Raw genomic sequence first — 72,089 nt, 5'->3', positions numbered from 1 at the left:
AGCTTCTCTAGTGCCATTTAGCCTGTGACATTTATATTCATGGGCAGCTGCTTGGATGTTTCATTCCAGTCTTAAGATTTCGTTGAGGAGCTGGAGGTAAATAGAATCACAGAATCATAGAATGAATCATTAAGGTTGGAAAAGCCCTTCATCTGGTCCAACTGCCAATATCTGGTTCATCTGGTCCCTTACTGCCGATACCATTCACTAAACCATGTTCCTAAGCACCACGTCCAACCCCAGATCCCCACACCTTCCTTTCAGGTACCTGTAGAGAGCAGTAAGGTATCCCCTGAGCCTCCTCTTCTCCAGGCTAAACAGTCCCAGCTCCCTCAGCCACTCCTCATAGGACTTGTGCTCCAGGCCTCTCACCAGCTTCCTAGCCCTTCTCTGGACACGTTCCAGGGCCTCAATGTCCTTCTTGTAGTGAGGGGCCCAAAGTAACCTAGCAGTTTAGGTGTGAAGGTAACCTGTTTGCCTGAGAATATGCACTGAAATGCTGTTCTTTAATTTTAGATTGAGTTTATAATTTCTCTGATGTTCAAGAAAATAACACCCAGCAAAGGTACAAAAATGCAATAAGTGAAGAATTGTATTCCTGGAATAAGTTTGCCTTCAAAATATCCATAATAATTATATTTTTTTCATCTGTATCATGTTCCTCTGCTATCTAAGGATATACATTAATTTTATATGCATATCAATTTATATAATCAATTTTGCATGACTATTTACATTATATCATCATGCTGGTTTATTTAAGAAGCACCTTTTTAGAATCATATTTTTTTACAATGAACTATGGTAAATTTCTTTGTCCTTGGGTGACAAAAGGGATGCATCTCCTTAAAAACATCTGCCTTCTGGGATGCTGAGGTCTTGTTAATAAATCCTGATCTAGGTACCAGCCAGTTTCTCAGTCCTTGGAAGCACAGATCCTACTGAATGAAAAAGCTTCTGTATTTCTGTGTGCATCTTGGGTGCCATGATCTCTCACTGAACAAAACAACAGGAAAAAGATGTACATTCATTCTCCCTGAGCAGTATGAGAGGTTAAATTCAGCCCTGGTATCATTGTACAGTAGAATTGCTCCCACTGACACCAAGCTGAATTTGCCCATCAAAAATATAGAAGCTGCAGAAGGCAGCATTATGATTAATATATTATGTTATTTCTGCGTTGCTAAACAATCTTTACAATTTACCATTGCAGGCACAAAATCCAGCCACCCACCCCTTTATCAGTATGATAACAGAAAGAATTAATCACCAAAGGCTAACAGAATTTAGTTAATTTCTCTGTTTGCCCATTTCCTTGACCAAAGTATGTGGGAGAACCAGACCTATGAATCAGAACATTTGATATTTTGTACATGCATCATTTTAAAACATTTAATGCAAATATGGAAAAGCCTTGTTTTCTTCAAAGTATGTAAGCTTTCCATATATCTTATCAGCACAGCCACGCAGCATCCCCAGTATGAATGTACTTATTTAAGTAGGCCCTAAATAAATGTGATACGTATATTTATATCCAACTATTTACAGAAGAATATCATGAGGAAATACACAGCAAACTATGATTCCCCCATTGTTATCTGTAGGAAGAGTGGAACTTAAATTCTGGTTTAAAGCAGAGATATCTTGTAATGTACCACATACAGACCAAAATACATTACATAACTTCAAACTGAAGATAAAATTGTAATGATTGGTACATAGCACTTTGGTCATTTTCATTCAGTCTACTAAAAATAACTAGATTTCCTCATTAATTACATATTTTCTCTATCATTACTTGTAGAGATACAAGTACATTATTGTATTTCTTACAATAATTAATCAATTTTCAGTCATGCCTTACTGTAAAATAACAATACTGTGGTTTTAGTATAAAATGGGTGAAAAATACTTTCAATACACAATGCAAACATTGGAACCAATAACTTTATTTTTTTTTCTAAATTTAGACTAATTGAATAAATATGAGATAAATCTTACTGAACTCGTTGCATGATGAAACCTACAACCCATTGGCTATTGCAATCCACTTTTATTTTGGTAGCCTCATCAAAGAGAGACAAACAAAATCCTTATGTTTCACTCGACACAGATGATGACCATTTTTTGAGGCTTTTCATTAACCTACATAATCATTTCTGATCAGCTGCTGGATCAACTCCATCAGTTCTAGTCCACATAAAAGTGTCTCCAGGGCAGAGAGCTCAGGATTATTTTTTCTCAACATTGGTTTCTGCCCTCAGTTCTTTCACTAATTTCTGTTTGCCACTGTTTGATCTTTCAGCCATCACTAACTGCATCTCATGAATGGTTGTGCTGATTCTGGCACAACAGTACTTTATTGTTTTCTAATGACACTTCATGGTATTTTTTCTATTTTATATTTTAGTTGCCTGATCATGGCCATCTCTATTCCCTAATTTTACAAGGGCTACACTGGCTAGCTAATATTAGATAAGGCATAAGTACTAGGTTGCTTAAGGTTTGGTCTCAGTCCTGAGTCGGAGTAAATTCAGTTTAATTCAGGCCAACTACACATCACTTTAAATATCACAATATTTTAACATTTACAATCAAATCTTAGTTTCCTGCAATAATAGGTCTGAAATCTTGCTGAAAAATGCTCTTCACAGAAAACATTTAAAGTATGAATGACATACTTTATGAAGCAATATTCAGATCAACTACAGAACTTAAATAAGTAACCATCCATCCATAACGGAATTAAAACAATGAAGTCAGTAAAAGTATTAACAAACCTACTTATTGATTCATGTTATATTATTTTTATTGTAGGAAATTACACGGATAGAAGGCCTATCACGTGTCTCTGAACATACTCTATAGTCATATATTTTAAACAATATTTTATATAGTTATATAGCCAGATTTTACTGAGCAGTAAACAACATTAGGAGTTCTTTGGTTTGTTATTTTTCATTATAAAAATTATGACATCTCAACCTCTCTCACTCACTTGATTTAATTTCAAAGGAGAACTTCAATTTTTTTTACTCTGGAAATTCTGATCATCAAAGGGCATAGCTCTCTTAATGTTTGGACCTAATAAGTTGGGAAGAAAATGTCTCATTCTGAAGCTCCTTAAAAGCCAAATTTTGTACATGGAGCAGTTTGACTGATGCTAGTAATTTTTTTCACCTTTATTAATTTAGTGTTTTTCAGAGATGTGACTTTTTTCAACAATAGCAATCAAATAGGAACATTTAAAAATGGTCAACTGAGAGCTGCCATTCCTACTTTGAAAAGCTAAAATATTTTGCTAATAGATATATGTATTTTTAAAGAGATCCACTAGGTGGTGCTTGGAATAAGCTACCCTGGTGTGACTCACTCAGCCTTGCCAAGCACATCTCAGAAATCCAGGGGCAATTGGGAATTAGTGTGGCTGTGAAATATTAAATTATAATTCATTAGTTTAATCTCCAACTTGAATATTCCTGTCAACAGGAATAAGTTTTCTCTCCAAGTGCTTGGGTTTCTCCTTTTCCAAAAACAGGTTTTCTATTTCAGAAGTAGAACTACCTCTTCACCACTGTTGAGGTGTACAGCTCTCAGTTATAAAAATCAGTGATTATTCACTTTTGATAACCTCAAAAATTTTTTAATTATTTTTATATTTTTTTGTAGGCTACTTTCCGTAATATTTTTGACATTTGAAGAAGAATTTTGTCCCATTCAAAATGATATGCATAAGTAGTTCTTTAAACATATTAAATAAAAACAAAAGCTGGCATTACCAGGCTGCTGTTTCACTCCTGAAATAAGTTTAACTTCCAATAAGAACTGCAGGAAGATTTTTGCTATGTTATTGAGCATGGCTGAGGCAAGGAGCAGGAAGGCACATATTATATATTATACAGGTATGAATTAAAGATACTGTGCCAAATTAATTGTGGAGACCAAGGATTGCTTTCTCAGACAATGCTTTAGCCATTTGCTGTACAATCACTCTTTCTAATGCAAGCCAACATCCTCAGAGCCTTGAAAAAAATCACAGCCACAAAGCAATGCCCTGTTCAGTTGCCCGAACATTCCCCTTTCAATCTGTCAGTAAAAGCTTCTGTCATGGTTACTTGTTCCTGACATTGCTCTTCTACCAAACAAGGTTTTACTTCTGTCAAACATCTTCCAGCACCCCCGTGCAAACTCCAGAGCTCCTCCAGCTGCCAGGAGAAGCTGACAACAACTTCAGCCCTTGGGCCACTCTGATTTCCTCTCCTCTCCCTTGAGGAAACTTAAGGTGAAATTCTGGCAATTCAGGTTTTCATTCTGCATGCGGTTTTGAGGGAAATGTCTCTCAAAGGACATTTCTCATCTCTTTGTAGACCCAGGAGAACAACTCTAATCCACATGGACAGCAGAATATGGGCAGAGGAGAGGAAGGAAACAATGGATTTTTCCTTTCCTTTTTGCTTGGCTAGAGTGGCGTATAAGTGGCACGGGGCATCTACCTAGGCTGCATGGGTACATGCAGTGCTGTCAATTGCATGGCCTGTGCAAGTCTTGCTCGAAAAGCAGGTCAGCAAAAGCTGGAGCCATCAGAGATCTCTGATTGCCAGTGTAGGCCTGGGAGAGCATCAGATTTGAGGTGAGGGATCTGGGGAACTGAAGTGGGGGAGTCCAGAGGGAAAGTGAAGGCAATACTGAGGAGGAATCAGAGGTGTTGCACTAGCAGCTGTGGAGAATTAGTATGAAGGTGGTTGGAAGTAACCATAGCAGAACAGTTTGAGAGACATGGGATAAATTTACTGTAACCCAGGCTTCTGTTCTTCATAGAAAAAGAAATGTTTAAAATCAACATTGAGGCGGGGTATGAAGGAAAAGTGTATGTGAATAGCCAGTGGAATAGTCTGTAGATAATTTATAATAAAACTCCCTAAAGGGTGCACATACAAAATCAGAGAATTCAGACTTTGTTATTGATAAATGCAGCTCAACAAAATGCAATGCAACATTTAGGAATAATGAAAAGTCTCATTTGCTCATAGCCAAAGAAGAAAGGTTCTTTTCACCAGAGTTTTTAGAATCAGAGTGAGATATACAAACAAGGGTGATGTACACAAGAAGCTAATCTTTCACTTTCAGAATGGCTACTTGCAGATGGGAAACACCTAACTGGGCATTTTTCATGCTTAAAACAGCCTTTCAATACTTAAAGAGGGATTATAAAAAAGATGGAGAGCAACTTTTTGTCAGGAAAATAGTGATAGAAAAAGGAGGATTGGTTTTAAACTAAAAGAGGGGAGATTTAGATTAGATGCTAGGAGGAAATTCTTGACTCGGGGGTGGTGAGGCACTGGCACAGGTTGCTCAGAGAAGCTGTGGATGCCCCATCCCTGGAGGTGTTCAAGGCCAGATTGGGTGGGGCTTAGGGCAACCCGGTCTAGGGGGTGGCATCCCTGCCCATGGAGGGGGGTTATAACTGGGTGATCTTTAAGGTCCCTTCCAACCCAAGCCTATTTTTCTATGGTTCTATTCCACAATTCTATGAAGACATAGTCTATGAAGAATGAGCTTAAGAATATTGATCTCATATAAGAAAAATATAGGATTTGGGTCAATGGAAAAATACAGAGAAATTAATTATAAACTGAGATAGCATTTTGTGTGCAGTTGATTTATAGATCATGAAAAAGGAGGCTTAATTATTACCTGCAATGCATTTTGGAATAATGTTGATTTCAGTAATCTAAAATATGCAGATTAGAAAATATTAATGTAATCCTCAATTAATATGAAGATGACAGTTTAAAGTCTTCTTCTTTTTTTTTTATTTATTGTAGATCAGCAAAGGAGACAGAAATTTTGTATTTTAACTCTATTTTTTCTTCAGTCTGTTATTACTATTTAGTTTATATCTGAGTATCTTCATTTCTCAGTATATATATTGCCAAAAACTAAAACCTTTTTAAACCAAAACTCACCTGTGGGTTGATGGAGTTAGTTGATTTTGCTGTTAAAGTACCACTGTTTATATACTACTGTTTATATTGTGTGTGATTTTATCATTTATGTATTCATTAAATTCATTTTTGATGACCTAATTGTTATTTACAGCCTGTTTCAATTTCTTGGCTAAAGAGGAGTCTGAAAATATTTGTTCAGATTACATCAGCAGCCAAATCACCAGAACTACCACTAGAAGTGCTGCATTCACATGCAGTTCTGGACGAACTGTAGGTGGCCATTGCAGCAGGGAGCCAAAAAAAGAAGCCCTTGGCTTTGTGAGTCCTGAAAGGGGGATGGAGGGAGACTGTCTGTGCCAGGCTCAGTAGAGAGCATATTGAAATCAGCATTCAGAAGGAACATACTCTGACCTCTATGCTTTAACATGGCACATACTGTTATCAGATACAATTTGAAGAGGGAATTCAAGTTCAAGAGCTGAAAAAGGACTGAATAGGTTTTATGTGTCTTTGCAGGACCTCAGCTAGGACACGGGAAAGAGGTTAGTTTCAGTTTCAATGAAATAAGGTTATGTAAATTTTCACTCGTTTAAATAAGTGGTTTAGCTTGGTTGTTACAACTTCTTGTAAGAACTAGGAGCAATATGTTTCAAGATCAAAAGAAGAAAATATGACCTTTTTATTATTTAATGCGAAAGTAGGATAAATTATGTTTTCTTCAGTTATTTTTTAAGTTTTCCATTTCAAGCTAACCAGAAAAATGCTTAGGTTAAGTAAGGATTTTTTATTTTTTTTCCCTGTCATGTTCTGAAATTGCTATTAGTTTTAAGACTAAATTCATTTGTGGTGTAACTTCAAACGACTTAACAATGTTACTGCTTTAGAAACATTTTCTGGGACAATCTGTAAGACAGATATTGGAGCTTAGAGAGAAGTCAGTCTGAGGACAGAACTGCAGAAGAGTAACTTGATCAAAAGCCAAACCAACACAACCTTTGTGAAGGGGAAGAAAAGTGCTTTGCTTGCAGTCTTTAGCCTGTGAAATAGCAGGTGTCCTAAAAGCCGGGTTGATTTTGCACAGGATATCTCAGAGAATGAAGATGATTAAAGATTATGAATAATCATGGCTTTTACTGTGAATTAAACATTGAGTGTGTGAGGAAAAAAAATAGAAACAACAACCAAAAAGCTGGAGTGAATGGCAGCTTCTCTAAATAGAAGGAGGTTAGTGACAGGCCATCACAGGGATCTGTGTTAAGACCATATTATTTTCCTTTGGAAGCAAAACCTTTTACCCACTTGTTCTAAAAATAGGCTAATATGAGATGGAAATAGCTCTGTTAGAATCCAAAGATGAGATACCCCTTTGCAACAAGACAGAGTTGACTAATAACTATTCTGAGATAGAGTACGGTATGTGCCTGTTTTGTGGTTGTATTGGCTTCTCAAATATATATCAAGTCCAATTTATTTCCATGCAATTGTGCAATTGCTCACACTCTTTTAGGATTGTCACATCCACTTCTTCCCTCCAGAACATTTCTTACTAGCAACTGATATACAAGTATGCCTTCCTAGCTTGCCTCACGGATGATTAGCCAGCAAACTCCCCCCTCCCTACCCAACCCTTCTGTGCCTCCTCTTCAGTGCCATGGCAGACAATGTCATCTCTCTGCCTGTCATTTTGACTATACCTGAACATCTATCAGACTACTTTCTCAATCTTTGTCCCTAGTTCATACCTCTTTTTCACTACTTCTCCCTACATACCTCATCTAAGATAGAATTCTCGTTGTCTGTTCACAAAGCTGGTGTTCTCATTCATGTTATCTCATTCATGTTGTCTCATTTATTGAGGACTTTTTCTGGTCTTATCAAGTGCAGTCTTGTCCTGCTCACAGCTATCTATGAGGCTGCTATAAAAATTGTTTTCTGTGTGCTCCTTGAAAGTGTTCTCTCTCTGTGTGCATTCTTATACTCCTATTTCTCTGTCACATCAAAACTATATTGCTTCTTCAAATCAAAGCATTTTTTTTTAGTGTTACCATCTAATCTAAGACACCAGCTTTTCTGTACCAGTGAGTTAAAATTAGGTGCAGTCTCCCTTTTGCCCTCAGTATTGGGAAAAGCTCCATATATAATAAAGGTCCTCTATTTTCTCCTTTAATTTCCACCTTGAAGCTCTTGTCTTCTCAAGACTCTCAGGCTTCTCAAGACCTAGGTTGCAGACATGAAATAATTCAGGCCTGTTGTTTTGGCTAGTATGGTCTTACTGTTTTGTTGTTGTTGTTTTGTTTTGTTTGTTTGTTTGTTTGTTTTATCCTCTGTCTAGCTCTGCCTTTTGATGTCTTTTTTCATATGTAGATGCAGGCTGTCTGTGGTCAGGACCCTCTTTTTGTTCTATGCCTACATAGAAGCTAAGAGAAGAGGGTAATGCAGTAACATCAATAATAGTAATAACACCATCAATGCATACATAATATTACTCAATATCAGTGTTTTTTAGGAATCACAGGCACCTTTTTGGCTTAGCCACTTCATGAAGGAACCTTCTCTTTTCTCTTGTGCTCATGCCTTTCATTTAATTTCACTGCTATCACAGCAAGTTCCCCTGCCTGGACAGCAGAAGGGACCTCACACGGGTGAGGTGCTGACTGTTTCAGTATCTAAGGATAGTTATGTCCTCCAGCTACCTTCACACACTAAAGAAAGGAAAATGTTGGTAGGAGATAGAAATTAGTCTATTATATCTCCTGTAATGATGCTACTATAGACAGCATCATGATTCTTTTCAGTTGAGTTCTATGAAGAAATTATAAAGAAAATAAAGAATAAAAATGCTTAATTCATTTATTAACTCTGTTGATTCAGTGAATACCTAGTGATTGCCAACCTGGATTAAAGTTTATATATCATTCAAGAACTCAAATATTGTTTTTCTTGGCAGGCAAAGGTTTAAGTAAACAGGTCTACCCTGAATGTAGCAAGGAAAGATGATGCAATGTAGTTATTTATTAGCTTTGCTATTACTGTCTGGGAAATGGGCAAATAATGCCCTAATGCTTAGAAATTAAATGGGTTAAACTGAACTGCTTGGTCTCTGCCCAACTTCTTTATAAGTTCCTAGAAATAAGCTTCTTGGTAAACTTTATAATTTTCTGAAGTCCTTTGGTACTTTGTGACAGTTTAAGCTCTTTTAAATATCAAGCCATTCATTTAGGTTTTGCAATAAAACTGCTCAGAACATTTTTTCCCCAGAAGATACTCCTCATTTAAACTCAGAGTTTTCATATAGATGTACTAATTTGCTTTCCCAGAGATCTATCATTTTTGACTGATTTCTTTTTCCTGAAATGATCAGTGTTGACTTCAAGTGTGATATCTAAATATACATCTGATATTTTAAATCCAAACCCAAACATTTTGACACAGTATGCTCTCATAGCAGTTTCATTATTATTCCTGTTTTTGTTTGTTTGTTTGTTTGTTTGTTTGTTTGTTTTCCAGTACAAGAGGAAAGCAAATATTGAAATCTTAGAATACAGTAAGTGGAAGGTTCTCCTCTGGACAGATTTAATGTTATCCTTAGCTTAAACTAGTTACTTGAAAAACATATAAAAACTTCATGATCTCAGGCTATATATACATATACTCCTTTTAAAAAGCAACTTAACTGACTTAACTGGGAAAAAAATACTGAGAGTGAGGGGTATTGGGACGGGTTGCCCAGGGAACTGGTGGCATCACCATCCCTGGAAATGTTTAAGGAAATATTGGACCTGGTACTTAGGGACATGGTTTAGTGTGTGACATTGGTGGTAGGGGGATGGTTAAATCAGATGATTTTGAAGGTCTTCTCCAACCTTAATGATTCTATGATTCTGTGTTGGACCCACTGATCAAATCTGCTTTCCATTTGACTAGGAGAAAATAATTTCTGTAGTGGTGCATACCAATTTTACTTTCATAATAGCCAACAGACACTAGTGTTAGATCTATGCTCATAGTCACTCTGCTCACTTTTCCTCTGCAATCTCTTTTACAACATGGTTATGAGTTGGAGTTTGCTCACAGGTTTTGACAGCATCAGTACACCTAAACTACCACAGCATATAGTTCCTTGCTACAGAGCTCAGATGTAATGCAAACCAAATGAAGATATTCCTTGACCGTGTCTTTGAAATATTCATTGGTTATCTCCCCTAAAATATAATATGTTTTAACTGACAATACAAAATGGGAAATCCCTTATCCAACATACATTCTTATCTGACTGAATTACTGTAAAAACTTGCGAGAATAGTGCTTCAATGTTAAATATTTGGCAGTAATCTAAAGCCTTGTTTTCAGGGTGTCATTTTAGTATCAAGACAATGCATGTGAATGAAGACATCTAACTTCAAAAATTTTCAAGGTTTTCAGGTATTATCATTGTTTTTATGAAAGTTTTATAGAATTATTGACTCTTAAATAAATGCCCAAACTCCTATTGTCTACCATTTTAAATACAGCAAGTGAGATTAAGACTACTGAAGTGATACAGCAAATCCTATTAAAGTCATTTATGATAGGACTTCAAAGCTACTTAGGTACCTAATTCTCCTTTCATTGTTGTTAAGATGAGGTGCATAAAGAAATTTGCAGCTCTGGATCTTAGGGACTTTTGAAAATCCCACCCACCAACCAGCACATGTTTTGCAGTTTTGCATATGACATAGATCTGACTTCTCAAGGAAATAAATGTGCTTTATGTGATCGCTTTTCCTGCCCATCTGTCTGTCAGTCCATCACTCTGTCAGTCCAGTCTCTCCCACTCTGAACTTTTGACTCTGACAGATATTGTTGACTACATTTGATGAGAAGGCCCAAAGATACCAAGTTCTTACAAAGCATAAGGGCAGGGAAAATAACACAGACTCTATACTCTCTTTCCCCAAGAGCTGCAACATGAACTCAGCTCTTCTTAGTCCCCTCTTGCCTGCCCAGGTTAACCAGTCAGCATGCTTGCAGCTGAAAGCCACCACAGTCTCTCTGTCTCCACCAGGCCGAAGGTATGACCTTGGCTTTGGGAGCAAACAGTGCCGAGAAAGCAGTTGGCACTGTTCTGCTGGGGGTGGTGTCAAACTTGAAACAGATCCAGGGTAAACCAGGCATCCTGAGTTTCACCTGTCTAAAACCAGCCATTTACTAACTTCAAATTGCCAACAAGGAACAGCAGCTTCTCAACACAGCTTCTGAAAAAACACTCTCAAAAAAAAACATGCATTTTCACTGCAAAGGGCATCAACAGAACTTTTTAAAGTTCTTCTCTGGACCCCCACAATTGTGACATCTTGCAAAGAGAAATCAATAAAGCAATCAATAAAAGACATGTCCCTGGGGCAGCAGCTGTACTGAAGAGTTAACTTCGGTGACAACCCTGTACAAGGCTCTCCAATCCAGATTGGTGACATGCCACAGGCAGGCAGGAGATGGACTGTAATTTAATTTTGGTTCACATGTGTAATATTTCTCATCCTCCAGGTTCACATCATCTTGATCCTGTGTGGCCAGCCAGCAGGACAGGTACCATGCCAGGAGGAAGCAGTGGAACTCCAATCCACAGGTCTCAGATCTAACGTGACTTCTCGTGCCCAGGCTCTTTTGTAAATAAATTAATGCTTGGGTCCATGAAGCTTTATGTCTTCAAGGCAGTGGACATGGTCAATAAAAGTACAATATGACATCCAGTAGAGATGACTGATCTTCAGCTGGAAACTGAGAAGCTGGTGTCACATGAAATTAGGTCAATTGCTCTTCTTAAAGAGTTGAGACAATACCAATTGGAGGCAGCACAGACCGAGTTTTAATCCAGGGTCAGAAAGGAAAAGTATGGTAGAAGCTATATATCTCACCTACTTATGAAGAGTATTTACAGAGAGTTAAAAACAGTTCTGTACCTATCTGGAACCAACCATTTTCTTTTCCAGAAAAGATGCTCCATTTATTAGTGGCTGATTTTTGTCTCAAAATCTAAATCGTTCTAAGGTAAATTCTATTTGAGGAAAATTACTTTTATTCACACAGAGTGAGGGAACAACGCAATATATTCCTCTCCACCTCATAAACCTCTTTAGCAGTAGGAATGAGGCCTACTGGTTGCATTAGTGTTTGGTTCATAAACAGATGTGAAAGCTTAGGCTAGTGGGTTAGCCCAGACATAACATAAACTGGGCAGCAGTTTGTTAGATTGTCCTGATTCTGGTCACAGCACCTATGTTGAGGCAGTCCAAAGCTTGTCTAGGTGAGAAGGAGCCTGTTGTTTCAAATAAAATGGTGGTTTGCTAAGATACAAAACTAAAGATGGGCCATAAAATGGGTCAGATTTTGGTCAGGAAATCAAAACTAGCTGTGGATACTTACCGTTTGTGTTTCTGCAGGCACAAATGTGTTCGTGGTGAACCTGGGTAACTTTTTGCAGTATCCGCAGGTGCCCTTTTCTATGTTAAGTTTTTAATCACAGGTTTCAGCTTGCATATGATGAAGGAGCTGGGCTTATTCAGCCTGGAGAAGAGGAGGCTCAGGGGCGACCTTATCGCTCTCTACAGATACCTTAAAGGAGGCTGTAGAGAGGTGGGGGTTGGCCTGTTCTCCCACGTGCCTGGTGACAGGACGAGGGGGAATGGGCTAAAGTTGCGCCAGGGGAGTTTTAGGTTAGATGTTAGGAAGAGCTTCTTTACTGAAAGGGTTGTGAGGCATTGGAACAGGCTGCCCAGGGAGGTGGTGGAGTCACCATCCCTGGAAGTCTTCAAAAGACGTTTAGATGTAGAGCTTAGGGATATGGTTTAGTGGGGACTGTTAGTGTTAGGTTAGAGGTTGGACTCGATGATCTTGAGGTCTCTTCCAACCTAGAAATTCTGTGATTCTGTGATTCTGTGATTTTCAGTGGCTCAGAGAATCAATGATATATATTCTCATGTGAAAGGTAGGTTTGACTCCTCTTTACACAAAATCAGTAAACTTCATAGATTTTTGAGGAAAGCGAATGTCTTCAGAGCTTCAGAATCTCCCCTGAACAAAATATACCATGTACTAATTATTTCACTGGAAATTGCTTTCAGTGATCTTTGCATTGCTATCTTATCTGCCATATATATATATACACACAAATATATATGTATTTGTGACTCTGCTTACTAATAGATCATATCAATGAAAATCATATCAATGTAAGTCATATCAATGAAAATCAATGCTATCCTGATCTCCACAGTACTGGTAATCAATGATACTCATTGAATATAAGAAAATGCAGACTTGCTGAGGATATAAAATTAAACATTACTTTTGTAGGGGTCATTGAGGTCAATAGCACTGCAATCTGGTTTCATTTTTAAGGCTTAAACATCCTCAGCAGTGGTTCTCAGCTTTTTTGTGAACCCCTTCAGCTTCCAGTTCCCTTCTCATTCATCAGGAAGCTAACACAGGCCCTCATATCCCCAATATTTCTGTAATTTCTCTGATGTTCAATGAGTGTCTGTGTTTGTTGCCAGCAGTACTAATGTTGTTTTATTGTAATTTTCTTCCTACTTATTCAGAGACAAAATTCTGTGTAAGGTATACTACTCTCTTTATTTAGAATTCAGAGTTAAAAATCAAAAGCAAACTTATTTACTATGTACATCTCAGTAGTTTCTATGTGTTAAATTACATTTAATACATTCCTTTTTTCTAAGGTAATATTTTGTCAGCAGTTGCTGCAAATGTTTTATTTTTCCCAAAATGTCCCTTTTCAAAAGACAAAAATAATATTTCTCTGTGCCTTTGACATTTTCATACCTCATACAGCCTTCCTCAACTACTGTAGCAGCTTACAACACAGCTGCAATGTTTATTCAATGACGAGAGAACTGCTCTGCAGCCCTTCCTTCTTTATATCTTTGTATATTATGCTTGTAAAATATATAAGCTGTTCCTGGAGCAGGATCCTCAACCAAAGTTCCTGCTGTTCGTACTCTGTTTGTTCTGCTCTCCAGTCAGGTTCATCTTACCATGCACTAAGACCCAAATAACTCTAGTGAAATATGTGTACTAGAAGTAAAGGACAGAGTGTTCTCATAGTATCATTTGACAGCATTTAAGGATTTTTTTTTTTTTTTGAGATAAGCATTTGGAGGTGGAGGAGGGGAATCAAACCTGGGGCTTTTACGGTCCTGGCAAATATTCTAATCAACAAGTGGCATTAATATGAACTGATTCCTCCCATTCTCCTCCAGATACTATGTTTTAATGACAGAAATTGATTTTCTTGGTTTTTGTTCTGTTTTGTTTGATTGATTGTTTTTTTTTTTTTTTTTTAGTGCAAAATTGCAGTACAGGACTCTGAGAAGGGCACACCTTGAGAGCTCAGAAATCAGGCACACAACTCCCTGCTGGTAAAACTCCATTTAGAAGAACCTAGCTCTTCCCAGGCAAAAATTTGCTAACTCAGGGCAGTGGATGCTGCTTCTGTGCCAGGACTTGCATTTATTACCCTGTGTATCCTGCTGCATACCGCAAACAGGACTAAAGAGCCAACTGAACTAAGGAGTTGCCGAGTGCAATCAAGTCAGGTACAAAGAAGCGGGGAACCACACCTTGAAACAACATGCTTTTATTGAGTATTTGGCAGTAAAGGGAAAGAAACTGTAACTCGCTATGGTAAATCATAACTCATAGAGGGCTGCTGAAAGCAGTAACTATATGCCTTGAATATATTCAGGGAGAAAGACAAGGCATTTGAACACACAAATATTCACCCTATTGATTCTGCTTGTTGATTTTGCTCTCAGCTTTTAAGTGGCTGTCAGCCTCAGAAACTTGAGTTAGCATCTTTTATCGCTTTTATACATTAGAAATCTTGACAAACTGCAAAAGCAGCAAAAAATTATGAGCATAGGTCCCAGCGAGGGACACTGCAGCCAGCCAGACCAAACACAGTCACAGACAGACATTGTGAAATGCACAGATGCAGGCAGGGAATAATGAGAAGTTTGCGGAAGAGCTGTTCTGTTTACTAGTTTTTCTTTTTTTATTATTAGTTTTTTTCTTTTTCTTTGGCTCCTCCTCACCATTAGTTTACAGAAGCTCTGCAGTGAAAACACTGTGAAATTAGTTAGATAAACTTCAACTAAAAATGATAGATAAGTGGAAAACTGAAAGGTGAAATTAAAGCCTGCAGTCTTCAATTAAATGTGCAGCTGATGGGTAAATCCTTTCCAATAGGTACAGGCACAAATTTATTTGGAAGAAGGGAAGAGACAAGAGGGTGAAGGGAACTTACACAGGTCTTTCTTCCCTTTCTTTAAGCACCTATAGTGTGATACATATTCTCCCAGCCATATGGCAGGGCTGGGCTTTTCCATTATCACTTTTTTAACATGCCCAGACTTTGAGGGGATGCCCGTAAATCTGGCAGTTATTAAACCATCACCTCTGCAAAATGGTTTGGTGTGGGTGATTCACACTCTTGCTACAGCAAGGCAGCAGGATCAAAATCTCTCCCAATCAACATACAGTCTTTGAGTTACCCTACCAGTTCCTCATCACAAATGTTTTTCATCATCTCTTCACACACCAAGGGTTGCAGTGTTTTACAGAGCAGATTAATTAAACTTGATTTAATTTAACTAGAGGCTTGAGGTGGGCTTATACTATGCTTTTGTTTGTTTGTTTTAAAACATTTGCTTTCATACCAAGATGGATTTGTAAATAATCTACTGAGCTATAAAATCACAGACACGTTCTCTGCCAGTGTTCTAACCATCAATTCTCTGCTGAGATTGCCGAATCACATTGTAGAGTGAGACTTTTAAAGGCTATTGCTAAGTTACTGACACCTACCAACCCTGCTATAAGGAATATTACAAGATTTAAAGACTAGTACCATAAGAAAAAGTTTGCCAAATTGAGCAACACTGTCAGCACAAGTGAGTAGGCAGACCATGAGAAAGATGGATCATGGAGAAATTCAGACAAAGATCAGAAAGTATTTACTGCAGCAACCAGAACTGTTAAACCTTGGCTTTTGCATCTTCGGCACTAGGGTCACTTGCTGCAGCATTCCTATAGGATCAATACAGAGAAGGATGACATAGAATCATAGAACGGTTTGGGTTGGAAGAGACCTTAAAGATCACCTAATTCCAACCCCCCTCTCATGGGCAGGGTTGTCACCCACCAGATCAGGTTGCTCAAAGCTCCATCCAACCTGGTCTTAAACACTTCCAGGGATGGGGCATCCACAGCTTCTCAGGGCAACCTGTGCCAGTGCCTCACCACCTCACACTAAAGAATTTCTTACTAATATCTAATCTATTTATATTTAAATTAGTTTAAAGCCATTACCACTTGTTCTATCACTACAATGCCTGACAAAGAATCCCTCCCCAGCTTTCCTGTAGGCCCCTTGTAGGTACTGGAAGGCTGCTGTAAGGTCTTCCTGGAGCCTTCTCTTCTCCAGGCTGAGCAACCCCAACTCCCTCAGCCTGTCTTCCTAGGAGAGGTGCTCCAGCCCTCTGATCATCCTTGTGGCCCTCTTCTGGACTTCCTCTAATAGGTCCATGTCCTTTTCGTGCTGGGGGCCCCAGAGCTGAATGCAGGGCTCCAGGTGGGGTCTCACTAGAGCAGAGTAGAGGGGGACAATCACCTGCCTCACCCTGCTGGCCACACTGCTTTTGAGGCAGCCCAGGATGTGCTTGGCTTTCTGGGCTGCAGGCACACATTGCATGTTTAGCTTCTCATCTGCCAGCACCCCCAGGTCCCTCTCATCAAGGCTGCTCTCAATCCATTCTCCACTGAGCCTGTATTTGTACTTGGGATTGCCTCAACCCAGATGCAGACATCTTTTATATATATATATATATATATATATATATATATTTCTGTTTAAAATTGTCAGCCTTCAGATAAAGTAATGAGTTCTTGATTTGGTTTTGCTTAGATTGAAAGGTTTATTTCTTCTATCCTTATTGAAACAGTAATATTCCAAACTACTGTCTATGAACAGACTCGTGACAAATTGGTGGTCCCATTGATTTGACTCTCTGCTTTATATGTCACTGGAAGCTTGCATTTGTACAGGAGTTTGCTTGCACAGGAATGTTATCTTTACCTGTAAATGATAAATACATGAGTGATAAATAATATTTTTCCATGTGATGTGCAATTTCATGTCTTCCTAATTCATACAGGGTAACACAGCTCTTCTCAAATGCCTCTCCACCTTGGAAGAAGTAGAAATATGTGAAAATACTCTTTTTTTTGGATAAAGAAGGGCTATTTTATCTTATCTGTGTATGTGGCTTTAAGGAGAAAGGCAAGAGGAAAGAGCAAGCCATCTGGCACTCTGTATAAAAGTTCTCCCAGTTGTTGTCATGATTACCTGACTAACACTGCTGCACTTACACTTTTGTGGATTCTTCATTAAAATAAATAAATAAAATAAATAGTCAAAGATCTGAAAATTAAACATTCCATGATGTCTTTCTCTGCACAAGTTTAAGCAAGTTAACTAGAACTTAAGTCACAGAGTTGCTGACTACTGGCTGTTCTCACAGACTGAAGTTAAATGTTCAGCATCTCTGAAGGTTCAATTTTCAGTCTCAATCCTATTGAAATTGTGTGTTAACGCTAGCTTTAATGTGTGTGTGGAAGACAAGGTACTTCTATTTCATTCATAATAATCACAGAAAGAGAATATAACTGGTATTGTAGGGTTGAAATTGGAAAAAAAAGTTTAAATTTTTTTATAGTGTCATGTAAAAAACAAAGAAGCATGGACTCACACTTCTTGAAAAAAAAAACTGTCTCTTTTTTTTTTTTTTCTCATTTGAAAATAAAGAATCTTTATTTTCTCATTTGGTTCAAAAGCTTTGCTATGGATGTACTGCAAACTCTCACAGCTCCTACTGTGAGACCACTCTGAACTTTACCAGGACAATCATAAGGATTCCCTTGCACTGAGTACTACAGAAATACACAACAAATTTATTTCAATAGCGTCAGGGTTTCACACACAGGCGGTATGCTATGAGGCTGGAATCCTTATAACCTGTGCCCTGTTCTAAGTATACTTAACCAAATGTTTTTTGTTTGTTTGCTTGCTTATTTTTTTATTTTTATTTTTATTTTTGACATAACAGATATATTTCAAAGCCTTAAAAACATACCATAGTATAATAGTATGAAGTTTGTATTAATACACATTTCCTTATATACAATGTAGGGAAAGGGGGATTTTTGAAATACAAGTACCCAGTCTTGGTGTGATTCAGAAAAGTAATTGACATTGGACAATAAATAGGCTATAAAATACCTGTTAAGTCTTATCTCCTCTGAACTTTAAAAGTTTTTGAGGTAGTGAGTTGTCCCATTTAAATAATTATTTCTAAAAGATATGACATGTAAATGCTTTTCATACATCTTTGGAACAACCTGAGGCCTGTCTGTAACACCACTCTGTGACCCAAGACTTCATTTCTGGGCCAAGTGCTGACTTTCACAGCACACCCAAAGCTGCTCTGACCATTTTCCGAATGAGCTCGTGGGATCTTCAGTGCAGCTGGCAAATGAGTGGGAGTTTGGAAGATGTACTGTGAGCCTTCTCATGTGAGGACAGCTAAAGAAAAAACAGCTTAAGCAGATACAGGTGAAGTCTTTAAACTCCAGAAAGATTGTGTTTCTGCCACCTTTTATATACATATCCATAATACATATGTACATGTACACATGTATTTTGCAGTCCGACTAAAATAGCTGGCTACACAACACTTGAACTCTCGCCATGGATGGAAGACCTATTAAAGTTATGACACAGGTTTTACACAAATCTAAAGTTTCTGCTGAAGGAGTACAAATTCCAGCTATCTTGAAAGTCTGTCACAAAAATTTGCCAGAATCCAACATCTAAGTGATACTGCTACAGCTGCAAGTCTTTGCTGAAGCAGTAAATCAAGGCCCAAGGACACCAGCAAGGCAACAAAAATGAGTATTTAATGTAAGAGCTCCCAGGCTCTTGAGCCTTTTTCCAGGTTTCAAACCCCATGCTGCCCCTCTCACCACCAGCCGGACATCCCCTCTTGTGATGAGGATGGGCACAGCTCTTTTGGAGGGATAAAAGCAACCAAACCAAAACAACAGGAGATCATAGAATCATAGAATCATAGAATCATTATGGTTGGAAAAGACCTCCAAGATCATCTGGTCCAACCACCTCCCTACCACAAACACCAACCCCTAAAACATGTCCCTAAGTATCACATCCAACCTTTCCTTAAACACCCCCAGGGACGGTGACTCCACCACTTCCCTGTGCAACCCGTTCCAATGCCTAACCACTCTTTTTGAGAAGAAATGTCTCCTAATTTCCAACCTGAACCTCCTCTGGTGCAACTTGAGGCCATTCCTTCTTGTTCTATCACTAGTTATCTGTGAGAAGAGGCCGACCCCAGCTCCCCACACCTTCCTTTCAGGTAGCTGTAGAGAGCAATAAGGTCTCCCCTGAGCCTCCTCTTCTCCTGACTAAACAACCCCAGTTCCCTCAGCCGCTCCTCACAGGACTTGTGTTCCAGGCCCTTCACCAGCTTCCTAGCCCTTCTCTAGACATGTTCCAGGGCCTTGATGTCCTTCCTGTACTGAGGGGCCCAAAACTGAACACAGTACTCGAGGTTTGGCCTCACCAGAGAAGAGTACGAGGGGACGATCACCTCCCTGGTCCTGCAGGTTGCACTATCCCTGACACAAGCCAGGATGCCATTGGCCTTCTTGGCTACCTGGGCACACTGCTGGCTCATGTTCAGGCGAGCAACAGTCAGAACTCCCAGATCCTTTTCCTCTGCACAGCTTTCCAGACACTTTGCCCCAAGCCTGTAAGTGTTGCATGGGGTTGTTGTGACCGAAGTGCAGGACCCAGCACTCAGCCATGTTGAACCTCATCCCTGTCCTCTTCAGGGCCTTACTACCCTCCAGCAGATCAACACTTCCCCCCAACTTGGTGTCAACTGCAAACTTACAGAGACTGCACTCAACTCCCTCATCCAAGTCATCAGTAAAGACATGAAAGAGGATGGGTCCCAACACCGACCCCTGGGGAACACCACTGGTGACCGGTCACCTTCTGGATTTCACTCTGTTCACCACCACTCTCTGGGCCCAGCTGTCCAGCCAGTTTTTAACCCAGCAAAGAGTGTACCTGTCCAAGCCATGGGCTGCCCGCTTCTCCAGGAGAATACTGTGGAAAACCGTGCCAAAGGTATTGCTGAAGTATAGCTAGACCATGTCAGCAGGCTTTCCTTCATCCACCTGGTGGGTCACCCAGTCATAGAAGGAGATGAGATTGGTCAAGCAGGACTTGCCTTTCATGAACCCATGCTGGCTGGGCCTGATCCCCAGGTTGTCCTGCCCATGCTGTGTGATTGCATTCAAGATGACCTGTTCCATCACCTTTCCTGGCACTGAGGTCATGCTGACAGACCTACAGTTCCTGTAGCTCCTCCGTACGACCTTTCTTATAGATGGGAGTCACATTAGCAAGTCTCCAGTCATCTGGGACTGCTCCAGATGACCATGACTGCTGATAGATGATGGAAAGTGGCTTGCAATCACATGCCATGCTGTGTAACATGCTCTAGGTCACCTTGCTTGAGCAGAGGGGTTGGACCAGATGATCTCTGAAGATCTCTTCCAACTTCAACCATTCTGTGATTCTGTGATCCACCAGCTCTCTAAGCATCCTTGGGTGGATCCCATCTGGCCCCGTGGACTTGTGACAGTCCAGGTGGAGCAGCAGGTCTCAAACTGTTTCCATCTGACTCATGGAGGGGTTCTTCTGCTCTCTGTCTCATACTTCCAGGTCAGGAGGCTGAGTAACCTGAGGATAAGTGGTCTGGCTAGTAAAGACAGATGCAAAGAAGGCATTAAGAATTCAGCCTTTTCCTTATCCTCAGCAGTCATGTTCCCCCCTGCATCCTGTAAAGGATGGAGATTCTCCTTGCCCTTTCTCAGACTGTGAATATATTTGTAAAAAACATTTGTGTTATCCTTTACAATGCTGGCCAGGTTGAACTCATGCTGGGCTTCAGCATTCCTGATTTTTTCCCTGAATATGCTGGTAATTTCCTTGTGCTCTGCCTGAGTTGCCTGCCCCTTCCCCCACCGGATATAACCTCTCTTTTTCCCCAGGAAACTCAGCAAACGTTGCCTGAGGTGAGTTGAAAGGAGAAAGTTCTGAAAACTGGCTAAGTCTCCGTAAGTGGGAAAAATTAAAAAAAAAGAAAAAGAAAAAAGAAAAAAAAGAAAAAAGAGAAAAAAAAGACGGGTGGTTGGGGGGAGTCACCCGCAGGGTGCCGAGGGTGCGGAGGGGTTAAGCCCCGCCGGCCCGGGGGCGGAGGCAGCCCGGCCGGGCTCTGCAGCCGCCGCCGCCCCGCGCGTCGCTATGGGTCCGGCCGTGCGGCGGGGCTGAGCGGCGGCCCCCGGCCATGTCGCAGCGGGGGGACGGCGACCTCCCCGAGCACTCGCCGCAGGCCCGAGGCGCCGTGGCCGAGCTGCGGCGGCGGGCGGAGGGAGAGCCCTGGCAGCGCTGGCCGCAGCCCCTCAGCGACGCCTTCCTGCTGAGGTTCCTGCGAGCCCGGGACTTCAACGTGGACCTGGCCTGGAGGGTAAGGTGGGGAGGGGGGCCTCGCAGCCCGGTGGATCCCTCGTGTCAGCCCGCGGGCCGAGCAGGTCCCGGGTGGGCTCGGAAATGGAGGCTGAGGGGTGACGGGTGGGTGATGCACGCTGCTTGGGTGTTTCGTGGGTGTAGCGAAATGTTGGTCATGGAGCAACGTGGGAGCAACGCTGCGGAAAGGTGCGGTGCCACTGCCAGCTTGGTGTGACCCCACCAAAAGCCATAAAGGTTATGGTACGTGTGGTAAGGTCACGGCTCCGCTCAGGGAGCAGCATCCTTGCAAGGGCATCCTTGAGTATCCTGCTCAGGCCACCAGCACCTAGTACACCGGCTGGTTTTGCTACAGATTTATAATTACCCTAGTGTAAAGCTATCAGTAATAAGTTCCTTTATCTTAGAATTTAATGGTTTGACACCTTTCAGGCTTTGGTAAGTTTTGTTGCCTTCCTGGCTGTTTACGTGGCTTTTTGCCCTATAGACAGTGCATGCCTATTTTCAGTATCCAAAGGTACAAATTGTTATTAACTGTTTCCTTTTTTTTTTTACATAAAGGGAAACCACTAATCCTTCTCAACAGAAAGTATTTCCGAATCTTCCCAGGGCAAAAGCATTTACTCACTTGCATCACTTGGGAACTGTGTTTCCATGGAATGTGATGCTGATGACAAAGCATCAAACAACAGAGCCCAGCTTTTATTTTCTGACTTTTGTGTGCTGTAGATCTTCCAAGTTCAGTGTCTCATGTCGCCACAACTGAAGATTGTTTGCATGTGGGTGTACTGCAGGATCAGGGTGGCTAAACAAGAATGTGAGGAATTGTATGATGCTCTTAATAATAATTAGCTTAAAAATGTATTTTGTGTTCACCTCGCTTGATTCATAACATTGGCATTACAGCTTTAAATCATCCCTCCTCAGCAGAAGAACAAGCAAGTCAATCCAGATTCCTTTGGCTATTCATGCATCTTGCTTTTGCTTGAAGTTCATGAGATTGCTTTTATCATCTGTGCAGTAGCAATTGTAGGACTGTGCTGTTCTCTTCTTTCTTTCCCAACAAAAGCTATTCCCCCCCGGTATTACTAGATTCCAAAAAGTAGAGCTTAATGAAGGTAATATGCACTCCTACATGTGTTGCAATACTGGGAGTTAATAATCCTGTAGACAGGGCAGTGTCACTTCAGAATTTGGTCCATACATTTCTTCTGATAAGTTGTGAGACATGTTATAGATGAGACTACTCTTTGAGAGTGTAAAATCAAATCTAGGTTTAGAGACAGAGCCTACAGAGTAGCAGATTTCCTCAACTCTGTGAGAGTCAGCCAGCCCTCAAGGGCTGGAGACCTGCTTTGGAAGAACCAAATCTTTTTAGAATCTCTTTAGAATTTCTGGATCTCTACTGGTTGTGAACTCTAAAATGCTCGTTTGGACCCTTCTTTGTTCTGAGACATTTTGATGATCATAAACCACACATTTAATCTTTCCACCTAAAATTTCTTTCTCCAAATGCAACTTGTAATTAATCTTCCACATACCAGCTGACACTGATTTCTAGGTTACTTCCCTTTGGAAATAGCATGGGAAGAGCACAAGAAACACACACACATATTTATTATCTGCAGTCAACGTGTTCTTAAAAAGCCCAAGAGAATTATTGTGCAAAAGTCTGTGGTGGTCATAAGATGAATATTTGTCCAACCCAAGTGTGACCTTATGCAGAGGTTATAGGTTACATTAGTACTTCCTTCTAGACAGAGCCCTCCTGCCATCTGTCTAGACAGGGGGTGCTCCTCCCCTCCTGGTTAGATGTCCCCTCTCAGTTTGGAGCTGAGGCTGATACGGCCCCTTTTCCCCACTGGGCTTCTGTGTGATACTGCACAGCACTTGTAGAGCACCTAAGGGATAATCAGAGTCTGTGGCACTGTCAGTGCTTATGACCAAAAGACTGCAAGCTCTTCTCAAGCATCTTTCTTGGCATGGGTTTATACTTAGCCTTAAATATTAATTCAGAGTCTGGCCACTGACCTAACTGTCCCTTGATGCATGCCTGGTTAATATGTGACACAGATCTACCTGATTATTGGCCTCTCTGGAATTTCAGTTTATCAATGTTTGGATGTCTTTCAGAAAATAATAATCTGTTAGATTGTGAAAAGACATTCAATTTCTGAGTCATTTATGTTAACTTATTGGAACAGAAATCTACATTTTCCTGCTGGCAATTCCAGATTTGTTTCAAAGTACTGATCTGTTGATATATGCGTATGAAATGCTGGAAGAAAATCCACCATTGAAACAGGTAGTTGGTGCTGAAGAACTCGAACTGTCTGTATGCTTTAATGTCAGTGACAAATTTAATTAAGCACAGTAGCATACGGTTCTTGTTTTAGAAGAAATTATTCTCCTGCATTTTGAATCATGGGAAAGATTAATTTTGGCCAAATGCCTTATATCATTGAAAGTGGATGGAGATGTATGCATTAACCCTAACCACTTAAGTACAGCCTCCAGAAGAAGAGGTGAAATTAAGCAGATAGATTCCGCTATGGGATTTCAAATATGTGAATGCTGTCGGTGAGAATGTGTTAAGACAAAATCCTTAAATCCTATATGAAATCCTGTCACCAGGAATAAACAGAAAGTCTGTTGACACAGGCAAACAATAACTGTCAAATATCACATCAAACCCTGAATAAGTCAATAAGACAGTTCTTGTCCTGTGAGATTTTAAAGCAATGCTTACATCCCCAAAACATTGACACTTAGAAGGAATGGTGTTACATTGTCACAGCATCTTCTACTTGTGGCTTTGTATTCACCCTGAGAAATAAAGGTAGGGGTCAGATGTTAATCATAGAATATCACAAGTTGGGAGGGACATGCAAGGATCATAGGACTCCACAAAGGACTAAATAAAAAATAGACCATGTGTCTGAGAGCGTTGTCCAAATGTTTCTTGAACTCTGACAGGCTCGGTGCTGTGACCCTGGGCAGCCTGTCCCAGTGCCTGACCACTCTCTGGGTGCAGAACCTTTTCCTAAAACCCAACCTGAACCTCCCTGGTTGCAGCTCCATGCCATTCCCTTGGGTCCTTTGGAGACAAGTGGCCATTACTGTGGCTGATACCACCAATTCAAGCTGGAAGCAAATACATTCTGCTTAAGTTATATAGAAATCAGAGAATCACAGCATAATTTAAGTTGGAAGAGATCTCTGTAGATCATCTAGTCCAAACTCGTGCTTAGTGTGGGTCCACATAGCAGATCAGTCAGGGCACTGAGCAAACCTGTTAAGTCTTGTTTTGAATGATGCAAAAGATTTCACTCTGGATATAAATTCATACCAGACCTGAGCATGTTGTTTGCTCGTTCATTTGTACAGGTATACCTATGAACTATACGTGTTTTAAACTGAAAAGTGGGCCATGGGTCTCCAATAATGTGGCTAAAGCAATGGGTTTAATTCTTTTATTTTATTATTATTTTTATGTTTGACTTTCTTGCTGTGATCAAAGATACTGTCACAGTACAATTCAGTAAAAGCGCATCATTGAAATGCTTTTCCTAACACACCACTTACTTAAACTTTTTTAAGCATCTTTTTTAGAGTGCTCAAAACCGTATAAATATCTAGGATCCTTCTAGGAGTTGTGGTTGACACAAAGGCATATAGCTAGACTCACTCTTTGCCTTGCATTTGATTTATGGAGGAAACTGTGCTGCAAGTAGGTTGTGTAGAAAATCTAGGATGAATAGTATGGGTCAAGCATACTGCTGTATGTGCATACTGCATGTATACTTGCAAAGTGTCTGAATACTGCTGGATTTCAGGCTTTATCTCTGAGCATCTTCACAGCAGTCGAATATAAATACTAAGTTCAAACCAGTTACTTGGCTGATTTTATTCTCTTTTGTCAATGAGAGATTTGATGAAAAGGGTGGAAGAGCCCCTGGTGGGTTCTCTGAACTGACTATTGAGGAAACATAAATCAGTCGGCCGCTCTTCCCTTTGTGCTAAGCCAAATGCCTAAACTTACACATGTGCCAGTCTTCTCCCAGCTGGTGAAGTGGTAATACATGTGGAATTAGGGAAGTTCTGTGTCCATATAAAAATATTTTAAATTCTGTACCATATATACTCTATATTTAAATTCTGTGTGTAGATGAAAGTGCATATATAAAAATGTAAAATACATACACACCTTTTTGCATATATTTATTTATGTTTATAGTGGTTCTGTAACAAACACTGTTTTCTAGTTCTTTTAATTCTAAGTAAAGTACTAAGTTCACTTTTCTTTGTTTTGCATCACATGAAACTTGGATTAATCAGTAACATTTCTATCTCTGATGTTCAGAAATCTGGAACTATCCCCAAAAGACCTCAGGAAAAGGCTCTTAATTAATGCTTAACTCCAGACAGTGGAGTTTTTCATCCAGCTTTACCCATTTATCAAGCTATCTTGCATCTATTTTCAGATGCTCAGCAGCTTCTAAGTAGGTTACTCAGTTTGTAAACATAGATAATTACACATTGAGATGTTTTCCTTGTAGGTGCATGAGACATTTTTATTACATTTACATTGCATTTATCCAATGTAATCCATGCTTCTGTTTTTCCTGATTATATTAAGTTGTTTTATCTTCTGCATTCAGACTGATTATTATATATAAAGTTTACATTTTTCCTTGCTGCCTTTACTAAAAAAGGCTTTCCTATGTTTTAAATATTCCACATGAATTTCTGTGTTTAAAAAATGTTACACCAGATATTTTCAAAATAAAGCAAAACTGTAAGTATGTACTGCTAATTTTTGAATTCAGTTATATATGTAAGAATTACTCATGTAAGTAGCTCTGTGTGACTGGAGTATGTCCAGCTGCTAAGCAAGTGATTGTTTACATAAGCAGAGACTGAAAGAAAATGTCTCCTAACTAGCTGCAGATGCTATGGAGGATTGCTAACCTTTACTTCAGCCATAAATCACCATTTCAGGTAATTAAATCACATGGTTTCAAAATCTGAGAGCAATTTACTTCATAGCTTCCTGGACAAGGGAGGTACGGCTGGACCTTAGCCATGCCTCTGTAAAAAGATGTACCATTTGCCCATGTCATGGAAGGTGTCAGAAGTGTTCCAACCATATATTTATTGCAGAATGAACAGTCAGTAGGTAAATTATATCTTTCGTAAGGATCTTGAGTGTGTTGCAAGCTGTGAACACCTTTCCTTTCCTCTCGAGGCTCAGAACTTGAGCTCTTGCTGTTTTTAACTTGGGAAAGTTTAATGCTCATGAAAAGAATAAATTATCTGTACTGACAAATTGGGATTATTCAGGGGATTGAATGAACATATTTATTCTCATCTTGGTTTTGGCAGGCAGCTCTTCAAAATCTGTGGAAAACATATAAGCAATTGTTAATTACTTCATTATGTTGTGGTACAACTGAAGTTAGAAAAAAAGGGACAGAGGATGAAGCTACAGATGTTTGGTTAGCTTTTTTGAGGGCGTTCCTGTGTTTTTGCTGCTCTTTAAGCATCTGTGTTGGAAAGACAAAGGAAAAGAACACAGTCTGTTAACAACGCTGTCTGGTTGGCACAAAAAAATTGCCCTTTATTGGTGCTGGACTCTACAGAGCAAGATAGTTGTGGCACCTCATCTGGCCTATTTTTGCAATCACAGTGAATTCCTGTTCCATCAACTTCTTTTCCCTGACTACCTTCCCACCACCTATTTTGTTTGGTTATTAAATTAGCCTGGATTAGAACATATTTAAGACTTTTAGTAAAATTATTTAGCACTTACATGTTTCTTTTTTACAGTGTGTGTTTTAGGATGAGGCTTTTATCAACTTGCTCATTGCCAAATCGAATGGGATTTTAGTGTGGCAGATGCTCATTTTTGTACCTATAAACACTTATTTATAAGTAGTATTTCCAGGAAGGATATAGATAATTGATGAACTTTTAAAATGTGCTTAAGATGATGACCATATGTGTTTCAAACAGTAAAATGAAATTATTAATAATTGTGTGTACAAAACAGGCCCATACTTTGGGGGGAGGAGGGTGAAGAGGGAATTTTCCTCTATAAGACTTTGTACGTCTTTTCCAAGTTCCACAAACCCTGAATGAATCTGATTCATTATCAAATTGAATAATCCTAAATGTAACTTGAGTAAGATTTTTTTTTTTTTCCAGATGTATTTTACATAGGAACTATTGGTGCTTTCTACATAGTCCATGTTTCTTTTCTGACATAAAATTAATAACTGGAGTCCATTAACAAGTTGATAGGATTCTAAATTCATAATGACTTGCTCATTTGATGAAGGATAGCAGCCTTCTGCTTCTAGGAGTGATTTTCTTAAAATGCACAGTGAAATGATAGCTGATTTGATGAATTAAACCTCTGACTGTGGCCACATGTTGAAAAGCACATTTTAAACTGTGATTTTTATGTAATACCTGATGCATATCTGACATGCACATTTATTTTTTCTAGTTACTGAAGAATTACCAGAAGTGGAGAATTGAATGCCCAGAAATAAGTGCAGATTTACAACCATCTTCCATTCTTGGTCTTTTGCATGCTGGCTATCACGGAGTCCTGAGATCAAGAGACCCGTATGGAAGCAAAGTTCTAATATACAGAATTGGTGAGTGACAAAATTTCTTGGACCTGTTTCATACCTGGTTCTTGCACTAATGTTTTTGTGTGTGTTTTTGTTTATTTAATTATCACAATTTCAGCAGCAAAATAAAAGTATTTTATGGGTACAGCACTGGGAGATGATAAAATTGAAGATGATATCAGAATGTCTTAACTAGAAAAGTAACATATTTATTGCTCCCTGTTAGAAATACCTTTAAGATAAAGATGGATTCATTGAGCTGCAACAGTTATATCATTTGACTTATAACCAGTATGGCTAAAGCTATACTATCTTTTATGATGGACTGATTTTCTTTAAATAGAATTATTGTCTGCATCAAAAAAGTCTTAAAGCTAAAAACCTGACAATTAAAAACCTAAAACTTACAAGAGTATGCAGTTATTTGGCCTTGAGTTTCCAAACAGTAATTTTGTTCCTATGGGAATTTTCAAAGCTGTATGCTAGGACTGTGCTGGTGCAGATGCAGCACAGAGGGGAGAGATGGAACAGAAAAAAGGCACGTATCTAGCCATGTACCAACATCCAGCTTATGTGAGGATGAGTTTCACCATTTAGATGTATGTAGCTGAAGAGCCCTGTATAAGATACACTCTGAACATCCTTGGTTTGTATGATGCAGTCCTCCAAATCTTTTAAAAATACATAGCTAAATGATCACATGATGCCATACTTCTTTGTGGTTGTGTTGGACATAGAAATGATTTTTGCCAACCTTCAAATAATTGTTTTGATATCAGTTCATCTAGCAGAAGGAAAGGCTTTTCTTTGAAAAGTTGTGCTCTCTGAAGATTGTGTCCAGGGTAAATGCTCATACCATGCAATTCTTTTCTCAGGCCTCAGAAATGAAAATGGGATTCACTGAATCTTGGCAGTATTACTGTATTGAAGAAAAATTTATGAATTGGGTATGAATTGATGATCTGTGGCTTCTTTCAGGGGTTCCTGAAGGCAATAGACAATGATTAGCCTATTTGAGCCATACTGTGCTTCGTTTTGGTTTCTGCTAAAATTACTCTTAATGACTTAAGCTGTTCCTGTCAAAATCTTGTACTGGAGTCTACAGTAGATAGCACACACTTGTATCATCTACAAAAATAGCATGAAAGATGAGTGATAGAACAGACATAGAAAATAATTTCTGTACTGGCAAATCTGTTTAACTCAGAACCTTTGATATAGCTGGTTACTTTTTCCTGAGAAGAACATTAGAAGCAGTAGCAAGTGAAAGTAGAGGTTTGTATGCTTGTGGTAATGCAGTTGCAATCTTATTTACTCTTCAGGACAATGGGATCCCAAGTTATTTACAGCGTATGATGTGTTTCGTGTAAGTTTGATCACGTCTGAACTCATTGTAAAGGAGATTGAAACTCAGAAGAATGGAGTCAAGGCTATCTTTGATCTTCAAGGGTGGCGATTTGCTCATGCATTTCAAATCAGTCCAGCAGTGGCCAAGAAAATTGCTGCTGTGCTCACAGTAAGTATGACATACTGCTTTATGGTACTTCACTGCTATAACTCCCGATTTTTCTTCCATTGTAACTTATGGTAATTTTTCCTTCCATAGACATTTTTAGAGGTCATGCAGTTTGAAAGAACAAAATCTTAAATCCATGAAATGTCACACAGCTGAGGCATAAGCTGTGCTCGATTTGACATAAAGTATGTTCTTGTATAGCAGCAAATGCCCTTTAACCTCTAATGTTTTATTAGAATTCCACTGGCCTGTTACGATACAGGAATTTCATGAGTAGATGAAGCCTACTTTTGTAAGGATCTCTTCTGTTCTACTCTTATTACATTAACTTGACATTCAGAACTTTTTTTTTTTTTTCTTTTTTTTCCTCACTGAGACTCAGAGAAGATGAGAAATAGCATGTGCTAGAAGCATTTAAGAGCAAGAGAATACTAACTTGTTGGCCAGTATGGATGATGCCACACAACCATCCATGTGTGCTACCAGCAGTGTAGAATGTTTGTTTTGCTTGCTTTTCCCACCAACACAAGCAGTATTTTGTGCAAGTTAGTGCTACCTCACCTCCTGACTTTAACAACACTTGTAGGGACCTTACTGTCTTTAAGACTTCCCTTTCTGTCAAATTCAGGTGAATTTTTGCTATTGAATTTGAAAAAAAAAAAAAAAAAGATGGGAAAGAAACAGAGAAATGACAAGCAGGCTACACTGTACATGTATAATCCTGTTTTCCTTCTGAAGTTAAGCTAAATATCAGTAATAATAAAACCGATAACCTATGGTGCAGAAATGAGCTAGGGACATAATCTCTCACTTTGATTTGGTAAGGTTCATGTCTGAGGTTGAGTCAAAGCTTAGTGAGCTAATAGCATTAGAACTTCATCCATCCTTCACTTTTGATATTTACTATAGAACTTCAATGAAACTAGCAGGTATTCCCCTCCCCCCCCTTTTTTTCCCCATCTAGAATAAGACAAATCTTCATATGATTCTGGGCCAGATCTCACGAGAACAACCACTGAGAGTGTTTTAGTTGATTTCTGAGGTAGTAAACTAGTTACTAGTAATTTTATGATCTTGAAATTGAGAGCAGAAGTTATGTAGAATTATATTCACAATTAAATCTGAAGGTTTCAATCCATTACCTCAAACCAGGAAATTCTTTGAATGGAATATTTCCATTTCCATTTATTTCAGATTTATTGTATGCTTTTCAGGCTTCTAAAGGCTTATCATAGCTACTGAAAAAGAGAGAAAAACAGATTGTGTTTCTAGTGTTGTTTTCTTGTATAACGAATCAACTTCACTGGTTGTTTTTTGTTTGCCTTTTTTTTTTTTTTTTTTTTAGATTCTTTTCATCTTGCTAACTGGGTTCTTATACTTCTCCCAGAGGTTATTTGAGTGTTGATCAATATGTTTATAAGAAAAAATTAGGACCATTGTTTTCAGCTCTATGTTTTTCTTAAGAAATGTATTTTTCATGCAAATTATTATCCCATATGGAGAAACAGAAATTAATAGAAAGGAAATAAATGCAATACAGAGTGGAAAGCATAGCACCATCAGTAAGGAACATCATCTTGAAAAAAATCTATTATCCACAAGCAAAACCAAATTGTTTTGTGAAGAACAGGATAGTAGACTTATGACATATGATAACACATAATAATGTGTAGTAAACCTAAAACCTGACAGTTTTGAGGTCTTTATCATGCATTAAAATCTAATACAATTTGCACTTAAATGCATGTGTTTTTTTTTTGTTTGTTTTCCTTAGCCATAGAATAGTGCATGAAATAAGGAGAAAAGGACTACTGTATTAGTGGGAAGAACTGTTTGTGACAAGTGCCATTTTTATAAGCAGAAAAACTGGTTGCAGTAGTAGTATCGGAGAGAGATGAATGGAAGCTATTTTTTCCCTATTGCATAATACTGTCTTTGGTCACTGCCATACTTCCTTTTAACTTGCAAAGTCGTGGGACTTCTCGATGAATCTTGAATCCAACTAGCAGTATTTCAAACTATAAAGGCTGTATAGTAGATAAAATTTTAATTTTATGACAGTAATCTTGCTGTAAAACTGAACTTCTGGCTTGGGCAAATTCTTACTAATTTCAAGACTTTTCTCTGGATAATATTTTTTTATTTTATTACTTTTATTTAACTTAAATATAGCAACTTTGATAGTATGTATGTATACATATATACATAAATAAGAAAAAAAAATATTTTCCTCCAGGTTGTGAATTGCCAATGAAAACACGTGGCTAGATACCTTTTTGGTAAAGGAGCAGCAGGATCTCTGCTGTGAAGAACTGTACCTCGGAGGAAAAGCTTAGCACAAGCTTCATGTGCATTACTTATGTGCAATTTGGTTTTCATGCTTTTTTTTAAAGTCAGCCTCTTCATATACTGATTATTTTTTTTTTTATTTCTAATTGGAGGAACAAGGTATGTTTTTCTAAGCAGTGTAAACTAAGAGCACTCCAAAGTGCAGGAATTAGCAAGGTCAGGAGGAATTTTCTAACCTATGGACTAAGTAGTCTTCACAGATTTGTCCTTAACAATAGAATCTTTTCAATATTTTATTTTTCTCATGCTGTTTTTTGTGTCTGTTGACAGGATTCCTTTCCACTAAAAGTTCGAGGTATTCACTTGATTAATGAGCCTTTATTCTTCCACCCAGTCTTCGCTCTAATTAAGCCTTTTCTCACTGAAAAAATAAAGCAACGGGTGAGTGCACACAAAATTTATTTCTACCACAAAACTCCTACATTATAATCTGCAGCATTTCCTTTAGGATGAATACTGAAAAGGATACGTCATGTTTATGTTTTAATGCTATGCTGGCCTCTGGAATCTAATTGTAAAACGATCACAGTTTCCAATAATGTCAGAGTTGCAATTGTTTGCTGTTGTCACCACTGTAAAGATTAAAAAAAAATACACGGTAACTTGAAGGGTTTAAATAACTTGCTTAAGGTCACACAGCAAAACTTCTGCAGAATTAGGAAGAAATAGGTCGCAGATCTCCTAGCACTCGATCTATAAATGCCAGTGAGAGATTGTCACTGAACAGTGATATTATGCTCCAAGTTGTGCAAAATTAGTAGAAGACAGCTATCTAGTTCTGAAAATGCTGCAGAGGCATTTATGCATCAATAAAGAGGTCGGGCTGAAGTTCAGATTTGTTTTCCAAACAGCTTCTTAGCTGTTGCAAATTATTTTGTAGTTTTAAATTGGAAAACTCTGCATTTGGATGCAAAAGCATGCCAAGAATTCTGTAAGAATTCTAGTTTATTGCAATACAGGAAGGACATTGAAAGTTTCAGTTGGCAGAAGAGGAAATGCTGTTAAGTGTTAACAGCAGAGCTAAGGTACAAAATAAACAGCACAGTCTTTTGCTATTCTCCGTCTGAGGCCTCCTTGTCTCAGCACATGGATCTTGTGCATTTACAGTAGCTGCTGCACTCCAGGACAGTAAAGCAAGATTTTCCCAGTCAGTGATGTTTGCCCTTTTCCTAGCATGTGTGTTTTGTTATGGGAGGCAGCATTGCTTCTGCCAGCCTTGTGTAGTCACTCACTGACACACAGATGATACAGAAAAGAGTATGTTCCAGCAGCCTGATGCTGTGGCCCTTCCCCTGTCATATTAATGTCCATGTAACAGCCCCCTATCACCAAACGCAGCTCAGACAATCTCTGGGGCTAGAATTCAAAAAGTAGGAAAGAGGACAGATGGACAGTAAAGGCCTGAAAGAAAACAAACCAAATATCATGATTCATGGAATGGAACTGGCTTAGAATTGCAAGTATGAGCTGAAAAGAAATCAGAAGGACCGGTTCCCCATGCCTTCATAGGAATAATTACTATTCACTCATTATCTTAGTGCCTGATGTGGAAACATTAAAGGCAGCTAGCTACCTTTTGAGTGAATGTGCTTGTAGTCTTTGTGTAATAATAATCACAGAAAATTCTTGTCAATTGTTAATAAGAGGCTTCTAAAAGTTTCTGACTGAAAGTAATGAACAAGGCTTCAAATCAGCTATAATAAAGCAAGAAAAGAACAATTAGAATGACTGTATTAAAAGGGTCAAAGTGGAGGAGCAGTCCAGGATCTAATTTCATTTGGAACTGAATCGTAAGGACTGAAATGTAAGACTGAGGTATCAATTCTTTTGAATATCCACCTTGGCACCTCATGAACTTATATACCTAGCACATAGTGTTGTTTGTAAATGCATATAGCAGGACCAGATAGTAATAGCCAGGTGTCGAACATTGTTATTTTTTTCTAAAATGACTGAAAAGCAACTACGTGATACCGATCATAACAAGACCAAACCCCAGTATTCCCTGGTTTAGGTCAATTTATCTATATGGGTGTAGTTAGTTTTGGCTCTTGTGCTTGCAGCTGCATAAAATGCAGTTCTCCAGGTTTTAGTCCATGTTCAATCCATCTGCAGACAGACTGAATCATCATTAAGCAGGACAGAGTTCGAGCATCCATGTGAAACATGCTTACGCAGTACTTTCTTCCTCATTGATGGAGGTCATTATGGACACTTTTAGTAGAACCAAGCTGAGGGCTTAAGCCCTTGCATTGAGTTTGTTTGCTGTTTTCACCCATGAGTCTAATCGCTGTACTGAAGTAAATGTTTTTCATATTTTTTCTTTAGGTGTATATGCATGGAAATAACTATATGCAGAGTCTGACTGAACACTTTCCAGTCAGCATTCTCCCACAGGAATATGGAGGGGAAGGAGTCTCCTTTGAAGAGCTGGCCAAGGAATGGACTGACTTCATAATGTCGTCCGCAGATTATCTCCAGAGCATTTCTCTGGTTGCCCATAAATAACCTTATGGCAGTATTACAGCAGTTCATGAAGACTGGAAGTGGAAATAAGTTTAATGTGAAATCTTTCATGTAAACTTGAAGTTACTGTAAATGAAATCAGTATGTCTTTGCAGGGCACTGAGGGCTACATTGACTGCACTTTTATACTAACTGGAGTGTATCAGTATGTACATCTGAGGAGACGAATTCTACATTTGCAATACTGTTTGTAACTGATTAAGTTGTATGTCAGTAGTTGTGCATTGGATAGCATATTATTGATACTGCTCCTGTTAAGTCACTGGAGAAAACTCCTCTCTAATAACATAGTCCACAACCTTACACTTAACTCTTTTATCTTGGCTTGTCAAGATGATAAGATACAAAGCCAAATAATTTAAGTGGAACAAAATATGAATGGGGTAGACTAGTTGCAGAAGTATGAATACAGGCCTAATTTACAACTGGGGGAAAGAGGCTGCTTTTTGGATTGATCTCAGGGAAACGGTTGTTTTGTTAGTTTGCGCTGCTAAGATTGCACAGTCAAATTGAGAATTAGTCAGCAATAGTGAAACATTTGTTAGCTTTGTGCTGCTTGTGCAGCTTCCCATTTTGTGCTAATTAACACAGTAATCTGCTAGTTTCATAGAGGAAGATGAGAAAAACACCATGTACATGTTCTTCAAAGGACAGCATGAACCAAGAGGAACTGTTAAGAGAGTCAAAAGAACTTTGAAAATTCTCATTTTTCTTTCTTCGGAGATACTGTCTGTGAACAAGTTATAAGCAACCCAGTAATGCGAACACTTCATTCCTGCTGTAGAGTGTTAGAGGTCAAGAGCTCTTAGCTGTTTGCAGTATCAGTTTGTTTTGAAGGGTGTAGTAAATTATCCTTCATAGATCTGAGCTTTAGAAATACCTGTTCTGTGGTTTAAGGGTGCTTGTAGGTCACTTTCAGCCTCATCTTAGGAGTTGCTGGCTATCTTCTTTCTTATCTTCAGAAAAGTAATTGGCAACTTGCCAGCTTATGTCGTGTTGGGCACTGGATGATTTAACTTTCTGTTGAGTCTTATATGTAACGAAAAAAATCTGTCTATAGTTATAAATGGATTTTTCTAAGGGACATGATTCATAAAGAATACTGTATGTGTATAAGTTGTCTCATATATTACATAGCAGTAACATCCTACATTCCCCAATATTTAATAATCTGAAATGTTAATTTACTTTTGACTGTTATTTGTTAAAATTCTGGAAATACAGCAACTGCTGGAGTTCATTTACACAATTTTTATCTCTCTTTTGTAACAAGCTGGGGGTCTTTACATAAATATTAGATATTTAAGCATTTCGTGTGAATGTTCATATAAATGAATCAATAATGCTTTACTTCTCAGGTAGCTGGAACTGCTAACTTCAGTTATTTTGAAATCATTAGAAACATTGGGATGCTGTATTAATACATGTTTAGGGGAGAGAAATAAGAATATCTTATTAAGTCAGAAATGTCTTATTTTACTTTATCATTGATACTCTGTTATTGCAAAAGCCAGTGGAAGCTTCTCTTTATTAGCATGAGGAACACCTATGAAATTCCTATATGGTAGGTGTTAGTTTTCTCTGATATAGTAAGATAAATGTCTGTTATAAAATTCCTTCAAAACTGACGAAGATTTTCATTTTTTTCCAGTCCCCTCATTTTCTCAAGTGCATTTTCATTCTTGTCTTTCAGGATATCTTTGAAGCAGAGCCTAAAGCTAAAGAAATTATCTTCCTGATGCATTTTTATATATGCACGTTTCATATCCTTTTCTCAGATTGCACTATTTAGTGATATGAAAAAAGCTCCTTAAATTGACGAGTTCATTGAAATGATTCTTCTTCTTAATTAGAAAATAAACTAAGTAGCCAGACATCTGGCAATTCTTCAAGAGTTTAACTAAAGTTCCAAATCATTTATGAACTGGAGAACTGAAAATATTATTCTGAAGTTACGCTCCTTCAGTTTTAGTCCTTGAATGTGAACTGCATAAAGGAATCAGCCATGTTTCAGTGAACAGAAAACTTAATATTTTCCTATGAAACCAATCCCTGATTGCTGTGCTCTTATCTAAAAGAGACAAGAATCAGATTACTTCTGTTGACTGCATTTGTATATGTACACAAACAAAATTTATGGGTTTTATCTCTGTTTGAACTACACCATCTCTGTGAAGTCCAAAGTGTCTTCAAAAATATCCTGAATCTATTATTAAATGGTAACATGAATATGTAACACGATGGAGCACTGAATAGTTATTTTTTTTTTTTTCATGAACTGTTAATTATTTTTAATGTTTACACGTTAAGTAGGAAGTCTGTACATGGAACATTGAATTTGCTGCTATTAACGATGATCAAATAATCAGAACATTTGCATAACAAATGGAAAAGGTGTTAGTGTAATGGGCGGCGATAGAGCACCCGTGAGCTTTAGAGTAAATAAATTTGTAAGTGCCTTATTCTTCTCTTGTAAGACCAGGAGTGCCTTCAAAAGAAACAAACCTGCTGTGAAATGCTGATGCAAGGACTGACAACAAGCGTCATGTAATGCAAAATGTTTTTTAATTCTTTTTTTTTTTACATGTTAACACCATTATTATCAATAAACTTCTTCTAGCTGAACCGGCCTCCCCTGTCGTTGAGAATTTATTTTTTTTTAGCGATACAAACACTTCGCCCGGGCCACATTAGCCGCCGGGGGCCAGGCCCTGCCCCTCGGCCCCGCCCGCCGCCATTTCCCCCCCTCAGCCGGAGGTCGATCGCGCCTCGCTTGGCTGGGAGCCCGCCCCGCCGCCAGGACTACACTTCCCAGCGTGCCCCGCGGCGCAGAGAGCGAGGGGCGGGGCGGCCGCCGTAAGGAGCCGGCCGCCCCCGCAGCTCCGAGCCGTTGGTTCCGAGGTGCGCGGCGGGCGATGGGGCTCCGTGCCGGCATCCCCCCGCTCCTGGCCGCCACCTTCCTCCTCCTCATCCTCCTCCAGCTTCGCTGTGCCTCCTCCGCTGCCTTGCCCGGCCGCCAGAGCGAGCCCAACGAGAGGCCCATCGTCGGTAAGGGGCGTTAGGGGGTGGGGGGTTCGCACAACCTCTGTACTTGCAGAGACTCCTACAAAACTGACGTGAAACCCTGTGGTTTGCTCCGAGGTGTGAAAGGTATCTCACAAGGTAGGCTGGATTGCACGAACTCTAAACGGTTGTCTTTCTTACTGAGATCTGTCCGCAGTGAAGCTCTTATAAATAACGTTGCACCATGTGTACAGTGTTCCAGTCTTAAATTGTAGGTAACTTACTTAAGATAAGTCGTAGTACTTCCCTGAAACAGGGAAGTCAGAGAAAACATGCTCATCTGACACCCTGTGGCTAGGCATCGCGATTGATACCCCATTGCCCCAGTGTTCATAGTTCTTCCAGGCAATAAAGGCGTCAATCATTGTAACGTGGATCGTCAAAAACTGGACTCTGGCTTTTCTTTCAGCGCATGACATTTGTGTGAAATGTTCTGTGTAATGCTGGTTTTCTTTCTTGGACCTTTCAGGGGTACTGGCACAGGAATGCCACTTCCAGAAGTTCCAGAAATATGGAAGTTCGTATATTGCAGCTTCTTACGTTAAGTTTTTAGAGTCTGCTGGTGCCCGAGTTGTGCCACTAAGGTAGGTTTTTATATCCTTGCAAATGGTTAATAATGCTGTGACATAAGGGTATTAGAGGTGCAGAAGGCAGTTTTGCTGATTTTTTGAGTGCTAAGTGTTCATCAAAGACCATTTCAAGATGCCGTAATTTACAAGCTATTTTAGAAAGCAGAATACAAGTAGACTGGAACATATATTTTTAAATTTTCTTACAAAAATGCATTAAATCTTTTATTTTTTTTTTAATCTGTAAAATTACTAGTTGACGTTAGTGTTTTTTCCAAGTTAGCTATGTTCAGTCTAATGTATTTTGCCCTAAAAATACACATCTCTAGATAGATAGAGACTATCTTTTGACACAGTCTGTAGTCCTAGAATTCGACTAATGGAGGAAGACTATCAGTAGTCCTTGAAGAAATCTAAATCCAGTTTGGCTCCAAGTATGGGTCACTAACACCACGTGTATTATTTTGGTTGCTGTGTAAAAAGTAGCAGCGTAAGTAAAAGAAGTGACAATATTTCATATCTAACAGTTAACTATAAAGTAGTAAATGTGCTATTGTCCGATGTTAAAATGATAATTATCCAAAGTCAAAGGTAATACTAATGAAACCACAAAAAAAAAAGTAAAAAAAAAAATAGGATGTATCCACACAGTCCAATAAAGGCACCAGTGAAGTGCCTGAATTATAAGCCAATTATAAGCCAATGTTCCTCATGTAGCTGGTGAAAGTTTCAGAATGGTTGCTGACCAAAAGCTATATGGATAACACATGGAACGGAGGCTTCCAATTCTTTCAACAAAGTTAGATGCAGTAAAGCTGGGCACTTTGAATATACCCGGTGTACCAGTTCGGCATGAGTGTAGCCATCATACTGTTTTGCTGATGTTTTACTTGTGCTGAGGTTGTTCTCACCTTTCTATTTCTCAGCTTTACCATAGCTGAAGAATGGGTGTGACTAACTGTTTGCAGTTCTTGGATCAATCCGAAACAGGAGTTGCCAGTCTGCAGGAAATAATGGCTACACCACTTATGTAAATGTTAAATTTAACGAGTGGTTGTGAAGGGGTCTCAGACTACCTAATTCTGAACTGTACTTGACAGGGCCCTATTCTTAGTTGTGTAGATTCTCAATCTCTACTGAGCTTTTTCATGTGAAATGTTTTGTTTGAAATGGGTCTATTTTATTCTAAATGTTTAAAACATGCTTTCTCTGTATTTTCTATGCCTCTTGTTTCAGTTCAATAACTATATTTTTGTGATTTAATATGTATATTTCATGTGTTCTATAACTATTTTTTGGTGTTACAGATTAAATCTTACAGATGAAGAGTATGATAAAATATTCCACTCTATTAATGGGTAAGTTTAGAGCCCGGCTTTCTGTTGAAATACATGATAATTCTTGTTTTGAAATCTGACATATCCTCAAGGATGCCATCTTCTACTCTTTAGAAAGGCTGTGCTGAGCGTTGCACACATGTAAATCTGTTCTAAGATGGAGTACTGTTTCATCCCATATAGGTCTGCTGCATTTCGTTCCTTTTGGAGCATGTCAGATAATCTGCAACAATGTCAGAGTTCGTTTTAGCACTCTGCCGTGCTTGTCTGCGAGTATGCAAAAGTGGCATGATAGAGGTTAACAACAGGTTTATACTTTACAAGTGAAGTAGGTCACTTCCTCTTTGTTATATTTTTTTTTTCCTTACCCTCATATGAGTGATCACCTTAATTTTGAAATGTAATAGCGTTTGCTGGGTGTGTCATCACTCTTAGTTTTCCATTCCCATCCTCTCCATATTTCCTCTATTGTGAAAGCTTCTGATTTCCAATCTTCTTTACCCTTTCTCTTTGGGTTCCTTCTCTCCTGCTTCTCTAATGGTCCATCTTTCCTGGTGTGATTCTGTGGCTTAGATCTCTGTTAGACAAATGTATTCTAACTTGTCAGCTGACCTACGGCAACTGTCCACCCAAGTGTTTCTCCTGCATTTTTAAACGTCAGATAATGTGATCTAGTTCAACACCCATTTAATTGTGGACAAACCTTTTAGGTTTGCCTTAAGCTAACAGTGCATTTCAGAAGAGTTAAATCAGCTGGTGCTACACTTCAGTAGCCTGATTGTGTGTGATCCGCTAGCATGTGATTGGGCTACTTGTAGTCATGAGATGAACATCTTAAACCATGAATATTTTCATTAAGCTTATGCATATAACAGAATGTTAATCAATGTGAGTATAACCTGCATGTTTAGATTTGTGGCTGTCTGGGGAGATCAGTCTTTTTCAGCACACCCTATACATTAAGATACAGGTCTTTACAGTGTTATGGTGAAAACAAGTGTGTAACAGCTATGCTTTCTCCCCTGTGTCTTCTCATAGTAATTTCATCCCTTTTTTGTGACTGTCACCTTCCTTCATTGCCAGAAGGACTCTAACCTATGGAATTTCCTCTTTTTATTACCTCCCCACCTCCATCAACGCAGGATAGGGTATTAAGCAAATAGTTACCATTCCTTTATCCTTCTGTCTTTGCAGTGCCTGGCAGTTGGGTCTGTGCTATGTAGGTGGGCAAGGATGTTCTATGTTTCCTCTTGTTGCCCTCCACTGTCACCTAATGGCTTCCACAATACAGTTGTCTATAACAAGTAAGAGAAAAGGACTCAGTACTATGGAAACTTATAATAAAAAAGAGATGAATCAATCTTCCATGTTGTAAAATCTTAGTTTGAGGTTCTTTGCAGTTGGAAATTATTTATTATTAAATGCCTTCTTATTAAGACCATGAAATTTATTATGTGGATTTAGACCATTATCACGCAGGTATAATTAATGGAGAGCTAGTCAGTACAGCCAGTGGAGTCTACAGGGCTATTCAACCTTCTAACCAGTTAGGTGCTGTCTATCAAAAAAAAAAAAAAATGTGTTTGAGTCACCGCTGACTTTTCTGACTAGATCCCTGCTGTCCCTAATTGAAGGCTAGATATCTATCTATAGGCTTCTGAAATCTGGGTGTCCTAATCCAGACCTGAATCCTACCCCTAAAACCACTGTCAGACCCACTGTCAGACCTTTCTCTGTGTATGCTGTACAGGTTTTAGTTCGATGACCATCATTCATTGTTGCTAATCAGATTCTTGGATGTTCTCTTTCAGGGTACTGTTTCCAGGGGGTGGCGTGGATCTTAAGACTTCAGAATATTCCAGGGTTGCTAAGATATTTTACCGCAAGGCATTAGAGGTAATTACTAAGGAACAGTCTGTTCTTGTTACTGTCGCTGCTCAGAGATCAAAATGACAGGGAGGCTCATGTTCTCAGTTTCCCACTGGCATACAGTGTGTTAACTGTAAGCCCAATAATAAGTGGCTTATTGCTAGCTTCTGCTTAAAAAATCGTTTCCTAGCTTAAGATTCAGACACCTGATACCCTTTCCTATTATGTGTTGTATCACTGTGTTAAATTCCAATTTCTTGGGGTGGGTACAGCAGCTTTATTGCTGTTTGGAACCTGCAATAAAATAACAATAATGTCTTCCAAAAGCCCAGAGTGTTCAGTGGCATTAAATGTTGAACAAAGTTATAAGAATTTAAAGATAATTACATTTATGTGCACCTAACGTTGAGATTTTGAAGGAATTCTAGAGAGACTCTGAAAAAATCAAATTTACAGTAATATAACATTAAGGCTTCCCTTAACATATATGCTACAGCTAGTGAAACACCTTTGTTCTTACTTACCTGTAAGTAGACTTAAATACATATTTGCAAGTGCATATGAAAGATCTGCATAAAAGTTTTTATTTATTTATTTATTTATAGATATTTTGAAGTAAAATTTTATCTTGTAAGTGCATCATGGAAAGGAATGGAGATTGATTGAGCTTTATACTCAACCTCTATGATTTCTGAAGGATCTTCTGTATTCAGGTTGAATTAAAAAAAATGTAAATCTTCTTCCCTTTTTCTTCTTTACTGGCTTTTTTATTTTCAGCTGATGTTGATCACAATTGTCACAGAAGTCATAGTTCAGAAAACTTTGCCCACTTCTACAGCCAGCTGAGAGTAGCGTTCAAACTACTAGCACAGTAGGAGGCATTCATTGGCAGTGAGAAGCTCCTTTCTGCTCTGGTTGCTGACTTTTCTCCAGCACGCAAGGAAAGTGAAAAGAATAGGAAGTTCTGTTCAGTCTTCTTTCTGTAAATCTTCAGTAGTTTTTATTTTGTTGATTTTTATTTTGAAGGCTAATGATAAAGGAGATTATTTCCCAATATGGGGGACATGCCTTGGACACGAAGAGCTGACATATCTCACAAGCAACAAAGTTTTACTTGTTAATACCAAGACAACTGGTTTGGCACTCCCTCTGAATTTTACCTCAGGTGAGAAATTCCATTACTTCTCAGCAAACTCAGACATGAGAGGTGTTGTGGTTTTGTTTGTAATAAACAGACAAGGCTGAATATTTGGGAGGCTTCTGATGATTGTCTTAAGTGCTTTCTTAATACGTTGCTGTGATTCTTTATAAAGGCAGTGCAACTCTATGACTTCTAAGGAAGGGATGTGAGCGCAAACTACTTGAAACCAGCAGCAATCAGCAAGAAACAGAGTTGTGGCTCCATGAGTCATTTGATCATTTGGACCTACAAAAATAATGTGGGCTTAGGTCCCTTTTTGTTACTGAGCTGGACAAAATTCACAGTCCCAAAACCTATCAGACTTGGAGAGCACGTGCATTCACATTTCTCAGTTTGCATCTTTTCCTAATGGTGAACATTTGCATTGCTGTCTCACTTGAACAGAATTGAAATTGGAGAAAATCCTGAAGGTGTAGACTTGTGCCACTCAGCAACAGTGGTCAAATGTTGCCTCTTGTTATACTTCATGTGACTTTATCCTTTTGTGAGTAATCCATGTGTGGACCATGTAGTATTCACGAATTCTAGCAATTGTGGCCACTGTGAACAGAAAGGTGACTGAACTGAGTGGCAAAGAATTGCCAAGAACTGCAATTGCAGTGTATTCTTAAATCAGGAAGTTATACCACAGAAACAAAAAAGGTTGCTTTAATGTAGTGTTTTATTAAATAAGTCTCCTTCTATTCAGTAATAGACAATCTGTTAGCAGTTTGAGTAATGGACAGTATCTTTTTTTTCTTTCTCTTTGTGACAGCTGCAAAAGACAGTAGGTTGTTCAAGAATCTTCCTAAGGATTTATTACGTGCGCTTGCTAATGAGCCGTTGACATCAAACTTTCATAGATGGAGCCTCTCCATGGAGGTATTTAATCATTTTATTTCATTAACACAAATGTATTCTCTCTGTTAAAACTAGAAATAAATAAACAGATAACACACCTTTTATTTTTTTTTCCTCCTTATTGCAGAATTTCACAAAGAACGAAAAGCTTCATAAATTCTACAATGTTCTGACCACTAACACTGATGGTAAAGTGGAATATATATCTACCATGGAAGGTAGGAGAATAAATTTATTTTGTAATCCATGACTGTAAAGTTCTTCAGATGTGTCAGTTTATGCTAATTTGTAGAGCAAGCTTACTATTAGAATACCAGGGTGAGTGCTGGCCCTGTATGTGGTGGCTGTGAGGAGCACACAGTTTGCAGACAGAGCTTATCTTTTGAGTACATATCTTTGAGCCTAGCTACTTACTTCTCTCACCAACTGTTCCCTGTCCAGATATGCTGTTGCACTTCAGTGCTGGAATATTGCAGTGCTGTGATACGAAATGTACAGCACTCATCTTGTAGTAGTTTGACCCCTCCATAGTGCAGCGTGCCTCTGTATCTTGCTTGCTATCTGCCTCTCTATGCATGTGTTCCTGTGTTGTGTTCCAGCTTTATTATCTGTTTGTTGTATGAGGAGAACAATTCATGGTACTGAGATATAACAGCAATATCTGTCATTACTTTGACAGTAATACTGGTAATTGTTCTCCTCCAAAAACCTTTTGCGCTGGGATGTGTATGTTTTGCACTGCATTTGCTCAGCTCAAGAAACATGTTAGCTCATTAGAGAGTAGTTTATTTTGAATAGTGTACTACTAGCAGCTTTACAATAAGGCCAAGCTGTCAGCCTATGGAATTCTTCTGTATGGCATGCTGGCAGTCCTCCAGAAGAGGAGAATAGCAGTTTGATCAGAAGACCTAATTAGGCTAATAAAATATGTATCCTGTGCCTGCAAGCGGTTTATCACAGAGCAGTCATTTAGCTGCTGTGCTTCTATTCTTTTTTTATATGAAAGTTAAGGACTGTCTTCCCCTGGCACAGAGCCGATGGGAGCTGCCACTGGGCCTTCAAGGGGATCCTAAGACTTGGATCTGTTTTGACTTGCTCTCTAAGCTTTTGTGCAGTTGTTGATAAGTCAGCTATATTTGTAGCTTGTCCTTTGAGTTTATTTTGCAGTAAGAGTAAGTACATCACTCTTACGGCATAGATCTTGCTTTACATGCTTTGATGAAAAATGTGTTTGTTTGCAGCATACAAATACCCAATTTATAGTGTCCAGTGGCATCCGGAAAAAAGTCCTTTTGAATGGAAGAAATCAACAGGCATTACACATTCCTCGTCAGCTGTACGAGCTGCATATTACTTAGCTGACTTCTTCGTTAATGAAGGTAAAAGGTTTATTGTTTATAAGCATCAGTTTTTAGAGTGAAGAAGCTTCCAAGTACCTCTTGCTGCTTTCTGAGAAGTTTACACTACAAGCTTTATAGGCTTATAAAACACAAAGGGTACTAGAAGTAGAATGGTTTTATAAAGTGACATCAAAATGCCAGTCATTCACTCAGAAGTAGCCACTCTTCTCAGTAGACTGGGCTAAGACTGAAAGTCTTGTCTGTGCTGTGATTTTTCTACCATTTTGAATGGTCTCTGTAACATCTTATCCTTCCTTGCACAAAGACATTGAAATGGGAAAAAAAAATGCTCCATTCATATTTCCAGATACTTCCTCAGTTCTGAACTGAGTTACTGTTGTTGAAAGTATTTTCTAAGCAGAATACCAAGATTATAAATGCTGCTTGGGCTAAGTATTCAGATGTGTCGGGGGTGCAACATAGTGCCTATAGTGCCTAACTGCAGGACAGCATTTTGAGGAATTTTTTAAAATTTTACAGAGCTTCTAGTTTATTTCTTCATACACAAAGAAGTTGAAAATAACTAATATGTGAAATTTTCATAATTTATGATATATTTTTTTGTTCACTACAAGTGAGTGATCTGGAAATGCAGGAGTATTTGAAGCAATTGAACTTGCTTTATTCTTTTATCTGTATCTCCTAAACCATTCTGATGAAATAGCATTTTCAGATATTAAACTGACTATGCATAAAATTCTCAGCTGATTGACTGGGAATATAATGAACATAATCAATAGCCTAAGTGAACTTAGATTCCAGATTTCATTTCTCATCAAAAGAGTCACCAAATTGGAGAAAGTGAACAGTGATTTAAAGAAGTGAAATGTGTGCTGACCTGGTCAGTGAGAATGTAGAAATAAACTTGTACAAAGGACAACTTTTAAGGCTGTTTCCTTGCATTATATATAGTCCTACATTGCTTTGCAAAAAGATAACAAAATGTAAAATTCCATGCCGGTATCCATAAGCTTCATATTTTATGAATTTTAATAGTGTGCTTATGGGATAAATAGAGTAAATCATTTTTTTTAATGCTGTGTTCTAATATTGCACTACAGATCTTCTAGCTTTGTTTGCTACATTCTGTAGTATCTATCTACATACTGTGTTAGAGGCAGAAGTAAGCTTGCTCTAGCCAAGTAAATGCAGCAAAAATTATCCAAGTAAATGCAGCAAAATTCAGTGCCAACTTTTCTCGTAAGTCCTGCAGTGCATGTGAGTTTGTTCATACATGTATATGTACACACATAGTTGGCTTGTATGCAGTACCACACTGAAGCGTAACCAGCTTTTGGATGTGCTGAACTTTAATTCTAGCAGAGCAAACTGGCGTCAGCCAGCTGTATGTGTCTAGCCTCCACCTGATATATCAAACCAAAAGTTACTCTTAATTATCTCCCCTATCTGTGTACAGCTACTTCTAATATTTCATATCTTAATGTTGCGATGGGTAGTTGATATTTTTAGCTAGTATAAGGCAGGGTGTCTTCCTTAACTTTGAAAATAAACCTTGGGGCAAAAAAAATGTAAACTGTTTTCAGCTGACAAAAATACACTTCTCTATGATTTTTTAATAACTAAGCTATTCTTCTATTATCATTTTTATATTCACCTGTTAATTTTGTGTAGAGTTGCCAACATGACCAAATAGAGCAGGATTCATTTTTTACTGTCCTCACCAACACAGGCCATATTAGGCTGATACTCTGATAGGTTTCTTCCGATATTATGAGTACTGGTATCTTTGTTAGATACTGAAAGTACCTCATGAATAAATCTTTTTGTATAGTCTTGGTTTTAAATTAACAATTAATTTTCTCCCTCTTCAGTAATAAAATACTGTTGTAACCAGTGTTCTGAATCTGTATCTTCACAGTTCTCCATATATTAGTTACTGTGATTCTATTTGCTGTTATGCTACACAGAATAACTTTGCCAAGAAAGATAGTGTCAAGGCTGATAACAGTAACATGATCTGTACTTTTAAAATGTTTTACAGCACGGAAGAGCCTGCACCATTTCCCCAGTGAAGATGATGAAAGAAAAGAATTGATTTATAATTATACTCCAATTTATACAGGAACGTTTTCTTCATTTCAGCAAGTCTATTTTTTTTGATTGAGTGTCTTGTCAGAGGTGCAGCATTGCTATATATAAATGGAATTATTTGCCTGCATTGCATAATTAAGCTGATATAGTGCAGTGCATGTGACAGAAAGCCAGAACAGTTCTCTTTCTTTACAGTGACTTATCCTATGTTTCTTCTGCACTCCTGGACCACTAATCTGAAAATTTACATTCCGTACTATAATAGTTGTCTTGGATCATGCTTTAATGTGAACTACAGAAAAATGCATTTTTTTGTACAGGGAAGGCATCTTGATTGTGCTGATAAATTTGAACAATTTCAGGTTTAGTAACAGGAAAAATATTGTATTCTTATATTTCAAAACATGGGGGTTATCTCTGTAAAATGTTGTGGACTATGATAGTACTACAGATTTAAGGTATATTGCTTACTAAAGTGCTGTCCTCTTCAAATGATTTAGCAAACAAGACTTTGGATCTTGGGCCTGTCATAAATGTGTGTGTAACCAAGTTCTTGAAAGGGACTATTTGGTCATATGAAAAATTGTCCAAAATAGTAAGGAAGCACGATAGCGAGGAGACAGAAAAAGGATGTGTTATATCCTATTTGTGAAACTTTCCATTGTACATTCACTGTTGTTCAGAGAGTTTATACCTTGTGAGGTCTACATAGATATGAAGATGTAGTGTAAATTAGGCATTGCAAATTTCAGATAAAATAACTAAGTGTGGAGAGTGTAGTTATGTGCTGCTTTCCCTTTCTGTTCTTTTCAAATTCCATGTTATATGGAATCAGCAGACAGATGTGAGGTACCGACTTGTCTTTGTATGTAAAAGAATGTAAAATGAACTTTTGCTTTATATACTCTAACTTTTCCTGTAGTTACTTAGTAGAATTTTCACTTTTAATCTGAGGTAGTTTTCCATGGACTCGGTGGAGACAGTTTCTTTCTGTCTCGTTGGATACTTAGTACATCTGGAATTCAGTAAAAGGATGAATGTGTATAAGAAACCTACTAATATTGACATAATGTGATAATAGCAGTTGCATTCAGTATAGTGCAATATTTTCTTGGTGTTTGATTTTTTTCTTTGCTACATGGTTAGTTTAAATTTTGTTCAGTGGTTTTGTTTAGCATTCAGAAATTTACCAAGATGAGACAATCAGCTATAACTCTTTATTGCACAGCTTCCAAATCCTGTTAATATCAGTGGGGATTTGGAGTTCATGAAAAATTCAGGTTCATACCTCAACTCCGTATTGTAGTACGTTACACTCTCAAGTACCGCTTGAGACTCAGGTACACTTCTCAGGTTTTTCAGGTAAAGGGCACTCTAACTTATGCTTTATAATGAAACAATTTCATAAGACAGAGTAAATGTGAAATGTATTAATTAAAATAGTAGTCACAGTTAATGTTTCCTTATACTAGAAAGACACTGCTGGGCAACCACAAGCTTAAACATGTGATATTGTGGATTTCTGCGCTTGTCAGATCAGCCAAATTCAGTAAATCTCTTTTTCATATGGGTGATTTTTATCATGTTAACTATATCATCTGATTCCTGAACAGAACCAGTGTAAAGAGATAATCATGCTCTACAGTTGCATATAAGTACAGCGGCTAATCATAGACTCTTAGAATGGTGTGGGCTGGAAGAAGCCTTCAAGATCATCTAGTTCCACCTGCACTGCCACAGGCAGGGATGCCACACACTAGCTCAGGTTGCCTGGAGCCTCATCCAACCTGGTCTAGCCTATCCAGCTAAGATACTCATGAAACAAGTCCAGCCACCAATTTCTTAGTCAGGTTGAGTTCTTTGGAATGCCTCTGAGAACTTGCCTAAGTAAGAAGGGCGGGATTTAGCCTTAAATACAGGGACCAACCTTAAAAGTGAAATGTCTGCTAACTGCAGTGGGAGTAATTTGTTCCTAAGTGTGCAACTTTAAGTAATATTGTGTGTAATATGATGAAAGAGAGCTGTATATTTATTATGAATTTGTATGTCTTTTCTTTATATCCTTTATCTTGTAAAGCTTTTTTGATGGTGGCAGTGATTTTTCTATGATACTTGAAATAAAATATATTCAAGCAGATGTGTATTCTTGTTCTTTTAGGTACCACAGATAAAGCATTAACATTGATTGACTTTTTTTTCCCCTCCATATGTGGCTGTTACCAAGGCAATGAATTTTTATGATTCTTGACTTCTGAACATTCTGTGACAGTCATAATTCAGGAGGCTACTCTAACCTGTGTCCACTTGGTGTGGTTTTGGGAACCATTTCTCTGTTGAGATGGTGAAAGTAAGGGTGCTCTCTATGTCAGCTTAGTCCAAGAAGGTATGCAGCCATTAATCTCTTTCCTTCTGCCTGTTGGCACTATTGCTAGAGTACACAGGATCAGAATGTTTGCCTGTTTACCTGCTAAATTTTTAGTCACTTCATTTTTGCAAAAGTGATGCTCTTATGCTGTATGTTGCCTCAATACAGTCACAAAGCTGATAGGCATGATGGCTAACTTTCAGTCCAGTGATTTGCACTTTTGTTTAGTGGTAACTGTATGATAGACTGGAGGCAAACAAGGGAAAGCTGAAATAGCTGGGTGTGCTACTGGTTTTGGGTGGAAAATGCAAGTGATTGAACTATGTTGAAGGTTATTGTCCATCAGAAGTAGATAAGGCACGGGTTTGTGGCACGGGTTTGTGTGATCCAAGACAGAGTTAAAAGCTTTTGATTTAGAGCATTCTCTAGAGGAAAAATCAGGAACAGGGCTGCCAGGGAAGGTGGCAGAACAGCTGGCATGATGGCCTTCTTAAGAGGAGCACTTCAGTAAGGAAAGCAGAACAGGTTCAGTGACAATAGCCTCGGTCAGCTGAAGTCTGAAGGCTGCCAGACAAGTCCTTAATGACACGGCAGGTCCAAGGTCAAGCCAGAAGGTGACACCAGCAAGATAGAGCCAGGATAAGTGAGTTCTGTAGCCAGGCACAGGCATGTCTACGGCACAGCTCAGGCAGGGCCCAGAGCCTGAGCTTAAATACACATAAATGCAACTGCTGAGCCAAGGCACAGAAGCTTTCTACAAGGCTGCTCACAGCTCCTTCTTCCACAGACTTTGCACAGCAATCTGATCCCAGGTGCGCAGTGTCATTGGGCATGGGCAACCTAACCCCTGTAAAAGTGAGAAGTGGTTGTAGAGCTGGTGGGTGCTCTCAGAGTCCTGAAACTCCAGAGCTGTAAGCCAAGTAACAGCTGTGTTCAGTGAAATGAGAGCCTCTGTCTGAGTATCTGGCATCTTCCGCCAAGTTCTCCTCCATTCAAAAGAAAGACACAAGCATTCAACAGAGGGTTTGAAATTGTTTTTAGGAACTTTCTGTAGACCTCTTCCCTGCTCTAAGTGATTTACAAGATTTACAATATGAGTTATAATTTCTGAAAAATTAAAAATGGTAGTTTTCAGGACTAATGCTGGAGAGAAGACTGGACATACTCTCATCTTATTCAGAGTATGGCTTATAAGCCTAATCATCTTGCTTACTGCTGTCTGGGGAAAGCATCCACTGATCAGTAAAGTAACCTCTAATATAATTTTGCAGATTATATTCAAACATTTTCAGAAAAGTTTGAAATGGTTTTCGCTTTGTAATATTTCTGTTTTACCACTAGATGGCCCACGTGAACTAGTAGTTCGATTTCTTACACGGGCGAGGTGGTCTGTCAAAAGTTCTAAGCGTCATGTTGAATAGGGTACTTATTGTATTGTAATATTTACACAGGGACTAGGGTGCGTATTGTATTGTGGTATCTACATATGTACCACGATTTTGTGCATGTGTAGGAAGATGGGGGGAGACAGAAGCCTGATGACATGACTGGCCTGATTGGCAAGGCAGGAGGAGAGAAAGAGAGGGTACGAGAGCATAGAATTATTTGAGCTGGGATTAAATCATAATTCCAGTGAACGTTTAAAACAGTTGAGCTTTAGCCGGAGGTGACTAGAATGAAATCCCAATTTTCAGGTGATGGTTCTTCCCCTACAGCTACAGAGTCTGTCTTGGTTCCTTTTTCTATGAATAAGAAATGAACTCATGCAAAACAGAAGAGCTTAGGCAGGAGTCTGTGGGAACCTGAGCTCAGAAAATCTTTGCCTGGGAGGTGGAAAAGACCATTTTGAATTCCTTCAGGTAAGGAAGACATTACAATGAAAAAACATTTTAAGGGGATCTACATACTGAATAAGAGAGTATGATGATCCTAACCCATAAGCTACTTTCTGGGCTAAAAACAAAACAATCAGAAAAACACAAATGAAACAAAACCCACAAACCACCACTGACCAGCTCTGTGAAATTCCCTACCAAGATCGTGAATCCAAAGCAGATTAGTGTCAGAGTACATAGCGGAGCCGGCCATGACCCTATTCCCACTTCAGCATGGACTAACTTGGTTCAGACTAATTTTTAACTGTTTTCAATTCATCATAAGAGCATCCTATTCATTGCTGTGGATGCCACTCAGCTAAAAGATATGGAAAGCTAGACTGTACTGTACTTCCGTGCACATTTCCCTAAAAATTAGGGATTTGTATTAGGGATGTGATTGATTTTTTTTCTTGAAACAGTGGAAGTCTTGAGAAAGCAGGAAAACCATCAATGGACAGTTACCTAGTTGTATCATCCCTGCATTGCCCTGTTCTGAGGCAAAGGTCCTGGGGGGAGAAAAATAGCATGTAGTCAGACAGCGGAGTGTACATGCCAACATATACTCAAGAATGTTTGTGGTAAGAGGGGATATGCAAAAAGATCTCACAGTCACTTCTATCATGGTAGTTAATTTCATTATTTAAATTTACCTTTTTTTCCTTTTTTTTTTTTTTTTTTTTCGTCTTTGCAGTTCACTTACATGTATCTGGTGGTGGTGCTAGCATAAAAGCTATGGAACTTGGCTAGTATTCAAATTCCATTAAGGTTCAAATTATTTTCATTTTGAGTGCTTACATGGATGACAGATTGACAGATACTGTGAGGTGATTGATTATCTTCTCTTGCTAACCTTGTGTCTTTCCCCAGGGCAGGTCTTTTTCCTACTCCAGTGCTTATTTATAGGGCAAATAGTGAAGAATAACTTCCCCAGGGCCACCTGTTGATCAGGATACTATTCCAGCTTTCATCACTTCCTCATAATGTTTACAACTATTTTGTGATGTAGACAGTATGTTTTAAGAGCTGACTTTCCCTATAAGTTCTTATATAACCAAAAATTTCCAAGAACCGTTCACCACAAAAATCCAAACCATCTAAAACCGGCTGTCACTATTTGAAAGAGCTCTTGAACATGGCAACATCTGAACTTAAGCTAACAAACTCACATTCCCTTCTTTGTGATTCACAGAAATGCAGCAAATGAACATCCCTTTCAACCAAGCTTTCTGAAATTGAAAAGCAAAAAGCAATCAGAACAAAAGGCTTAAATGAATAAATTCTAGGAATTGTGGCCTTACATAACCAATAGTACTTGGACCGAGTACTATTAACCTGGGAATATGTACATCCCAAGAACATTAGAAAGCTTCATTTGATGATCTATGCTGTAAGGTATTTCATAGTGTTTTCCCTGTTACAGCAGTCCAAAAGCTGATTTTATATATGTGTAACTTTTTACCATTTTCCTGAAGAGATCAACAACAACAGAAAACCTAAAATGGTAATTTTCTAGCTAGGAGCACATTAGGAAATTAGTTTCTCCCTATGGCATTCTTGAGGCAGCACTATAAGCAGGTTGTAATCGCCTTCTTCAGCCCTAGAGTTCAACTTCAGACTGGGAAAATTCAGCTTTATGTATCTGTATTTCACTGGGATTTACTCAGCAGCTCTGACCCTAGGTTAACCCCTAAGTGTCTGCTTTTTCAAAAGACATTGAGACTTATTCAGAGCAGAATTATTACAGGGGAGGCCAAGTACAATGAATAGTTTACAATTCCTGAGATTTTCCTGAGTCCCTGGCAGAATGAAAATACTGCAAAGAGTTTGGTCAGACCTCTTCTGGCGTTGGATGGGGTTAGTCCTTCCAATCCCTCTAGGCTTCATCACTAGCATTTATACTTTTGTACCACTGATGGAGTTCGGAATCATTTGCAGCCTCCAAAAGCAAAATCTAGCTGTGATATTTTGTACTTCCAAGGGAAAAGAGAGCAACCTGAAGAACCTCATTGCCTACTTTGCTTTAAAATAAGGAATTTGTATGAATTACTTCTCAAGAATATTTGCAAGAAGCATGTCAGCCTATCCATTCAACCACGAGTACCAGTAAACCTGGTTATGTTACACCCACACCAGCTTTGTTTCTTTGTTATGCCAACAAATTCAGAAAAAAATAATATATATTTCCTGTTAGAAGCTGGTTCACCCTTTATTCCTAGCCTCTCAAACTTTACTTCAGGTTTTTCATGCCTCACAGGGATGAGTTCAAACACATCCTCATAGTTTTTCCACTTGGGTTCTTGCAGCCCATGGTAGTTCACAGCTCCTCAGGCAGCGTAGTTACTGTACCCGCCAGTGAAGTCACTACTTCATCCACCAACAGCTACCATGGTCTTCCCAAATTAATCCCACTTAGAGAAAGAAATGCAAGATGCAGCGTTCCACTCCAGATGCTTGCAAACAAGAGTATTGGGTTTGTGAGCATGCTGAGTTCTCGAGCTAGCCCAGTAGCTCCCAGGCCAGTGGATGCGGTAGCTGGAGCCTGCTGGGGGAAAGGAAGCAGCAAGCAAGAGAGGCAGCAGCCTGTGCTGTCTGACGCTGCAACTCAAGCCATCCTAGTGTGTGCTGTGGTTAGGCAGCACTTGAACACAAATGCTGTTTGTGTCCTTTTAGTCTTAACTGTCAATACTCTTGCCCTCCTTTATTTGTTTGTAAGGCTTCCCTAAGAAACCCATTCAGAAACTAAAGAGAAGTTTCCTCTTTGTTTTCCACACCCGGGGGGCTGAGGCAAGTCAAATGAATGAATCTGGACCAATTTCCAACTGTTTTAACCAAAAGAGAAGAGAAACTTGCACTGTGTGTGTACTGTGGCTTTTAGCCACACCTTAGGGCAGCAAGTGAGAAATAATTATGGTACAGATGAAAGTATATCTTTGTACATTGATTTAATTTGAAAAGAAGCTGAATTGTATCACATCAGTGTAGGGAACACCAAACCAGATAATAACACCTGCTTGAACAGCAGGGAATCTTTTGCATCCCCAGATTTCTCACTGGAGCATTTTGACAAGGGAGTCCAGGCTACTTTATAAACTGTTCTTTTAGAAACTGCTTCTGTGAAGGCTCAGTGTAGATAGTGATGGTCACATGAGAAACTCCCTCCTTGCCCCAGTCAAAATCCTGGACCAACCCAAGTTCAGATTCAGCGATGCTTTGTTCTGCTGTTTGGTTGCCTGTGTCAGGCAGACCACAGGATTACATGGGTGAAAAATACAAATGACAAGTTATGTGGCAGATTAGGCTTGACACTTCATGGGTTTCACAAATCACACCTCATCTGTCACGTCTCACTCACACTTAAACAGCTTAGGAGAGTTTCACCTTCCCAAAAGCAGAGTAAGCCCAACAGGCTTGTATTTGACAGTGCCATGTCTGAGTGCAGACGGGTGCACAAAATATGTGTCATTCATTACGAATGACATAAAGGATTTAACCTGATATTAAGAAAGGTCATGAGGTGTCAAATAATGTTCTGTCTTCCTGCATTTTCCATGAGAGATAAAATTAATACCCATACAGCACAATGAAATGATTTCAAGTCAGAAATTTTATCTTGTCAAATATATATATTATATATTATATATTATATATATGTATATATATTTTTTTTCTGCTGCGTGGGGGCTTTGATAGTGTAACAGTACTTCCTCTGAGGCTTTTAGCACCCTCCTGCTCCCTTTTTCAGTTTGCTGTCTCTATTCCCATGACCTCTGAGAAAGTGAACAGCCAAGCTTGCAAGTGTGGCATCCTCAACATCCTCTCCCACATGGATTTCCCTCCCAAGAGCATCCATGCTTCTCTGCTGCTGCCTTACAGCTGTGTGGCAGAAGGATGCTAGTGGTCACAATAAAACCTCCTTGCTGGATGTGGATATTCATCCATGCGGTGGCATCACTGACAAAGCTTGTGGATATTTTGTATTCCTGACATTATCCTACTTGCTGCTATGGACAGCACTAAGCAGACCTCTCCTGAGATCAGATGCTCTCAAGTCAAGGAGGGAGGGCATTTTTATACAGTGCCATTAGGACTAGGGATTACTGGGAGAAAAAAAAATCCTGCAGGAAAAAAAAAAAAAGAAAAAAAGAAAAAAAGAAAAAAAGAAAAAAAAAAAAGAAACGAACTTCATGGTTATGCTCAGCTTTTAGTTACAAGACAGATGACCCCAGATGGTAAATGAATAAATGAAGGGGTAAACTGTCATCTTTATTATGGGCTTTGCTGCAGCCTCTAAATCAGTTCCAAACATCATTTTTGTTCTTCTAGCACAGCTTCCTGCTATGCTTGCCATGAATTCATTGCATGTTTTTTAACTATGACTGTAGCACTGAAGAATATAATCCAAACAGATGGATGATTAATTATTTGGGAAGTAATTATAAAGAAACACGATCTCATACTTTAATGAGTAGTAGGATTTTTGGTAGTTGTTTTGTTCTCTGCGTCCTGTAAAACTTATTGATAAATTATAATCTAGACACCAAGACTTCAAACCAGACAAGAAAAATTAAAGAGCGTCATTTATGCATTTTGAAATTAGATTGGAGTACTAAAAAATGGAGACAAAATTTGGGATGTCTCATCTGCCTGATTAAACATGCAACAAGATGTGTGACTGACACTCCTCTCCAATCTTCATTTATTTGTTTAATATTAAAAAACTCCTCAGATGTATATAAGCCATCTGCTGTTCTCACATTCACTGAGCCTTGCTATATTATGCATCTGCAAAGCATTTTAATTTGATGCCATTAACTATGGAAATTTGCTCATGAAATTTGCTCATTTGAAAATATGAAATTTGCTCATTTTCCAGTAGAAAAACCTCATGCTTTCTAGACATTTCTGATTATGGCCCAATCTTCTTTCCTCTTTTGTCTTCAACAGCTCTATTTTCATCATTACAGTTAAGCTGCAGGCTGCTTTGGTGATAAATAACACCCAGTGAATCACTGCAAACAGGCTGGGTCCTCCTCAACACCTTCAGGCCACTTAACATTGTTAGCTCCTCAGTGCATTGTGAACATCTCCACTCGGAGATGGGGCCCTTGCTCAGCCAGTGGTCTATAGAGCTACCCTAACTCGTGGCAGGGTGAATGTCATCCAACATTGCCAGAGTAAGTGGGAGAGTGTGACAGCATGCAGAGAGTTTGAGAGAGAGCAAGCAACCATGCCTTCTGATGTGCAATCCAGGCAGCCCAGGGAAGGATTCACCTGAGCAATCATCTGAGCTGGTCACCCTGACTCTCTGCTCTACACCCTCTTTTGCACTCTCCATCACCATTCCCTGCCTGTTTCTCTCCTGAGAGGGTGAGGAAACCGCAGAGCTCTTTCCAAGAACAGAGCTGTAAGGCAATGTTAGAAGATGACCAGCCTGGGTTGGCTTCAGCCAGACCTACCATGTGGCTGGAGGTGGTGAGCTGCCTCTCTTTCCTCTGCCTGCATTCGCCTTTCTTCCTACTGTGCCTTCTGCCTGGTGCAAGCTGTTATGCATATGTACAGTAACAAGCGTGGTGGGATTTGCTACGGCAGCTGCTGTAATACAGAAAACATATGGAAATGAGAAGGAATACATCAGTGCCATAAAAGAAACTAGCCCTTAGGTCCTGGATGTAAGCTGAAGCAAGACATGGCAGTTGCAGTCAGTTAACATTATGAGTTACTTCAGGTGTTTGAGTTACTGGTTGACTCTTATTTTTGTTGATTTGAACTAATACTTGTAGATTTCAGTCACTGAACTGCTTACCAGGTGCAGCATCTGAAGGATTTAAATCCTTGCTGATGATTTCTTCTAAGGATATTCAGGAGGTAAGTACCATTTGACCATCAGTGCTGATAATCTGCTTCTACCAGCAAAACACTGGGAGAAGGCCAAGATCAAGGAGAATAATCTCTAAACCCCATAAAGTATGAAGTCCCTTATGTAGCATTCTGTGACCTCCCCATGTCCCATGAGGGAAAAAAATGGGGTGAAGTATCACTGACTTGTGATTTCACTGTACTAGGCCTCATCACACAGAGGAAATGAGTTTATCAGGAGGAAGGTAGTAGCTCCGCTGCACAGGCCCCCTCCATCCATCTGAAGGGACAGCACAGATGCCACATGGCAAGGATTTAATCTCTCCCAGGAAAAAGGTGAGACTGAAATGTGCAAATTCTCAGATGTGCCACCTCCCTTTTGCCACCTATGACTTGTGCAACCCTCCTTTCCCCTCGTTCCTTGCAGGGACACAGCGGAAGAGTGCAGTGACATTAACACATGGCATCTGTCACTGGTCACAGGGCAGCCTCTCCCCCTGGGGTTCCTTCCAGCATGTGCACTGTGTGTGGCACCATGGCCCCACTGCCAACTAGGAGGAGTTAGCAGGAGAACTTAAGTTTGGTGTATTTCATTTTATTTTATGTCTCTTTGCTCCTAATGACCCTTTAGTAGTAGAGACCCTATGTAGTAGAGAATGGAAAGTGGATAAAATGGCAAATCATTACAGTCACACTTTATTCACTTAATTTACAGAATGCGGAATTTAAACCAAGAGGACTGAGATGCAGAGTGCCTGGTGCATGTGCACACGGGCACTCCTATTTGTTATAGCTTCTTCCTGGACTGGATGGAGATTTAGTCCAGAGCAAGCAGTGACTGGAGCTCACTTAACGTACTGAAGGGACAGGCTGATCATCACTTCAGTGTGCACTAATTTAGCTCTTACTGTGGCTCTGATCATTGGTAATCATCTACATTACTGTCACTGGAGCCAGTTTAAAAGACAGAAAACTTCCAGTTTGCAGGGTCTGCAGATCTGTGTCTGGAAGATCACACAAATAAATGCATGCAATATAGCACTAAGCATGCCGTGGCCGAAGTGCACGTGTGCTAGGAGAACCAAATTTAACATCTACTGTATTAACAGCCTGTGTATTCACACCAAACAAGCCAAACATTTTTTATTTACAGCGTGATCAAAGATACCACTCACTACAAGGCAACCCACCCCAAAAGGTTATGAGATTGCTAGAAATCTGGGAAAGATCACAAGTCCTCAGATAATGATCCCAACGTGTAATTTCTGGATGGGGAGAAAGGACATATCCAGGAGCAAAGGCCACACTACAGCCCTACAGAAAGGATCCCTTGCAAAAATAGAACAGCAAGTGAACATAACACCAAGTTTTGGTGTGGGCAATAGGATCTCATATCATGTTAACAGCAACGTGGAGTACAATGTCTCAGTTACTTTTTAACTGAGTGGAGGCAAAGTCTGGAGACCATATCAGATTTCCTGTCTATGTTTTTATGCTTTTCTTTTCAGTGTTCAGTAGCACTGAACCATGTAGTAACCCATTTCTATTTGTGTCTTTTAATGTACCCCATGGAAGTTAGTGTTTTTGTTTTTTTTTTTTTTTTTTTTTCTATCTTTCTTTCTTTTTTTTTTTTTTCCCCCCTCATTTCTCATTTTTCCCCTGAGGGAAAAATAGATATAGATAAAGCAGTCCTGTAAATGACAGCACTTTATTTTTAGTTCCTGAACGTAGCTATGGTTAATTAGTTTATACAGCTGAAAATGAAAGAAAACCTCATGCCCCACAGTAATATACTTTCATGTGTAGCTCCCAATAACTAGAGTCCTTTACTTTGTCCATGAAGAAACAGCCATTAAAATTGTGTGCAAAAAAGGTGGCAAAATCTGTTATATATAATCCTCATATTTATTAAAGGACAAATAATTTAATCTCTTTTTATGAAGGTGACCAATATCACTATCAAATTGCAAACTCTCATAAGACACGTTGAAAAAAATATATTAGAAAAATGAATGTAATGCAAAAATCCAACCCTTTCCGTTAGTTTCCTGCTAGTTCTCTTTCTCTTCTGTTGGGTTTTGCTCCTTGCACTGCCCTTGGAGCTAACCTCTCTGACTGGCATCTTTATTCTAAATTACTTCTTCCCTCTGACTATGGAATATTCCCTTTCTTATGTTTTCTTATTTCATATACCTTTCAAAATTCATGTATATAGAGGGAAGAAAATAAAGTGCTCAAGAAAAGGCAAGGGAGACCTTATGGCCTGTGAACCTTCCACCTACACTGAGCTCAAGTGTAGCCAAAATTCAACCCCCAACCCATATGGGCTGTCTCCCTGTGTCCTGTCCATTCAGGCTGAAGGATGAGGAGCCCTGGGGATGTAGTGAGCCTCCTGCCCCTGCTGTGTGGCCTGGTGTTGAAGCTGGTGTCCAGGCACTGAAGCTTTGCCAAGTGGTAGTGGTACCACAGACTTAACTGTCCCTTTGTGTGCATAGTTGACAAACCTCCTCTTCAGCTGCCACTGTGGTCACACTGAACAGAAAATAAAGTGGGCCAGGGCCTATGATCTAACTTCTTGGTCAAATGTCCCAGTACAGCTCATCCATAAGCTCCTAAACCTAAAGTGGGGTTTAGTCAGTGGATAACCATCCATACTGACTGCTGGGGAGAGTCCATGGCCCATGTCTTCCCCCAGGCCAAGCCAGGCACTGACTGGAAGAGTACCAGCAGGCCTGGCTCAGAACCATACCAAGGGGTTAATGACAGCAGCATTGGTTCAGTCAGCACTGGTGCTCAAGGCCACAGTTTACATGAGTTTACTAGGCAGCACAGAGCCCGAGAAGCTGCTGTGCTCTCATTTTTACACCTAAACATAGCCATGGGAAGGCCCCAGGCCTCTTTCTATCAGACTGGGCTCAGGGAAGGAGAGGGGAAGGGGGAAGGAGGCTGGTGCTGGCACAAGTTTGCTTTGTGAAGGAGGTCCAGCTCTGGTCCTTTGCCAATGATTTTCTCTTTGCAACTGCATGTTAGTTCCCACCTGAAGTCAAGGGAAGTTGAATCTCAGAACATGACCTGGAAGCAACTGATATAGCTGCCATACAAAACATTGCGTTTTATAGTCAGTGGTTCCACTAAATTAAATGTCAAATATGAGTGAAATCCTGTTTCTGTGGACAGATGTTACATAACTATTATTATTCTTATTTCACAGAGGAATGTGGTAGCAAGAGATTAAAGAGCATAGTCCAAGTCTCAAAGTGGGACTTTATGTCATAGACACGACTAGAGTTTGGACTATTAGGGTGAGGTCTCACTAGCGGGCAGTGTTTCTTCTTCAGAAAAATCCAAGTGTCTTCTGTTTCCTTAAAGTTTCAGCAGCAGATACAGCATTCCTGCTTTGCAGTTTCATAGCATAAGGGGAAAAGGGCTGCATTTTCTTCTTTGTTTCTCTGTAAGGCTTGGACCTCAAGTAACAGCTGTACTAAAGTACAGTAAGTAGCCACATCCACTGAAGAAGCTGTTTTCATTCTTCTCCAGGAAGACAAAGACATATCTACACACTATTATTTACTAATGTGTTGGCCCAAGCAAGTTTTCATCAGTCATTTTAAAGATCATTATAGAGGACGTGAATGTTTTCAGAAGATAGCTTTTGCGTGGATATTCCAGCCAATGCCAGGAAGTCATCTGCATGCAATTTCGAAGCAGAGACTCTATTTATTAAGGACCCCCCACTTCTAAAATACTGACTAATGGTATGCATAATTATCTGTCACACAGAGCAGACTGCGAGTCGTAATAGTTCCACTGGATGAACAGAATGAATATCAAAGGTAGGGAGCTATTCTTGCAATACATTATTCATGGATGGCCAAATTTATCCCAGAAACTGGAAGTAGGGGAAGAATGCACAGCTTATAGCTCTTTTATTCCTGATAAATTCTGACTGCATTGTCACATTTGCTACACACACTATCTCCTTCTTTAAACAATCTCCAAAAAGAGTTTTCAGGGTTCTTAGATAGTTATGCAGTGTAAATTTAAAAACTGGCATAATTAGCAACATATATTCTGTTTTACTTTAATAAACAATTGCTTCTGAACAGGAAATAACTAGTACCTGCTATTTTTTTTCTAATGACACTGTCATTTTAATTTATTTGAACAGTAAATCATCTTTTGGGAATATGAAATTTCTGGCAAGTCTGAGAAATGAGGACAATCCCTAAATGCATCAATAATTTTGTACTGCAGAATACTGCTCCAACAAGTGCATTCCCTCGATAAAGGGAAAAGAACCCATCCATAGCCTTTCTAGACATACAAAGCAAAAGTCTTTTTATTATCTCTGAATTAGATTGCAGCAAAAACAAGGCACAGCCCCTTTTTCAAACAACAACGTTAAGAAGAGAAGCTGAATTTCAAAGTGCAAATGGTGCCTGACTTTCACATTCACTTTTACAAAGTTAACCTACAAGGCTTTTTCAAAGAGATAAAACCAAGTAAAGTTTCTCTACCTTCTGTCATGATGGGAAGACTGTAGTACTGTTCAGAGGAGAGTTTTTAAACTATCTATAGTCATATAGTGGCTGGAAAGTTACCGGGTGGAAAGGGACCTAGGGGTATTGGTCAATAGCAGGCTGAATATGAGCCAGCAGTGTGCGCAGGTGGCCAAAAAAGCAAACAGCATCCTGGCTCATATCAGAAATAACATGGACAGCAGGACCAGGGAAGTGACTGTCTCTCTGTACTCAGCTCTGGTGAGGCTGCACCTCAAGTACTGTGTTCAGTTTTGGGCCCCTCACTACAAGAAAGACATTGAAGTGCTGGACTGTGTCCAAAGAAGGGCAATGAGGAGCAGCAGAGGGAGCTGGGGTTGTTTAGACAGGAAAAAAAGAAAGCTCAGGGGAGACCTTATTGTACTTTATAATTACCTTAGAGATTGTAGGGAGGTGGGCATCAGGCTGTTCTCCCAAGGACCAAGTGATAAGAGGAAATGGCCTCAAGTTGCACCATGGGAAGTTTAGGTTGGGTGGCATTTCTAATGAAAGGGTTGTGTGGCATTGGAATAGACTGCCCAAGGAAGTGGTTGAATCACCAGCCCTGGAGGTCTTCAAGAAACGTGTACGTTTAGAACTTTGTGGCATGGCTTTGTGGTGGGTGGACAGGATGATCTTAAAGGGCTTTTCCAACCTGAGTGATTCTATGATTCTATGATTTCTCATGCATCCTGGATGGGTTATCTGGTTTGTAGTTAACCAGGTCAAAGAAAACAAAACAAAACAAAACAAACAAACAAAAAACAACACAGAAAGACATAATTTTTTGACACCTCATTTCCAGTCTTCAAGGTGGTGTGTGTTGCCTCATTAAGAAATGTTTTGTTTTAAATAAGTTTTTGGCCTATTTATATTTCCTCAGATATTCAAGAGTTGACCATACTCTGAACTGTCTAAAGCTAAGTGTGTTTCATTGAAAGATCAGGAAAGTAAAAACAAAGGATCTGGAAGTACATTTATTTTACATTCCTCTGGCCTAACTCGGGGTGGGACTCAGATGCCCAAATTAAGAGCTTGATTATAACATCAGGTGACTGGGCTCCTAAATTTAGATGTTTAAGATAAAAAATCCTAAACTTAAATGAGATTAATCTATTTCTACTCGTTTGTATTCACACTCATGCTCATATGAATTCAAGCTACTGGTTTAAGCAAACATTTTCTCCAAAACAATTTTGGTGTAGCTGAAACACTGTGCATCACCTACCTGACTGTACACTGTCTCATCGATTCTCCTAGTTTCAATTACTATTTCACTATATAACGTATTTTGATGCAAAAATATAATCTAGTAATTGCTGGTGTATTTTGCACTTTTGACTGAAGTGTAAATTATGTTCTCCCGAGCTCTTGGATTTCTTTCTTTCTTTCTTTCTTTTCTTTCTTTCTTTCTTTCTTTCTTTCTTTCTTTCTTTCTTTCTTTCTTTCTTTCTTTCTTTCTTTCTTTCTTTCTTTCTTTTCTTTCTTCTTTCTTTCTTTCTCTTCTTTCCTTCCTTCCTTCCTTCCTTCCTTCCTTCCTTCCTTCCTTCCTTCCTTTCTCTCTCTCTCCCTCTCTCTCTCTCTCTCTTTCTTTCTTTCTTTCTTTCTCTTTATTTTTTTATTTTTATTTTTACCAAAAGATGTTTAGGCCACCCTAAAACACTAGTCTGATAATTAGGTGTTTATTATCTACATCCAGGGCTGGAATTTCATGTTAGTTATCCAACTTGTAAGTGAATAGTATTTCCTCTTACTGGAGTGACAGAAGCAAGGAAATGATACTTCCTGGAGATGATAACACTCTGTGCTTTCAGTTAATGGCAACCTACCAAAACCAGGAAAATATGAGAATGTAGTTCCATAGGAGGAGTTGTATATGGGATGCTACCAAGTCAGATTTGGATTATCTGTTATTTTAGCAATCTGTTCGCAGTAAAACAGCAAATTCAGCTGTTAAAAGGAGGTCTGTTTTGCGGTGCTTTGTCCTTTCATACTGTATATAATTCACAGATTAGATATTAGCACTTTGTGTTGATTGGTCCCAGTGGGACCTGTGACATTTCAGCAATATATGCTGATGAAGGAGATGTGCTATTCTTTTTCTTCTGCTATATTTTTGAAAGAGCAATCTTGAATGTGGTGTTCTGCCACTAACCATGAGGTGGCATAATGTGCACATTGCGATGGCAGAAGAACTGTCAAACCTTCATTTTAATACTCCTTTGTAGATCATAGTCCTTGGCATATTAAATTTTAATGGTGAAAGGCAGGCTGTAAAACTTGTCAGGGTTTTAGAAACCCTACACTATGATAAAAGCAGTGACAAAGGTATATATATTTGTGTGCATGTGTGCTGTGCTGCTTTTCATTCTAGCAAATAATCATTTCAAGTATACCACTTCCTGATGATGTTAAATAAAAATCACATTTTTTATTTTTTTTCTAGTTTGTTTTCCGTTATCTACTTTTTCTTTTAGAATGCTCCCTTTTGTCTAATTTATTTGTTTTCCCAAATCTTTCTTCTTTCACAGGGCTAGGTTTGATTTTTCTTTCAGGTTCTTGTAATGTGAAATAGATTTAGTAAGGTAAGAATAGTCACAGATTTAATTTCTTAATAACTGGACAGAGCCATACGATTGTCTTTTAAATCAGATACTTTTCACACATCTGTTAATTACATAATTGAGTCTAATACTTCCCCAAACACAACACTTTTAACAAGGTGGAGTCTAAATTTGAAGAATATCTTTATATCTTTCTATTTAAAGAATATCTTTATAAGAGCACACAACTTTAATATTTCATCTTCAAGCATCATTAGAAACTCATTTTTTGAGCACAGCTTTTCATATTTGCTTGCTTGAGGAAAGAAGGCCAAAACCTCTCTAATCCTAACACTAAAATTTCTGGCAGATTTGGAAAACTTCCTGGCAAGCCATAAATCAGTAAATGGACTGTATGCCAGGGTCTTTCATCCTCTGTAAGCACAGTCTGTTATATCCATCTTATTTTCATCACCAGAGCAGTTATGGTGAAGGGATGCAAAAAGGAGGTTATTTTGTCAGTGAAGGATACTTTATATAGGAAAAAACAAACATACAAACAAACAAAAAAACAAGGTTCTTCTTCCCAGACCACAGAGTGAGGATGGGAATGGTGAAAGAGATGAGGCTGGAACAATGGTGTGATGTAAGCCTCTGTCAGGGGAAGGGGGAGAAGGATGCTTACTCCTGGAGGCAAGCCAGGAGCCACAGGTGATGGGCCCTTTCCCCGTGTGCCAACAAGAAGATTGGCCACCATCCAGAGCTCACCAGAAAAGGTGGACATGACAAGGCAGGTCTGAGGTGGCACTGGGAAGGGGCCTCAGTGAGTCAGGTCACAGAATCCCAGAGTGTTTGAGGTTGGAAGGCACCTCTGGAGGCCATCTGGTCCAACCCGCTGCTCAAACAGGGCCACCCAAAGCAGGTTGCCCAGGACCATGTCCAAATGACCTTTGAATATCTCCAAGGAGGGAGACTCCACAACCTCTCTGGGCATCCTGTGCCAGTGCTCCATCATCTGCACAGTAAAGAAGTGCTTCATAAAGTTTATACCAAACCTTCTCTTCTCCAGGCTGAACAGTTCCATCTTTCTCAGTCTTTTCTTATAGGAGAGGTGCTCCAGTCCCAGCATCATCTTCATGGCCCTTTGTTGGACTCTCTCCAGCAGCTCCAAGTCTCTCTTGTTCTGGGGAGCCCCGGACTGGACAAAGTACTCCACATGGGAGGCAGGCATGTCCCTGGCCAGTCACAGGCAGGGCCACAGAATATCTCAGGGCCTGGGTTTAAATGCAGTTAAATGCAGCCCCCAGCAAAGCAGGGGAGGGCCCCGATGGGGTTCTCAGGCCTGTTTCCCAGCAGACTGATGCAGGCCACAGAGCCCAGGGGTGGGAGCTGGCTGTGGCAGCCAGAGCTGTTTGTTCCTCTCTGAGCCCTGGGCTCCTCTCGGTTTCCTCCAGAGCTGCCGGCCTGGATGGGTCTTACGTGTGCTTCTGCAGGCAGGCAGTGGTCTCCATAGGAGGTATTTTGGTCTCTGAAACACTCCAAGGAACACTCCCCACAGCAGTCTAGATACAGCTGCTCATTGAAACTTCAGAGCAAACAGACTTATGGCCTTTATAAACTGAAACACAGGTGTGAATATATATGTGTAAGAGCAACACAGAGGGTTATTGGTTATCATACCTCTGAGGATCTGGATGCAACCTTTAAGCCAGGCAGCTTTACTTGCTAAGAAAAACAATGTCCTGCTGCGTGGATTATGAATATCAGACCAAGGTTGTTTAGAGGAGCTGCTGGCTTCTCTGCCCAAGCACTTGGGTCTTGATATCTGCTTGCCATTCTGGTTCTGGCTATACAGATAAAGCAGGAGCGATACACCCTAGTGATGTTGTGTTGTACAGTGTGGGGAGCAGATCTGTTTGCTTGTGTGTAGCACAGTTTTCATTCCAAATATGTCACATACTAGGAAATGCTGTAACCCTTCCTTGCATATGATGCTCTACTAATTGGGCAGGTACGCAATGCCGTGGAAAAAGAGAAATTAGATTACTCTTTGAGTCATACTCAGCCAACTTATAATTCAGCTTCAGCGAGTCTGCTTGGCAAGGACTCACATGAGTGTTTTGAAAGCATGCTTGCATAAGACTGGTGTGAAATAAATAGGAAACTGGGACAGAAGGCTTAAAGCTGTGATATTAGGTCCCAGGGGAATAAGCAAAACAAGGAGAATCCTTTTTGCCTTCCCAGTATTATTTATGCATGGATGCTGTTTAGTGAGACTATCTTCCGAGTCTGCTGCTGGCTTTGAGAGGCAATAGACCATGCAATAGCAGCTATGCCACAAAGCTGTTACACATGGGACTGTGTAATGTGTGTGACCAACTAGCAGGTATTCATGAGGAGGAAGGAATTAAATCCAGATGCTTAATTTGTTTAAAATCAAACAAAAGCATTCAAATTTTGACTTGAATGAAGAAAATGGAAATTATGGTGAGAAGCCATCATTTACCAGCCATTGCTTATTGACCCGGGGAAAGAAGCACATCTTACATATAGTTGTCAAACAGCAAGCAGTATAGGCTTGATCTGTCCTTAGCTGCTAAGTAAGGACAGCCTTGTGACTGGTTACAGTGAAGCAGGGTGCTGCTGGTACACCAGGGTGATCAGGGACACTCTGAGACGCTGTGAGCAGACCACCAGAATATAATGCAGATGTAGCTCTAAGGGCTAATCCTGCAGCAGTAACCTTGATATGAAGCATCTTCTTCATGTGCCCTTTTGCACAGATCTGAATCCCAATTGTCCATAATGCTTGTGAACCCTATTTCAGTGCAAATTAACTAATCTTTCAGGATTATCACCAGTTAGACTTCAGGCATAGTCAGCTCCCTGGATAGAGAGGACAGAGAGCACTGTCTGTATGGATGTACTGGCTGTATGGATGTTGGGCATCCTCTATACCATGCAGTACTACCCCACCAAACCTCCGATGTGAACTCAGGGTACAACACAGCCACTCTGCTCTAAAAGCATTGTTCTGGTGAGCAATAACATGGCCCATAGCTATTTCAGGCACTAAAGAACTGGTTTCTATCATGGCATTTGGCATGGTGGGTAAGAGCTGAATTTATTTGAAAAAAAAAATAAATAAAAAATGGCCTGGAGATGTGGGAGCTGTATGTGGAAGGAACATTTTGCCAACTTGAAAAGAAACTTCTTCAGTGTACAAAAGAGCTCCCAGGTTGTAATTTATTATAATTAAACTAGATGAGGCTGATTCTACAAGGAGGCAGGCCAATTAGTTTGGGATGTCAATTTTTGTTTGCCACTGTCAAAGTTTGTTAAGGGAACTCAATAGATTGCTGGGTTGGCTTTTTTTAATCAGATAATCCCCACATGAAAAGCAGGCAGACAGCCGGGTGCAGAGAAGCACAGAGCAGTTGCCACTGTAAAAAAAAAGCACCTGCCAATGTGGGGCTTGAAGGTGACAGAGGTTTTGCTATGCCTGAGCTGTGGACAACTGGATGGAGAGGTGAAACTCAAGACCTAAACATGGAGCAGATCCCTGTGGGGCAGCTGCAAAGAATGAAAGAAGCCTCAATCGAAAGGTGTTTGAAAGAGAAAACAGCCACTAATAGTCTGGGAGAAAATCTGCCATTCTTGGGGAAGAATTATGTCCTTTTGAGTGGCCCAAATGTGTGGTTCCAGGGCTTTAGACAGGAAAAGTTAATTTTGTCACACATTAACCAGCTCCCATACTCTTCAGACTCTGATATTCTTACTAATATGTGTTAAATACCATCTTCTTAACAGGCTCTACTGTACTACTGAAAGAAAGCAGGTGTTAAATAAAAACAGACATAATTCCCATGGTTTTAACTGATATAGCTCCACTGGAAATTGTTTAGAGTAGTTTGTGTCATATCCTAGCGCTATAAAGACCATTCATCAAATCCAGGTAATAAATTGTTCAATTTTAGAGAGCAATTTGGGATCATAACTGATCTTCAAAAAATGCATTAATTTCAATTTTTTGAGTCAAAAATCTCTGTGGATAGGAAAGAGCTGGGATCATCATAATACCTCCAGCAGCGCCAGGAATTTTAATAATAATCACTTTATGTCACTAATGCAAATATCTGTTCATAAACGTCTCCTTAGGCAGTTCCTGTTTTCAGGTCCTGAAAACATCATCTGCTTTAAACAAACAAACAAACAACAACAACAAAAAATGGTTCAGGACTGGCTCAGTCCTTAGTGAATGTGTAACACCATCTTTCTGCAGGCACATCTCCAGTTCTGCTATCAGTCAAAGCACTGTTGCAAATCTGATTCTCTGTGAAACTTGAATTAAGCAGAAACTTGGGGAATAGAAAAAGGTGTAGAAGGCTGAAGGACAGATCTTTAGCTGTTATAAACTGTTACAGTATGAGTTATTAATGCCACCAAGACAGTTTATACCAACTGATAATCTGCTCTGAAATTTGAGGATCGTTGGCAAATTCTCTTTTGCAGTACAAATTTAGTCATTTCCTGAAACTGCATGTTACAGTTAAGCTTAACAAAACTATCCAAGCTTATTTAGAAAGCCGACAGTTATTTCCTACGTAGCTGTCTGTTTTGTGATTCACCTAACACCTTACTGAAAGTACGTGTTGCAAAAATAAAGGAACTATTTCTCATGACTGCCTACCAAAATGGTACCCAATATGTATACTGTATTGGAGGACACAACAATTAACATTCAAGTCCATTTATTATTCTCAATATTTTTTTCCAACATGTACAGTTTACTTGGTACTATTTTGTGTTTTAATTTAGAAAAGAATGACAGTTTTCCTCAGCATTGCAATGTGCGTTTTAGTTTGTTCTAATGAAGACAAATTCCTCTCAATCAGGTTTGTTCTGTGCATTAAATGAGACAGATGGCAGAGTTGCTGTATTGGTAACGATTCCAAGATTTTAAGCTTACTTGGAATGTAGTAGTTTGTGTTCCCCAGCTAAAAAGTGATCAATATCTCAGATGGAAGAGCAGTCGGTTCTGTCTTTCCAGAATTTTTCTGGCATGCCCACAGTTCTTCATTAGAAAGCTGAAAATCTGAAGGTTCCACAGAAAGGCATAAAAGAGGTACATTCAGACAAATTTGTAAAATACGGTCCAGCAGATGTCTCTGTCTTGGTTGAAAATTAATATATGTTTCCAAAGCTCTGCCAGAACAGAGTATATTATCTTCCAGAGGAGAATCTGCAACTGACTGGGATGTAGTGCTCCTTCCCTTTCCTCTGTTTGGTCCTGAGAGTGGCACTGTGTTCAGTTGGAAGCCTTTAATCTGCCAGCCCATAATAATTAATGCCATGAAATTAGTGTTGAAATGTAAAACCCAAATGGGAACTGCCTTGATCATAGGAATCTGTGCTAGATGCCCACATCATGGACTCTCTGAAACTGAGAGAGGTAAAACACGGAAACTGCTGAAAACCATTGGGTTCTGAACAGCGCTCAGATATGCCAGTCTCCGAAATCCTGGAGCCGTTTCAAACACAGAAGGCTGCAGGCACTGGCTGGATAGACATTGTCACTGTTTAAGGCATCATAGAAAGGAACGAAATAATCTTTTGTGCTAAGCAGAAGTAAAGTATTACTCAAGTAGATAAAAATGTTTTTGCCTTATTAAAATATTACAACTATAAAGCAATCCTCACTGTTATCTTCTTCATAATGCCTCAAAAATGATATCATTTATATTTGTTTTGTGAAAAATACCTATTTTTTCAGTGCTAAGATGAAGTATTCAAGATCGAGCAAACCACTAATTTGCAGAGAACATCGTATATGAGGGAAGGTATAAGTACAAGAGGACATTATCTTCATGTACATTCCTGGTTTTGGCACAGTCTGATTTTATACACACAAACACATACTGTTTGAGGTATATCCAACCCTAGGAATACTAAGAAACAGTTCTATTCAGTTATCGTTTCTGTTGACTTTGTCTTAACACTTAATTCATACTTGATTTCAGGGAAGGTTAACCTGTGTTCAGACAGTATTTTCTCCAAAGATGATGATGTCTTGGGTTCAGCTAAATGGGAGAAGGGTGCATGCACCACTAGAGCATTGTCACCTAAAAACAATAGACTCCACCTCTATTATATTTATTAACATTCTCATTAGTTCATATCAACAAATAACACAAATAGACTTTATAAGGGAAAGAATCAAGACAAGCCTTCATCTACTTCACGTCTGCTCAGACTGGAAAAGACAGGGGATGCATCCTTCAAGAGAAGACTGGAAACTGAGAATCTGAATGCTGTTGGACCAGAAATTACCAGCCGAATACTATTTAGGACATTTATGAAGGCCCTTAGTTCAGCTTCTATTTGAGAGGTGGAGATATACGTATTGAAAGGAATGTCCTTCCTGACAATCCCACCAAAGAAACCAGAAAATGACAAAGCGCAAATGCCCACAAACCCTGATGAATTTATGCTGATGCTGAGGCACATAGGCTGTGTAGAAAGACATAACTCTCTGGTGTATACAACTGTGCACACCATTTTAAACAGCAATTAAGAAGAAAGAAACACAAAGTTATGGTAAAAAGACTACCAGTTGCCCAAAGAAAGTAGATTTTGTGTATCACTTTATGCTAGTGGTGACAGAATAGAAAACAAAATACCACAGAGTTACATACGTGTTCTTTGTCTAGAAGTATTTACAAATAACTTTACAAATTTTTATACACATTTTCAGGTTTGCTTGTTTACTTTTAAATTAAGAGAAAAGTTAGTCCCCAGAGGCTTCTAAGGCTGCAGTTGGTGCCTTATACTGTACATTCATGCTTGGCTTCTTCCTGGGAGAAGGGAGGAAAAGAGTTTAAAAATGTGCAAAACACAGACACTTAAAAAGCCCTGGATTTAAAGGTTCCTAGAGACTGACATCCATAGAGTGGTCATTCTGCTTCTCAAATCAGAGACACTATTGTTGCTGGGCTCAGGGCAAAAGAGATTAGGAAGGAGAAGGAGCCATATATGAATTGCGATAATGAGATGAGTACATTAGTGCTGGAACATCTGGCTAAGAAGAGTCATCGATCAATTCCTACTGCATAGAGCAGTTAAGAAAATACAAGGAGTGGACATTGTGGATTTTAAATACAGCATTGAAATGATCTCTTTTACACTGTTATGGTTTCACTCGTGCTGTATGTTTTGGAGTCAAAATCACTGTTTACTGACACAATCTTGACCAGGCACAGTATGATTCTGTCAGTTAAAAAATACTGTCTTCCTTGAGAAAGATGCATCCTTCTCATAGTTTTCACAGGTTTTGTTTACATGCCTGAACACTAACTCTTGTAAAAATATTAAAATTAAAAAAGAAAAATTTACAATTTACAAGTGTCCATATAAGTAAATCATTCAAAAAATCCAGATAATCTACAAGGATCTACCAAATAACAATGCTGATAATGACACTGAGCCTGTGGGAAGAACAATCCACGTGCCGTGAGAAACGGATGGTGGGTTTCTTCCAGAAGGATGAGTCACAAGGTTCGTCTTTTCTTCTAAAATCTGTTTCTTCAGCTACAACAGCAGAAGTCTTGAGTCAATGCTCATTACTTACTTCGACCTATAAAACAGAATATATGAATTACTTACAAATGAAAACCTGTTCTGTACATCTTATTTGTGAGATGTACCTTCACAACAGCTGACAGGTTAGTAACTAATGAACAAGTGGATAAAACACCTCTAGACACTAATTTCCTCAGCTGTAAGACACAGATATAAGGTCAAAAAAGAAAAGCTGGTTACAAAGTGGTAGCTTTGCATCATGCATACCACAAAAGCAAAAAAAACTATCTTGGGAAAAACACAGGAGGTAGGGAAAAATGCCTGAAGCTCACATAGTAATAAATTCTT

At 39.2% G+C, this 72,089-nt stretch overlaps 3 protein-coding genes and 1 long non-coding RNA gene across 6 annotated transcripts in view; 2 read left to right on the top strand and 2 right to left on the bottom strand.

Moving 5' to 3' along the window:
• Window positions 1-21,344: 21,344 nt before the first annotated feature.
• TTPA (alpha tocopherol transfer protein) lies at window positions 21,345-37,278 on the top strand. The gene is made up of 5 exons (XM_035318532.1): window positions 21,345-21,622; window positions 28,133-28,286; window positions 29,585-29,778; window positions 32,398-32,508; window positions 34,456-37,278. The coding sequence occupies exons 1-5, from the start codon at window positions 21,443-21,445 to the stop codon at window positions 34,633-34,635; spliced, it is 819 nt and encodes a 272-aa protein (XP_035174423.1). The 5' UTR covers window positions 21,345-21,442; the 3' UTR covers window positions 34,636-37,278.
• A 200-nt stretch (window positions 37,279-37,478) lies between these two features.
• Window positions 37,479-49,119, top strand: GGH (gamma-glutamyl hydrolase). Its single transcript, XM_035318543.1, has 9 exons — window positions 37,479-37,701; window positions 38,186-38,300; window positions 39,593-39,643; window positions 41,434-41,518; window positions 42,518-42,656; window positions 43,447-43,553; window positions 43,660-43,750; window positions 44,774-44,911; window positions 46,935-49,119. Exons 1-9 carry the CDS (start codon window positions 37,569-37,571, stop codon window positions 47,051-47,053), a joined length of 978 nt encoding a protein of 325 aa, XP_035174434.1. The 5' UTR covers window positions 37,479-37,568; the 3' UTR covers window positions 47,054-49,119.
• Window positions 48,549-53,424, bottom strand: LOC118162417. The gene is made up of 2 exons (XR_004748441.1): window positions 53,274-53,424; window positions 48,549-52,815 (listed from the first exon to the last, which is right to left on the bottom strand). It is a non-coding gene; the product is annotated as an uncharacterized LOC118162417 (long non-coding RNA).
• Window positions 53,425-68,897: 15,473 nt separating this feature from the next.
• The window catches only part of NKAIN3 (sodium/potassium transporting ATPase interacting 3), a 368,461-nt gene continuing 365,269 nt past the window's right edge, over window positions 68,898-72,089 (bottom strand). For all 3 annotated transcript variants that reach the window (XM_035317941.1, XM_035317939.1, XM_035317940.1), the window contains one exon: window positions 68,898-71,796. Coding sequence is in view for 2 of the 3 variants with exons in the window: in XM_035317939.1 (XP_035173830.1) it covers window positions 71,783-71,796 (14 nt within the window). In the remaining variant the exon portion in view is untranslated. The remainder of the gene's footprint in view (window positions 71,797-72,089) is intronic.

The sequence above is a fragment of the Oxyura jamaicensis genome, chromosome 2 (genome assembly GCF_011077185.1).
Source record: "Oxyura jamaicensis isolate SHBP4307 breed ruddy duck chromosome 2, BPBGC_Ojam_1.0, whole genome shotgun sequence".
Classification (NCBI taxonomy): domain Eukaryota; kingdom Metazoa; phylum Chordata; class Aves; order Anseriformes; family Anatidae; genus Oxyura; species Oxyura jamaicensis.
This window is presented reverse-complemented; position numbering and strand designations above follow the sequence as displayed.

Excerpts from the sequence above, each read along its gene's own strand:
- TTPA (XM_035318532.1), top strand. The coding sequence starts at position 21,443 with ATGTCGCAGCGGGGGGACGGCGACCTCCCCGAGCACTCGCCGCAGGCC. Across the intron at positions 21,623-28,132 it reads ACGTGGACCTGGCCTGGAGG|TTACTGAAGAATTACCAGAA; the intron begins GTAAGGTGGGGA and ends TATTTTTTCTAG. Across the intron at positions 32,509-34,455 it reads CTGAAAAAATAAAGCAACGG|GTGTATATGCATGGAAATAA; the intron begins GTGAGTGCACAC and ends TTTTTTCTTTAG.
- GGH (XM_035318543.1), top strand. The coding sequence starts at position 37,569 with ATGGGGCTCCGTGCCGGCATCCCCCCGCTCCTGGCCGCCACCTTCCTC. Across the intron at positions 37,702-38,185 it reads CAACGAGAGGCCCATCGTCG|GGGTACTGGCACAGGAATGC; the intron begins GTAAGGGGCGTT and ends TGGACCTTTCAG. Across the intron at positions 43,554-43,659 it reads GATGGAGCCTCTCCATGGAG|AATTTCACAAAGAACGAAAA; the intron begins GTATTTAATCAT and ends TCCTTATTGCAG.